The sequence below is a fragment of the Chamaea fasciata genome, unplaced genomic scaffold, assembly GCF_029207755.1.
Source record: "Chamaea fasciata isolate MVZ Bird 193981 ecotype frontalis unplaced genomic scaffold, bChaFas1.0.hap1 SCAF_11, whole genome shotgun sequence".
Classification (NCBI taxonomy): Eukaryota; Metazoa; Chordata; class Aves; order Passeriformes; family Sylviidae; genus Chamaea; species Chamaea fasciata.
This window is the reverse complement of record NW_027094096.1, coordinates 6,554,308-6,626,004: the sequence shown is the minus strand read 5'-3', so window position 1 is coordinate 6,626,004 and position 71,697 is coordinate 6,554,308. Positions and strand designations below refer to the sequence as shown.

The 71,697-nt window shown below is 49.6% G+C and overlaps 1 long non-coding RNA gene across 1 annotated transcript; it reads right to left on the bottom strand.

Moving 5' to 3' along the window:
* Positions 1 to 25,667: 25,667 nt before the first annotated feature.
* On the bottom strand, positions 25,668 to 50,542 carry LOC136295363 (uncharacterized). Its single transcript, XR_010722649.1, has 3 exons — positions 50,352 to 50,542; positions 26,806 to 26,987; positions 25,668 to 26,153 (listed from the first exon to the last, which is right to left on the bottom strand). It is a non-coding gene; the product is annotated as an uncharacterized lncRNA (long non-coding RNA).
* Between the last annotated feature and the right edge of the window lie 21,155 nt (positions 50,543 to 71,697).

Below are 71,697 nucleotides of genomic sequence, written 5' to 3'. Positions count from 1 at the left end.
ACCTTGTCACCAGCCCAGAGCTGTGTGCCATGTCCAGGCATTCCTTGGACACCTCCAGGAATGGGGACTCCAAACCTCCCTGGGCAGCCCCTTGCAATGCCTGGCCACCCTTTCCATGGGGAAATTCCTCCTGATGTCCAACCTGAACCTCCCCTGGCACAGCTTGAGGCTGTTTCCCCTTGTCCTGTCCCTGTTCCTGGGAGCAGAGCCTGACCATCCCCAGCATCCCCCTTCTGTCAGGGAGTTGTGCAGAGCCAGAAGGTTCCCCCTGAGCCTCCTTTTCTCCAGGCTGAGCTCCTTTCCCAGCTCCCTCAGCCACTCCTGGTGCTCCAGCCCCTTCCCCAGCTCTGTTCCCTTCCCTGGATATGCTCCAACTCCTCAATGTCCTTCTTGTCATGAGGGGCCCAGAACTGGACACAGCTCTGCCCACGTGACCCCATCAGCCCATCTGAACTAAATTATCTGTGTAAACACTGGATGCACTGAGCAGTTTCAGGAGATTCCCCGGAGCAGACCCAGCTTGGTCACTCAGCTGTCCCATCTCAAAGACCACCAAAGATACACCAGGTCATTCTGGGCACAGCTGAACTCACAGAGCAGCACCTGGGACCACATCCAGACATTTTGGTGATGCTGCCATGGATCAGCACACAGCACATTTTCATTTCAACTCATTGCTTCTAAGCAGGAAGCATTTTTAATTTCCTCCAGCATTAGGGATAATGTTAGCCACTACAAATGACATGAAAGACACCTCCCAAAATGCATTTTCAAATGCACCCTAAATAGTAGACACTATTTGTGTCAGATGCAGCCAGGATTGTAATTGGAAGCTGCAGAGAGTGCTCTTTCAGGATTCATAATATCTGGCATTTTGCTGAAAAGGTTCCTGTAATAAAAACGTTCACAAGTAAGGGCCAGCTCCTCCAAAACATGCAGCTCATTCAAGCAACACAAAGTACCCCAAAACTCTCCAGGTGAGCTATGTGGATGTGTCCCTGCATGGCTCCAGCAGGGCAAAGCAGGAGGAATACAGCAGGAAAGGTTCCTGGAAGGACAGAAGGAACTTTACAAGGTCTGGAATGGCTTTTCCATGAAGAGCAACCCAATGGGTTGGGATGCTGCAGCCTAGAAAAGAGGCAGGTGAGGGGGATTCAAAAATCTTGAGTCACTGGAGGAGTGGGAGAGGATCACAGAATCCTAGGACCATTGAGGTTGGAAAAGTCCTCCAAGACCAGTGAGGCCAAGCTGTGCCTGATCCGCATGTTGTCACCAGCCCAGAGCGCAGAGTGCCATGTCCAGGCATTCCTTGGACACCTCCAGGGATGGGCACTCCAAACCTGCCTGGGCAGCCCCTTGCAATATTTAACGACCTTTTCCATGAAGAAATCCCTCCTGGTGTCCAACCTGGCACAGCCCAAGGCCATGTCCTCTTTTCCTGTCACTGCCTGGGAGCAGAGCCTGACCTCACCCTGCCACAACCTCCCTTCAGGTACACAATTGCTTCTTGACCACTTTGTCCAGCCCCAGAGCAAGGAGCATTAGAGGGAAGCAATCAAAGAGATCCCCAGCAAATCAGGGAGGATGGTTATGAGAAAAAGGGGGTTGGAAAGTTTGCTTGTGGCTCAAGGCAGGGCTGGGCAAGTACTTGGGAGTGAAATCCAGCAAGGATTATTAGATAGATGAGTCTTCCCTGACACAGAAAATATCCTAAGCTGAAAATAATTAGGGCCCAAGAGAGTATTCAAGGAAAGTATCAGAACTGTTTGCCTCTCCCTCCTGTTCTCCAGGAAAGCAATTATGGTCAGTGGGTCTCTGCAGAGGGTGGGGTTTCATCAGCTGCCTTTCCTCACTGCAGTGACCAAAGGAACCCTCCATGCTGTCCTGGGGCAGGGCAGAGTTGTGCAGAGAGAGAAAAATGCAGGGAAAGCTGAGGTGGGGGGACAATAAATGGGAAAAGGGGGGCAGAGTAGGACAAACACAGATGTACGTGGTTCTGCAGGCAGCCCTGAGGACTAATCCTGGTCTTACTGACATCAAGGGAGAGGGAGGAGAGGCTGAGCTGCTGTAATGTGGCTGTTGCAGCTGTGATGGTTTTAGGAGAAGAGGAAAGGAAAATTTACAGGGAGAAGCAGCATCTCCAAGAAAAGCAGGTGCTCGGATGGGGAGAGCAGTTGGCACTCGGGAAATGCAACCACCAGATCAAACCTGCAGTGGTGCTTCCCAAAACTCATTTCCCTCCCACCCAACTGCAGCACCCTGGAAGCAATGAAAGGTGCTCCTCTCCCTCCCAGGGGTGGCTCCCTGAGCTCACAAAGACAGATGAGCCCCAAATAAGGATCAATAACTGGGCTGTGAATAAGGCAAGATGGACGAGGGAGGGAATGGGCACTGAAAAGGGCAAGTTCCAGGCAGGATTGATGATGGAGAGGGAGTTGCACTGGAGCAGAAGTCACACTGCTCAGCTCCTTGTGCCTTCAGCAGGGAAAGGGTTTGGAAGGAGTGATGTGTCCCAAGGAATCCATATACCAGTGAAAACTCACTGGCACATCCAGAGTGCTTCTGTCTCAGTGTTATGGGGTTTAGATGGCAGCAGGGACAGATCCAGGAGCAAGGGAAGGAGATGGAAAGCCATAGGGAAGTCTCACAAAGGCACAAGCTTGTGCTGGTAAGAGCTCAAGAAGGGATTGGGAAAAAAAAACCAAATCTGCTCATCCAAAGCCCTCCTCCACCTCTCCTACAACATTCCACTCTTACTTCCTTCCGTTCTCATCTTCCAGGCCAGAGCCCTGTGCCCAGCCAGGCTGCTGTCACAATCAAAACCATTCCTTCAATCTTGTGTCTCCATCAGGATGTGGGGGGAGGCAATAAACGCCCCTTCTCCAGCAGCAGCTGCACAGCTTGCTCCAGGCACGGGGTGCTTGGAGGAATGTTACCTCGGAGGAAATCATTAAAGGAATCCGGCTAATTTTGTAATTCACACCTGGACTGCAAATGTTAAAGAGCCTGCAATAATCTCTAATGAAATATCACATTGTTTAAAGAGTTCCCAGTGAAATTCGCCCTTAATTGATTTTTGATCTGTGAAAAAACACCATGGAGAGAGAGAGAAGGTATCAGTCAGACTCCTGTTTTATCCCTCCTGCGAGCGTTTTCCTGCCTTTGTTTCCTTTGTCCCCATGGAATCAACACTACACCGAAGAAAGCAGCCCGGAAGACACTACAAAACTAATAAATAACACTCAAGTGGGAATCCTGAACAGCACATCCTCTTAAATCATCCTGAAAAAGGTGAAGCAGTCTCCTAGGACAGCTCAAAAATCACAGAATGTGGATTCTTAGCAAGAACCATCGCGGACAAACCCCGTGGGCTGGACCTTCTCCAACCCTCAGGAACCTCCCCAAGAGGACCGAGGCTGATCCTTTGTGCAGTGACACATCTCATCTCGCCCTCAGGATATCACAGGGGAGCTTAATCCAGACATGAATGACACAGAGCAATGGCCAAAAATATTGATAGCAAAAAACCTGGCAGAAAATTCCTGACAGCGGCAGCGTCCGGCTCAGGACGTGCCAGGGCAGCTGCTGGAGCCAAGGAAGCAGGTCAGGATTAACTCACAAGATAATGCACTGCAAAGCTCTTCCAAAACCCAGCAGCAAACTGTCATCAAGCAAATGAGCAAACAGTAAAATATAGCTGGGAGAGATGAGAGGAAATGCATCTCTAAACATCACCGGAGACCCAAATAAACTGCTGAACCAGGCAGCTGGAAAACACCGGGCATCAATAAGGCTTTAACTAACATTTACAGCTGCCACAGAGCCTGCTGCAAATAACCAAAGCTAAAAGGAAAAAGGGGGGAAAAAAATGAAGGAAAGAATGGGCAAAGGTTTTCTTAAGAGCTGCTGGAAGGAACCACAACGAAACCAGCAGGAGAACGCTTTCCATGGCAAACAAATTGTGATGGGATTGATGGCAGGGTGAAATCTGGAAGGCTGCCAAGGGAACAGGAAAATCCCCGGACATGCTGAACATCTTCAACAATAAAGCCTTTGATAAAATAAAGAGACTATTAATTAAGGAATTACGGGGAGAAGAATCCTCCCAACTGCCATGTTCAGATCAGGGCTGCTCAGTAACAGGTTCATGTGGCTAAACCTGGGATAAGGATGGATAACCTGGGACAACAGGGGTTGCCTTCCCCTCAGTTACACAGCACCAATATCAGGTTTATAATATGGCCCTGGCACAGGTTGCCCAGAGCAGAAGCTGTGGCTGCCCCATCCCTGGAAGTGTCCAAGGCCAGCTTGGACACGGCTTGGAGCAACCTGGGATAGTGGAAGGTGTCCCTGCCCATGGCAGGGGGTAGAACGGGCTGAGCTTTAAGGTTTTTTCCAACCCAAACCAGTCCATGACTTTATGATTCTACGGTTCTAATGGGAATGATCAGATTAGTTTTGCTTATTGTAAAGCATGTGCTGGTTTACCCCCCAGTAAGGGTGGTGCTTTTCAGCTGCTGCTGGAGAACTTTCCTTATCATCCCATACGTCCATACGTCTCTGTGAGATCCAGTGAAATTTCCACCTCAGCTGAAATGGGGGAATCACCCGCATGGGGTTCCAATGGAATGGTTCCCCTGTGACCATGAGATTTATCCTTGAGCAGGACTCAGCTGGGACCAGCCTCTGCAGGGGTGTCCAGGCAGAAGCACCAAGGGAACCCCTGTGTGGAGTTGTCCCTCCTGAGACCTTTTCTTTCCTGTACCAATCTGAGGAACTTCCTTCAGCACCTCTCCCTCAGCTGCCTTGTCTAGACTATCACGCTGAGCATCTGGGGCATTTCATAATCTTCTTAAGAATTGTGACCTTCAGTTCTGTGTTACAGTGACCTGAAAGTTTGTCCAAGAAAAACATGAACCTCATTTTAAAAATACACAAATTCCCCCAGCCGAGCTGTTCCCAGGCAGGTCCAAACCATTTTCTCACATCTGCAAAGAGCTGCTGTATGAAGGGTATTTCCTTCCACCCCACTTCCTTGGGCATAATCATGCACAGTTAATTTTTAAAAATTCAACAACTCAGTAATTTCTCCCCTTGTATATCCCCTTCACCTTCTGGGAAAAATAAAAAAAAAAAAGAAAAATTAAAAAAAAAATTAAAAAAAAGAGGTAAAGAACCAGCTCCATGCAGTAGATATCAGTGATAGCCCTGGAAGGTGACAGGTGCCAGGACAGGCCATCCAGGAAGACTTCAGCTGCCTCCTCTGGAGCTGGGCACATCTGCAGATCTTCAAAGCATCTTTTATGTCCAGTGCCTGCCTTGCCCCACAGCACAGCAGCTGATGCAAAGAGCACACAGTGACCTGGGCGAGGTCACCATGCCCAGTGGTCAGGACACACCTGGGAGCCACTCCCATATCCCAAGCCACTGTTCCATCCCCTCTCCCTGGAGGCTGAGGCCCTTGGTTTGCTGTTTAAGGCACAATTTAGTGCACTCCTTACCTGCTTCCTTTGAATCTAATGATCCACGCTCTCAATTTGATTTGTCTGCCTTGGAAGTCTGCTCCTCACTAATTCCCATTCATCCATCTAGTTTTCCTTGTTCCCTGCAAACTGTCATTTTTCTGACTGCAACATATTCAACTCCATCATCCCAGGCATTTTATTTGTGTGGTTGTGCTCTAACAGCGAGCATGGCTGTTTCAAATTATGCCTTGCTTTCAGTTTTGCTTGAGTGTAAAAATGTCGTGCAAAAATGAACTACCCTCTGATGAAGGCTTTCAGCCTTCCCATTTGAGGAACAGCAGGCAGCTTTTTGATTCGGGGAGCAATGGGAGAAGGAGCAATCCAGCTTTTGTTTTACAGATTGCTACAATAGATAGCTTCCCTGTAGGAAGTGCAGCACTATATTATGCTTATGTAAAGGGTAATGACTGGGAACTTGGAGAACTCTCCTCTTTGGAAGTGCCTGACGAGCGGGAACAGCAGGTGTGGTGGGAGAAGAAAGCTCCAAAGCCTTTCTGTCCTGACTTTCTCTTCTTTTATGTTTGGAGACTGAACTCGGTGTCAGAAGCAAGTCGGCTCCTGCAGGTACATGAAAGTGGAGAGGTGTGAACGTGGCAAGGAAGAAACCCAAAGAAACGGGGAGGCGGTGGTAGGGCTGAACCCCGAAGCCTGGCCCTGAGCCGCAGCAATGAAAGGGGCTGTGCTCAGCAATAAGAGGCTCTTTAGCTCACTGTGGGGAAACTGGGCAATTACCCGAGGGGCTGGATAAGGGAGAGAACAAAGGAGAGAGTCGGCAAACGCTGCTGGGGAGAGCCTGTGTCGTGTTCCAGGAGCAGCACAGCACAGCACACCAGCAGCAAGCTGAGGAAAACCCACTGACACCCTCCACAAAGACATTTCTGACCCACAGGAACATCAGATACTAAAGGTGCCCCTCTCTGTCCCTGCAGACCTGAGGCGAAATGCTCCTTCCCTCTGCTGAACAGCACAGTGAGACACCACAGGGAGCAAAGCTCCAAAGAGGGACCCTTCGCTTTGCCTGTTCCGGGCACAAAAGACACCAAAGCCCCAGGAAATGCCACCAAGATGCAGGATCTGCTGAAATCTGAGCTGAGCAAAGCTGGCTCAGGCAGCAGCTCAGGGGAAGCACTCAAGGGTCCTCTGTGGGAGCAAAGACATGAGAACCAAAATGCAGGACACTGCTCCAAGCCAAGCCAGGAGCAGCTCTCTGGGATGAATCGGAAAATACACCTTCCCTGCTTTGCCCCTGATGGAGAAAGTCTCCCTCCTCTAGTCCAGAGCCTTCAGTCTGGGTCAGAGTTTTCACTGTGGGGGCTTTTCCAATTTTGGGGGTCACAGCCATTGCCTACCCTGGTGTGTGTCCAGCTCCATGATGTCCAACTCCCTGGGTGGCCTTTGGGAACAACAGAAAAAAACCACAATTAAGTAAAAAAGCAGCAGGAAATTCCCTGAATAGAGACTTGCATGAAAGAACTGAGGAAGGAGAAAACTCCTGTGTATTCCCCTAAACTCTGTAAGAATTGCTAAAAGCAGCCGAACAAAGGGACAAGAAGCTGCTGGGACAACACAGTAATGCGCATTTACTGAGGACATGGATCAGAGCAGCCCAGGGATGTGATTTGCATCCCTTTCCAGGCTGAGTTTTAGGAAACCAGCAGCTCCCAAACAAGCAGACAGAGGCATGGTGACACAGAGCAGATGTGCTCCTGCTGGACATCAAAGACCTCCCCGATTCTCTGAGAGGAGGGAAACAAAGATGCAGCAAAATACAGACAAATTAAAAGGACTCCACCAGTCACAACAGCACGAGGACAATGGGAGTTCTAAGCTGTATGCCAAGGGAAAGCACAGACCGAAATACAAGTGGTACAGTCAGCACAGGAGACGCTACACGAGCCTAAAATACAACTTCATTCATGGAGCCGTGGTGTAAAAGCTGCAGGAGGTGAATATACATCTGATACACACAAGGAATTGAAAGAGGGAGTGACCTGCATGATCCCTACATTATCTCTGCCAGAGAAAACCTCAAATGGTGTTTAAGGAGTGGGATGTCTCTCAAGCACTCTGCAGCCAGCACTGGGTGAGAGGAGAGCAGCACAGCAATATGTGACAGTAGCAATATATACTGGAATGCACTGCAGGAAAAGGAAACCATTCTGAGAGCAGCAGACATCTCTGATCCAGAAATGTGCCCATCACAGGATGAGGGGCAAGGCAGGGGAGTGCAGCAATAAAATCAAACACCTAGTTTTGCCAGCACCGAGGGAATTCACCCCAGTCAGAGAGCGCACATCCAAACACAGGGGACCGAGGAGACTCTAATTCCCTTGGGAAGAGGAAAAGCAAGCAGCAAACTCCAGCTGTGGCAGCAGGACACACACAGAACACGCTCTGGAGGCAGGGAAGCAGCAGCCTTACCGTGATCCCGATGCTGGCAGTCAGCGGTGATGGGATGGGAACGCTCCTTGGGATCCAGGCTGCAGAGCCACCAGCAGTCCCACAAACAACACCCCAGGCAGGGAGGATCCCTTGGAGGCTGTGGTTTAAGGTCTGGTGTACAAGAATGAAGTCCTCTCTGGCTGCTACAAACAGCCAGGAGGGGAGCGGTAACTCCGAGATGAAGCAGATAAAGGATCACAGAGAAGTGATTTCCCATCTTCAGCTTCCAACCCCGTCCCACGGAGAGAGAGCAGCACAGCTGACAGCCACGGATCTGAGAGAGGCTCAGAGATTATTGGGACTTGGGAATGATCTAATAAAACCTCTTCCTAGTCCTGCTGTGCCCCAAGACAAACACACATTACAGCTGCATTAAGACAACACAGCTGCTCTGTAAAACAAGCAGCTCTTTCCAAAATGCCACGGCGTTCAGGAAGGTAAAATCGAGCCACCCAATGGCAGGGAACAGGGGCCTAAATCATCCCACATGGAAAAGAAACAGCTATACCTGTGGTCACAGTAATCCCAGGAACAGGTCTGGCTTGCTGGGAGCCTGCTTACCAAAACAGATGCAATTTATGTTCAAAGTCAGGAAGGCTTCAAGAAGAAAACCTCAAATCACTACTGGGTGGGTTTTTTTTAAAGCCACAGCTCGCAGTCCAAAATATCTCCTGTGCCTCCCACTGAATGGGAAATCTCAGAGCTTTGCCATGTGCTGCTGAAAGGAGGGCTGTCTCCAGGGATGCTTCTCTCCGACAGCGTTCTCCAGAGTGCTGACCTTCCCCCCAAAATAAACACAGCAAACTGCCCGAAGACATGAAAAGCATCAAAACAAGTGAAACACTTGGCCAACTGCAAAGCCAGGCTTGGAGAGCCTCCAGGAGCTCCAGGACCAAGCTCTCCTCTGCAGGAGCTCCCATCCATCATGCTGGTGCCAGGCTGCCCTCCTCACTGCTGGCAAAGGCAGTACCAGCTCAGCACCGGGGTCGTGACACAGAGCAGCTCTCTGGATTAGGTCAGAGCATTCCTGGAGGAGCTGGAAAGCTGTAAATCCATGAGAGATAGTGCAGGAGGGTCTGACCTTCCTCCTGACCATTCCACCTGCCATATTCCCCAGAGCACCTTTCCTGCAGGTTAAGCTGGGAAGGAGTAGGGATGGAGAAGTCTGGCAGGTGTCAAACACCCGGAGAAGTGCTGACCAAGGAGGAAGAAGGAGACATAAATGAAGCACATGCCACCCTTCAGAGACCTTACAGCAAAGTAGGAAGGAGCCTGGCATGGAGAACAATTTCTTGTTAACTTCTCAGGCCCAGCCTCTAGGGGAAGTATCCAGCAGGGCTGTGGGAGGCACTCCAGTAAGCACAGGGAAGCCGGGTGTCAGTGGGTCAATCCCAAAATTCCAGTTGTGTTCACTCTCTGTGCCTTTGTACCTTTTACCTGGGAGGGGGAACAGAGCCAGACAGCCAAGCACCAGCTCCCACGGCAGCAAGGGCAGAACCGGGAATTCAAACAGCTCTGAATTAGCTACAGAAAAGCTGAAGGAGAAGAGCAGGGAAGCGAGGCACTGCTTCTCATCCAGCATCTCCCATTCCCGTGTGACCCCAGAGGGGTGTGCTGGGAACAAGAGGTTAGGGGGTAATGGCCTTAGACTGAAGAGACAATGGATTTAGATTAAATAGTCAGGAGAAATCCTTCCCTGTGAGGGTGGGGAGGGTGCCCAGAGCAGCTGTGGCTGCCCCTGGATCCCTGGAAGTGTCCAAGGCCAGCTTGGACAGGGCTTGGAGCACCCTGGGATAGTGGAAGGTGTCCCTGGAGGTGGAACTGGATGGGCTTTACAGTCCCTCCTAACCCAAACCTTTCTGGGATTCCTTGATGAAGACAACAAACTTAAGGTGAACTGGAAAAAGTAACCTAAGAATCCCAGAATTACGGTCTGCCTGATCCCAGAAAAAACAACCCTTTTTCTTGGGACCAGCCATCCAGGAAGCAAGCTTAGACTGAATACACACATCCCCACTCCTGAAATACCCCCAAACTCTGGTACATTCCCCTCCACAAGCTCAAGAAAGGAGTAGAGGAAGCTGAAACATGGAAGGGCAGAGTTGAGCAGTGGGAAAGAGGAAGAACAGTCTCCCACAGGGGCTGACAGGGATTCTCACCCTCGTCACAGCCAACAGCTCTTGCATGAGGCAATTGTCTGTCACCACACCAAGGATGCTCCCATCCCAAACCCCAGACCTCATGATAAGAAGTTTGAGCCAGCAGTGGGAAGCCCAGCTCCCTCCAGGGAGCAGCAGGAACTGGGGGATGTCTCCACTCGGGGAGCTGTGGGTGCAAGGAGGGTGAAGGAGCCCCATGACTGCTCCCCCAGCCCAGCTCTCTGAATGGAGGTGGCTTCTTTTTTTTCCACATAATCCAACATTTCAAAGCCTGGGTGTCCATTGCTGGGGCTGGGGCAGTGGTGGCGAGGATTGATCCCCTTTGCTGACAGCAGAGACACATGGAGTGAACAGGAGAGGGCTGGAGTGGTTATTGATTTGCTACATGACCTTGGCTAAGTCACTTAACCTCAGTTTCCTCATCTGGATATTGGGAATTATGGGACTTGCAGAGTGCCACAAATTTATCAGAGGGAACTACTTTAGAGCTCTTTATGACTTAATGGGATTTCCCACTTGAAAATTACTCCCATGAGGATTGAAGCAGTGGGACTGGGATATTTATACCCCGACTTCTACTGTAAGTTCAGAACTTGCTTTTTTTTTTTTTTTTTTTTTTCCTAAAACAGTCATGTAAATCTTACAGCTCAGGAACACACATGAGTCCAAACATGTCCAGCCTCAATGCTTTTTACAGACACTTTTTGAACCAATTCTGGCCACGGTAACAAGCCCCTCTCCTTGTCCGATTCAGAGGGATTCAAACATTCGGAGTAGTAGACCCTGAGCTGGTGGGGAAAGATGCTCGGCTGGGTGCTTGTGGTGTGAAGTCTGCTCAAATTCACCTGCAGATTGTCACACAGTGGCTCCCTGGAAGAAGTGAAAATCCAGAGGATTAAAAGCTAAAGGTAGCAACAATACCCCGGTTTCCCCAGGAAGGTCAGCTCCAAGGTTACGTATCTCTTGTGGAATTCCACCACTGAATCATGGAATCATAGGATGACCTGGGTTGGAAGGGACCTGACAGATCATTCAGTTCCATCCACCTACCATGGTCAGGGACGCCTTCCACCATCCCAGGTTGCTCCAAGCCCCATCCAACCTGGCCTTGGACACTCCCAGGGATGGGGCAGCCACAGCTTCTCTGGGCAGCCTGTGCCAGGGCCTCCCTGTCCTCACAGGGAAGAATTTCTTCCTAATATTTAATCTAAACCTACTGTTTGTCAGTTTGAAGTCATTCCCCCTTGTCCTGGCACTCCAGGCCCGAGGAAATTGTCTCCATCTTTCCTGCACCTTCAGTTACTGGAAGGCCACAGTGAGGTCACTCCAGAGCTTCTCTTCCCCAGGCTGAACAATCCCAGCTCTCCCAGCCTTTCCTCCCAGCAGAGCTGCTCCATCCCTCTGATCAGCCTGGTGCCTCCTCTGGACTCTCTCCAGCAGCTCCACGTCCTCCCTGTGCTGGGCCCCAGGGCTGGGGCAGCTCTGCAGGTGGGGTCTCACCTGAGTGGGGCAGAGGGGCAGAATCCCAATCCCTTTCCTGCTGCCCATGCTGCTTTCAATCCATAGGAAGGTTTAAATCCCTTTGTCCCCAAACTCCAAGCCACTGCCCAACACAAACCAGGCACTGATGTTTCCTGAGAACAACCAGTGCTTCCAGTTGCAGAGCAGTTCAAAGCACCTTGAGACAATTCAGGCCAAGGGTTGAGAAGCTGAACACAAAGCTCTTCTCCATGGTGAATGCTTTCCTAGGGAAGGGGAGATAAAAATACCCAGTGTTTGTGCCTCAGTACAAGCAGTGCTTTATAAGCTCTCGCAGACCCATACACAGCCCTGGCACTTGAGGACCACGGGACTAAATTCAAAGATCTTTCCTGTGCTAACTCACTCCTCCACAGGGAATTCAAACACTTACCAGACTGAGGAATATCTACTTCTGCCCTGTCACACTCCCTTGCTCCTTCCTCACCCTTCCCCTCATCACCCACACAGTCACTTGGTATTTATTCTGCTCTATTTTATTTGGATTTCCTCTAAGCAGTCTCATTAATCTTCCCTGCAGATGCACAGCTCTGACAGCCGGGGTCTTGACACCTCCATAGCCAGCGAATGACATTCTCATACTCTTCTCTTCTTTTTTCCCTGCTCCTTTCTCCTTTTAAAGAAACCCTTCATACCTCACCAGGCACAGGGTTTTTGATGAGAAGGTCATGTGAACTAGAGACAAGGGGGCTGTGGGGGAGGAAGGCAGGGGAAGAGGATGCAACTCCCATAAGGAACTCCCAAAGTCCCACTGAAAAGGTCAGGATGCTTTTGAGTCCTCTGCACTGCTCCCCGACACAAAAAAATATACTCAGCCCAGTGCAGAGATACTTGATAAAGAGTCTAATGAAGTGGAAAGAGTGTTGTAGGGGAAGAATAGTCCCCTCTCATCTCGACATCCCATGATGCTCCATCCAGTTGCTATGGAGACTTTAAAAGAGAATGGGTTTTGTTGTCTTGAAGGGCCTTCTCCCTTCCCAGTAACCTTGACCTTTTCCAGGTTTGTGTGTTTGTGTGTGCATGTGTATGTATTTGTAAAAAAGAGATAAGGAATCCCATTTCTTCTTATCTGGTCATGGCTCACTGGCTGGCACTGATGCATGTGGGGGGCCGTCAGCTTGGCTCAGCACGGAGATTTGGAGAGGATAAGAGCAGGGAAATACTGAGGGGAGCAGTTAATTAAGGCTGATATTGCAAAAGGACATTGTTTGCTGGATAATGAATTCCATCCGCTCCAGAAACACAAGTGCAATTAAAGGTGTGAGAGATGAAGGGCGGGAGGGAGCAGTGGGTCACTGTCACTGTACAAAGTGGCCCCAGGGGCCCTCCAAAGCTGGGGTTTCACACAAGAAAACCACCACCAGATATTATTTCTCATAAACAAGGCAGAGGGGCTGCTGCCTTGTTTTCCCCCCAGGTGAGGAAGGGCCCCCTGTGGTGTCAGTCCTTAGAGGGATGTGAGAGTCACTCAGGTTGAAAATGGGTTGATTTAGGAGGTCCTCAAAGCAAGAGGAGTATGGAATTAAGCAGACAGGCCCATGCACAAGTTCATGTTCATTCCCTACCCTTGCCAGGAATTTACTGGTAATTACTTAGCAGGAATTTACTTCCCATTTTTAGCCAGGCCAACAGAGATGCTGAGATGTCACTAGGAGCCCACTGTTCTCATCCTCCACCAGCCACATCTACATCCCCTCTACCTTCCCCATCTCCTTCCAGAAGGAGAGAGGGAACCTTGGTGCTGGAGTTTGTGCTCCAGCTTGGGTCCCCTCCTGCCCCAGAGGCCACCACAGACCCTCTGCTCATTCTCCATATGAGGGCACAAACCTCTGTGTGCCATCTCCTCATGGGACAGACAAACAAGAGAGGAAAGATGATGGAAGACCTTTTTTTTTTTTTTGTGGGATAGGAGCCACAGAGCTTGGCTTGGAGAACATTGCCATCGAGAGGAAGGAAGGCACGGAATGTGCCTGCCCTATCCTCCACAACACCAGAGAAACCCAGGCAGCCCAGTCTAGCCAAGAGCACAGCAACATCCAGGAGTCAGGCCTGGATTTGGATGCCGTGTTGCACAACCCCATTTTTAATTACTGAGGATTATTGGTGTTAGATAAACAACCTGACACCCTTTGGCACCCAGTTTGCTCCCGCCGCAGGTTAATGAGGATCCGATGTCTGGGACGTCTTTGAGCTCCTCTCCATTACCAGCAGCAGAAGCATCCCAGGGTCAGATTCCTAAGCCCTTTAGGGATTTAGCTTCCCTGTCCCTAAAGAGATCACAGATAAGGTTTATGGTGACCACTAACCCTGTGTCTGTGCACTCTCTAAATTAACACAGCACTGACCCAGGCAAGATAAGGAATTAATCAAAATGAACTCCCTGAGCAGTGGCCTTGGCAGTTCTCTGCTCTCCTCCCTCCAAGCCTGGCTAAGCTTCCTCAGATCCTGACTGGCTTAAAGCAACTCTATTCCACTGGCTGGTCCTGACAGCTTTCCGTATCACATTCCAAGTGAGAAGAGAGTACAGAAAGAAAAAAAAAATCACAAAAGTTTTGTTGGAAAATATTACTCTTTTAGCCAAGACTGCTGTTCATACAATCACTTTTCCAATTTCTGCAGGAGTTTGAGTGTGAACCTCTCCCCTAGCCCATCTCTCAAGCTTATGATCTGAATTTGTTTGTCCATTCCCAGCCTGCCAAACTATTTTCAATAATAAGATCCATCTCCTCCTGCTCAAGGCTGCATTGTCTTCATATCCTTGGAGATCAGATGTCTGTTCTCCCTTTTATCACTTGAGCTGCACGTGTTTTGATTGTAAACACCCTGATAACACTCCAGTTAGCCCCTCACATGTGAAATAATAAAGGAGAGATAACATTTCTAGACGTGACACTTAGACTGTCATCCTACCCTGAGATAACAAGGAGCAGACAGCCCGTGAGTCTGTCTTACCCCGATAAAGATCTTGTCACCATAGATACAAAAGAGATAAACTTTCTAAAATAATATCCCTGTTCATGTCACTTTGCTCAAGTTGGAGTAGTGCAATTCTTCTCCCTCCTCCCACCAGGTGTGTTCACAATTCCTGCCATGCCCATCCCCATGGAACGAGCCCTTGGCATGTTACAAGACAGGGATTTGTGTTTCTCGCCCAGGAGGAGCAGCTGACAGGGACCATCTCCCAGGGTCAGGTTTTGGGCACCATCAGCTCAGGCAGAGCACAGAACTCACCAAACACTTCTTGTAGAGGGTGATGCCCACCCACCACAGCCCAACCAAGCCCCAGTTATCCCCACGTGCTGCACCTCCCTGCTCCCAAAAATCCCCTCCGTCCATGACTGTGTGGTCCATGGCAGCAGGATGCTGCTCCCTGCAGCAGGTGCCAGCATTCCGAGCTGCCTTTCTCCATGCTGACTACAAGAGATGCTTGACATTTCCGAGTTGAGGCATTTCAGAAATGACAAACGGGCTTGCAATCAAAATGAAAAACGTGTGCAGAAACGTCTCTGATCAGGCTGGGAGTTGCCAGGCTTAGAAGCTGAAAGCCGAGCTTTACTCCAATAAAGCAAAATAAAATGTAATAAAATTACATCATTTATTCAAGAAATACATCTGGCAATCCAACACTGCTGCGACCCTTGGGAGTTGCTTTTGTTGTTTGGTTGGTTTTGGTTGGTACGAAAGTACCTTTAAATACTTCATAAAGTATTTGAAGGACAAAAACATCTGAAGGGAACGGTTCTAAATTGACATTTCCTCTAAAGAAACAAGGTGAAATGCCTGTTGGAAGTCCACCACATTTAGTTGTCCCACTGAAGAAGCAACTACCAACACCAATGTGTTTTGGTGATACCAGCGTGTGTGGTCTCACCATTGTAGAAAATGCAAGAATTTATTCTCCTCCTGGTGAATATTGACCCTGGCTTTGCTTCACTGCATATTTGCCTCTCGGGTCAATAAATCATCATGTTCATCTCAATAGAAGTCAGTATCTGCTTATTATTACATTAACCTTTCCCGGGCAGGTAACAGTTGGTTTTCTCCTGTAATAAGATATTGCACGAATTGAATAACCAAGAAAGATTCCTTTATGATTGGACTTTTTCACTACCAGCATTCTCGCTCAGTTTGAGGCATGTGAAACAACACCCATTTAATGCACCACATGGAGCTGTCTTTCTCCTTCAAGCAGCTTTCAGAGCACACACACTGAGCTCCAGGAAAAGCCCTGGGATATCTGGGAGATACACATCCATTGAGTCTGTCCTCTGGCCAACAATGTGAAAAAAAAATGCTGCATCATTTGGGTGCAGCAAGAGGTCAGGCTTTCATCCTGGCCAGGTATTAGCACAAGCTTCCACAAAGCACCCAACACAAAGACAGGGAGGCTCAGCCAAAATTTGGGGAGAAAAGATATGTGAATTCGTGAGGAAGGATGGCTAGGCAGAAGGACAGATGGAAAGCATGAGGATGAAGGCAGAAGGAAAGAAGTCTGGCACACAGGAATTAGAAGTGACTCTTCATTATGGGGAGAAAAGGGCACGTGCTGAAGTGGAGCCCAGCCTCAGTTCCCCAGCACGGGGCACAGAGGACAGGAGATACCTGGTGGTGCTGTGCCTGCTGCCCTCCTGTCACCAGCCTTTGGGGATTAAAGACAGCATGGCACTTCTTCAAAAGTGCAGAAGACAGCCTTGACATCCTGGCAAATTCCTGCCTTCAATAAAAAGCAATGACTTGCAAGGCTGTGTGTGAGATATGGCGACACATATGGCTGGCACGGTGTCCTACATACTGCCTGAGCTGCCACCAGCCACCTCGCTGCCTGCAAAGCTCCTCAGCCATTAAAGTCACACGATAAAATGTAATTTGCCTTTATATCTTAAGCTCAAAAGTGCCTTTAAATTTGATATATGCACTGCTTCCCTGAAATCTAGATTTTAACGGTGCTTCTTCCACATGCGAGTGCTGCCCACAGGTGCCAGCCAGACTTTCTGTGTAGGGGAAACAGAATGCTGGTAAAACTTAGGATAAAGCACTTATCGTGTTTCATTAGAATAGACTGGAACAGAATGAAATATGTGTCATTAATTTGTTAGTCTGTGCATATCTGCCCAGTGAGGGGTGGTTTGCCTTGGGTACCTGCTGGGAGTGAGACCAGAGAGAGCTGAAGAGGAGGGGAAAGCTTGAGCTTTGTGGAAAAGGTTGAACGAGAAGGATACTGGGCCAGAGGGCAGGCAAGAAATAGCACAAAGTCATTCCCATAATCTGTGTAAAATACCCCTGGAGTTTGCTGCTGGATCCAAATGTGGTCCCAAACATCCCTCTGTTTATAAACACTCACTTCCAAAAGCTTCTGAGCTGCTGAACAAAAACAAACACCAGCCATGATATGAGATAAAAAGGAAATGAGCCAGAGTAAACCCTGTGGTGGGAACAAAGCCTGGGAGAGCAAATACAGAGCCCCAGGGGACAGAGGCTGTGGAAAGCACAGGGAAAGGATGCGCACAGGTGTGGCAGGAATGCCTATGGCCCCACGAAGGAGGAAGAGCTCCACCAGGTTTTCCAGCAGTGTGGAGAACCAGCAGGAGCTTTACAGCTTGGCAGAACGCCCCCCGAAAGACTCCGCGCTTTTCACTTCCAAAATCCACCACAACTGTAATGGGCTTGGGCTAAATGGCTGCTGCCACCATGAAATCCAGATTAATCCAGACAGATACTGAAGCCCTGGCAGCAAATAGCTGAGCAGTAACTGTTCCTCCTTTCCCATGCTAGAACAAAGCTTGGCTTTGAGACATCCCACTTCACCCCAGGCACCCAACTCCTGCAGCCAGGAAAACCCTTCCAGATCCCAGAGTGCCTGGCTCCCTTCACCAGGGGAAGGATGCGCTACAGGCAGCTCAGATAACCTGGGAACAAGAGAGATTCACCCGCGGGGCGGAGAAGGCAGCATCACACACCACAAGAAACTACAGTGGGGGCAAGGTGCCACCACCTTTGTGCCAGCCCAGGCTTGCTCCTTGGAGAAATGTTGCTAGACATGCCCAGGGACAGGAAGAATTCCCACACAGGAAACAGCATCATTTCACCAGTTTCCAGCCTTTGGAATGCGCCCATCCTGCCTCTCAAATCCAGCCCAGACTGGTCAGAGCATGAAGGACACCTGTGACACAGGGCACATTTCATGATGGCAAGGAGGACCCCAAGCCCCCATCCCATGGACAGGGAGTTTCCCCCTGCAGAGGGGAGGAAATGGCAGCCCGTGCTCTGTGGCACAGACACCCCATGGGATGATGGGCACACACCCAGCCCAAAAACTTCTGGCTTTTTGTGTCTTGTTTTTCATGTGATGGAATTGAAAGGTTTCCTGCTGTGCTATGAAAAGGGCAAAAACAATAACCTTTGCAATTAGCACTTGGCAGAACAGGCTCCTGTCCACAATAAATTAACGGAACCAATTAGGGAGGAGGGAAAATCATCAGATGCCATAAGGTAAACCCTGGCTCTGCCAGAGTACAAGCAGAGACCATTCTGGAGCACAGCCACTCTGGGACATCCTGCTGGCCCTGAGCAGGGACAGACAAAGGCTTCCTCCCTGTGCCCAAGCTTTGTCCCAGCCAAGGGAGGGGTGGAAAGCCAAGCCACACCTCTGAGACCTGGCATATGAAATTTATTGCCACGTTCTCACCTTGCTGGTGACAACCACACCCCAAAGGGCCTCTCAAGGCAAGGGGGGGTCACAGACCAGTCCCTCAGGGGTTGAAGTTCTCAGCTGGGATATGATGGGTGGATGAACTGTGCTAAAACATTTCCTCTTAGCTTTGTTTGTTCCAAGACCTTCAATTCCTCTCTGTTGTAGCTTCTCTCTGTAGGACACAGAGGTTCCCTGTCTGCCACTCCCTGCAAGGGGACACTGAGGAGCATGCCTGGTGTCCCTGTCAAGCCTCACCAGCTGCTGGTGGCCAAGAGCTGCAGCCAGTGCCCCTACTGAGAGCAGAGACCACCAGGATGGGGACACGGGCCAGAGCGGGTTCCCAAAGCTGAGCCATCCTCAACAACAAACGTGGCCTGAAATAATCAGAACACTGATTTTTCAGCCCCTACCTGGTCCAACGTGCTCCATTCTTCCATCCAGCTGAAGCAGAAAACTGTATTTCAGCTTTAGAAACACATTTGAGCCAGCATCCCAGGAAAGATCACTGTGATGCTCTGTTCAAATTGACTTGGACATGAGAAAAGGCGTGTGCTTCAGGAAGGGAGAAGGGAACCATAAACCAGGCAAAGTGACAAACAGCAGCATGTCAGGAAGGGAAGATGGGCCTGGTGGGCTCGGCAGAGATCACTCCCAGCCCTATCTGTTGTCACCTCTTCATTAACGAGCTGGAAAAAGAAGTAAAGAGCAAATAACAGAATTGGCAGACTCTGCTATATTAGGAGGTGATGCCATCCCGCAGTGAAGGACAGGGACATAAAACAAATGAGAAGACAGGTTAGAAATCAGGGTAGGAAATAAAGAACAGTGAGGAAAAATGTCTCTCCACGCAGATTTACAGACGGGATCAAAACCATTCAGGCAACCAGAAATTCCCTTCTGCAAAGGGTTCTGGTATTTCAGATTTGTAGGTGCTGTTAAACAAAAGCCAAAACCATCCCCAGAAGAAAGTGAGTGTCCCTGGTTCCACATATCAGACAATTATTTACTGTTTCCTGGGGATTTTTCTCTCTGAAAGGAAGTTCATGAACATTTCAGACAGCAGGGACATGAAGATCTGCCACCACGGACATCTCCACAGTCACCCCCTGGGAATTCAGTCCCATCACTCACTATCCAAAAAGCCTGGGTTTGGGCACTCAGTCTGATTTCATAACCTCAGAGTAAATCCAACTTCAGCTCCCAGGCTTTTCTTCTTTCTTCCTCCTCAGAATCCCTTTTTTTTTCTTTAATAGGAGTTACATAAACACTCGACTCCCAGAAGCACTGCTGTAGGAAAACAGGAATACTCACATGAGCCTCCAGCATCCCTCTCCAGCCAGCAAAGCTCAAAGGACCCAAGCAATGAATTAATGCATCCAGAAAAACTCAGAAATTCTTAAGGAGACTCCACTGACTGCATGCAAAAGAAAACCCCAATGAGCAGTGATTGGGAGTGTTGTTTTTAAAGCCACATGCAAGATGCAAGAGCAAGAAGTGCCTTGGTGGTTCACTTGGGGATCTCCTGCAATTCACCTGGATGTGGACAAAAGAACAAGATTTAGGCAAGACAGATGCACACACAAATGGCCAAGAGGGGTAGGAGGGCTGAATAAACACACAGCTCTGGCGTTTCGGTGGCTATATACAGATATAAATATTTTTTAAGTATATATACAATATTAGGTGGATGCAGAGATGCTCAGAAATCTTTGAAGATGACCTGATGAGGTCTCAGTGTGAAAAATCATCCTTCCCAGAATTTCTTCCTCTTCTTCCTTGCTTCCTCCTCTTGGATTAGAGAGTCAGCACACTGGACTATAAATGGACACTCAGCAAGACTGGCCTTCTCCCAAGCCTTAAATTGTTTATAGCCCATTCGATCTGCACTTACAGCCTTGGATCTGCTAATCTAATTGCATCTTCTTTCTATGGCTGGGCTTTTTTCCTTTTAAACACCATCTTATCTAATCAACACCATTTGCATTGTGTGAAGTCTATACATGCTCCAGGAACCCAGTCAATCAGATTTAATACATCAAAGAGATTTTTTCCTAAAGCTCAGCATTTTTTTTTTTTTTAAGCATGAATATGTGTGCTCAAAGCAGGGATTTATGAAGATTCTGCAGGGCTGGGTTTTCTTCTCGTTTTTAGGGAAAACTATGGTGCCAAATTGTGGCTGGAGTTTGTGTTCCTATACCAGATCTTCTGCTCCACTTCCCAACGCCCAGAGCGGAGATGCTGCTGTGACCTTTTTCCACCTCATTACCTGGGATAGGCACAGTTTGGGCAAGGAGAGAGACCACAGCTCCGGCAGGACTCTGGAACAGGCAATAGGACACAACAGTGGCATGGTGGGAATCCCAGGAAAGCCCTGCACACGCCCCACATTCCCTGAACAGCTGGTGCAGAGTGATGGGAGTGGATCCAGAGAGTGACATGTGGCCTGATGGACCTCAGAGGATCTCCTCACTTCCCTGCTGCCCTCAGCCACTTGGGTTTCCTGAGAGGCCAAGGGCACATCATTCCATAGGTGACTGGAAGGAGGAAGCCTTCCAGGCTGCTGCAACTTGCTGGTTCCTGATTTATAAACACTCTTCCCCTTCCGGTGCTGATTCATGCAGCAGAGAATGTTCCTCCTCCCCTCTGTGCAATTACTGAGCGCAAACATCGGCTTTTAATTACAAGAATAAAGTTTCCATTCGAAATGAAATTCTTAGAAGCTTAATAACCAACGTTTTTAGGAAGGGACTGTGATCCTACTTGCAAAGACTCACCACTCAGACGCCTTTAACTTGGCATATCAAACTGGGCACACATTTGCTCTCATTCCCCAGAGTCCTTCCTCCATGCCTGCAGTGTCTGCTCAGATTTGATCTCTAGTTTCCCTAGGCTGCAGCCACTGCTGCAGAAATGGAGCTGAGGTCTACAGGTTGTTCTCCAGTCCACTTCTGAAACCTGGTGGGAAAGCAACCGCGTCACCTCGGCTCCTTCTGCCACTTCCTAGCTATGATAGACATCAAAAGAGGGGTTTTGTCCAATACTCACACAGAATCCTTTGAAAAATTCACCCAAATCTGTGTGAAAAAGCAGATTTCTGCTGTTCAGTCATGGCACGACCAGCCCAGGCCCCTCTTTTGTTCTAGATCTCATCCTGAAGGGTTTGATTGAGGAGCAGAGGCACCACAGCTTCTTGGATCTATCCTGAATGGAGAATCCCAACTGCACCCTGCCATGAGTGGGATCAAATTAGAGTCAGGATGAGGCCAGAACACTGATCTGGGTCTGTTCATATTCCTCTATCAACAAAAAAAAAAAAAAAAAAAGGAGAAAACACTCACATCTATGACTTATCCACCAACTCATTCACTCCTCCCCTACCACAGCTAAAATAATGCCATCCCAAAGACATCCCAACCCCACTGCTAAAATAACCACATCCCAAAGACATCCCAACCCCACTGCTAAAATAATGACATCCCAAAGACATCCCAACCCCACTGCTAAAATAATGACATCCCAAAGACTTCACAGCCTTCTCCTGCCAGACCAGCTGAGTCCCACCCTGGTAAGGGACAGGTGTCCTTTTCCTGGGAGAGCTGATCCTGAGCTTCAATTAACATGGATTTCAATAGACTGGAATCCAACAAGCTTCCAAATTATTCCCTTTTTCTTTCTGGGTGTGTTTGGTCATCGAGTCTTGTTTCTCTCCACAGGGAAGTCACTCACTAAACCTGCCTGCTTATTTAAACCTCAGCATCCTCAGTCCACTGCCACTTTGCCACCTGAGACCAAAAACCTGGAGTCATTTGAAAGCAAGATGCAATTAGCACCAATTCTGCCTGGCTCACTCCCTCCTATTCCATGCCCATGTCTGAAGCTCCTTCCTTTGTGAGCTCTAATGCATGTTTAATGTGCAACTTAATTATTTGATTACAACAGTGTAATTGTGTAATTGTAATGTATTGTGCAAGTTGGCTGGAAGGAGATGGGAGACATTTGCTGAGTGACGTGGAATCCACAGAACAACAACAGCATCGAGGAAACGGGAGAAATCCGACGAGACGATAATTTGGAGGAATAGTCAAGAAAATGGGCACTTTGGAAAATGAAAAGTAGTTGGAGATTTCTTTTTAATCTTTATAATTAATTTATTCTTCCCTCTCGCTGTGTTGTGATCAGTGAGAAATTCCCTGCTCGTTGCCAAAGCAAGTGTGGAAGTGTGAGGCCAGACAGCCTGTCCTGTCCCTGCCACATTCCCCCAAGGAAAACTCAAGATGTGGCCAGATTGTTCTGAGCTGGCCCTCGAAAAATGGTAGCAGAGCAAACACACAGAGGTTTTACTGGATCAAAGGAACCCACAGCTCAGCCACGACCACGCACGAGCCGATGGAGGCAAACAACCTCCTGTGGAATAACCCTGCCACGGAAATAGGAAGAGATGCACAGAGGGGCTCATGGCAATTAATCACAGAGTAGTAATTCAAGTACCTGGATGAGCCCTCTGGGCCATCTCCAGATGCTCTCCAACATCTGGACTTTGGATCAGAATGTTCCTGTCCATGGACTGAGCCCAAAAAAATGAGAGGAAAAACCCTGGAAGACTTTGATCAAGGTAAGCAACAGACACAGGAGCTCACTGCAAGGATTGCAAACCACATCTTGGAGATCAATTCTGAGCCCAGTTCCAAGAGCTCTCCAGTTTCTCCTGCTCTCCTTCAAAAGACTTTAATGACTCCCTGTCCTCCAGCAGCAAGGAGAGCCACATTCCCAAAGAGACCCACATGTCCCAAGGACACCACATCAATAAATAAGAGGAGCAGCAGCTGAGACAGCCAGCTCAGCCTCCTCATTCCACATCTGGTGAGGCACGGTCTGCCTGCACCATCCCCAGTTTCTGTGGGAGACGCAAGCCCTCAGGAATTATTTTAGGGAGATCACTGAACCTGTTTCTCATCAGCAATTGATGGATGACTGGTGAGGGCTGGAACCAGCAACACTTTCCACAGCGAGGGTTTCTCCCGACACGAGCCCCCGTAGACAGATCTGTGCCCAAATCCTGGCAGCTGCACACACACTGCCACAGGCTGCTTTGCAGGTGACATTTCCACACAACTGGGGTGACACTCCTGGCTGTTTCAGCCAAGTTTCTCCCTTATGAAACAGCCATCCCAAGCCAAGCTTTGGCAAACAAATTGTGGGATCCCGACCCATTTCAAAGCCTGCTCTGGTCTGAGCACAAACTCCAGAGTAAGGAGCACTGAGATGTCAGCCACACGAAGAGAGGCAGTGACAGCCTGTCCATCTGCCAGCTGCCCAAATAAGATTAAGGAGAAAACTCTGGGATGTGGAAGTGGTCTCTCGGCCAGTAACAGTGAGCTCTTGTAGCAATGCCAGCCAGGGAGGAATAGGGAATGGAACCAAATAATTGCAGTTATGCCCAGACTAAATTTGCCACAGTTTTAATTCATACTCTCAGATGAGACCTAATTTCAGTCCAAAGTGATTGTTTCTCCCCGGGGTCTTTCACTGTGTTCACACCAGGGTTAACAGCACAACACAATTACAATGGAAAGCTTCCCTCCCCAGTTTGCCCATGGAAAGAGCTGCAGGAATTCCAGGAGGCTCCACCCTTTCCCAGAAACAGACATTCTGGGATTTGAATCATACACCACAACCCTCAAAAATTCTGCCATCTCCAAGCTTGCAGTGAGACAAGGAAATATTTTCTACCAAAACAAGAATTCAGCACTCAGAGATGATGCTTCAGGATAAAAGTTTGTTTGGTGGAGTTCACTTTTTAAAGAATGTCATCTGAAGACAAAACATTTCTCGTTTACAATTAGAGAAAATAAAGATTTGTATGCATGCTCAGCTTAAAATAAAAAGAAAAAAAAGAGGATTTAATGGAATCCTAACAGAGCAGATTTGGCATAACCCACACATTCCATTGCTTTAGAATAAAAATTACAAGCAAACTTTCTGTGCTGAAGCTCTCTTGCTGTTTGACTGACTGCAAGGCAAAAAGAGGCTGCAGATTGGCCTGGGCCATCAAGGATTTCCAGAGCATCTCTCTTAGAAGCAATCAGGGCTATCAGCTTTAAAACACACCGCTGATTCCTCTGCCATTCCAGAGGAATTCATTAACATTTTTCCCCCGGACAAAAGAGGAAAAGGCCTTCTCCTGTGGATATGGGCAGCTGCTGGGCCCCCCAGCAGCATCCATCACCCAGCATGTGAGGTCTGGAGTTCCTGCCGGTGCACCGGAGTGTTTGTGTGCATTTCTGAGTGCCTCAGAGTTAGGATGTTGTGCCAAGGCTTGTCTGACTCTTCGGGGAGGTCACTCAGACATGTTGTAATTCAACAGACGCCCAAGAAACACAATTTAGCACCATCTTTCCACCTTCCGACTACTCCCGCTCCAAGGAAAAGGAAAACAAAACAAAATGTTCATAATGGATCAGCAGCAGGTTCCCGATCTCACAGCACAGCTGCCGCCCGTGCTGCCCAACACACAGACACAATCTGGGATGGGAGGAGATTTGGAGTTGCTTTTCCAGAGGAGTGAGCCTCAGGCTTGTCCACTGGTGTGATCCCTCACATCTTCCCTGCAGTGAGGGCTGGAAACCTCTGTCAGGGAAGGAAATCTGGATTAATGCTGCTAATTAAAAGGGACAGAGGACATGGTGGGCAGGACCAACATCTTCTCTCTAGTGGAGGAGATGCAAAGAGGATGTCAGAGTATCATGGAACTGCCTGGATTAGAAGGGACCTTAAAGCTCTTCCAGTCCCACCCCCCCCACCCCCCCCCCCCCCCCGCCATGGGCAGAGACAACTTCCATTATCCCAGCTTGCTCCAAGCCCTGTCCAACCTGGCCTGGGACACTTCCAGGGATCCAGAGCAGCCACAGCTTCTCTGGGCAATCTGTGCCAGGGCCTCACCACCTTCACAGGGAAGAATTCCTTCCCACCATCCAGTCTAAACCTGCTCTCTGGCAGTAGGAAGCCATTCCCCATGTCCTGGTACTCCAGACCTTTGTAAACAGTTTCTTTCCATTTTTCTTGTCAGCTCCTTCAGGTACTAGAATGTCCCAGTAATCTAAGATCAAGCAACTCAGTATCAGCTGCAGCCTAAAATTAGTGTGTGTGGACACTTGGCAATGCTCTGTACCTCCATCACGTCTCTTCACATCATTCATTGTTGCCAAAAAACTGCTAAAATTGGCACAGAGCTGTTCCTAGATTTTGGACCAGGTCTTTTTCACATGAGCACAGGCCACAAGCACTGCCAGAGAAGCCACAAGCCAAAGGGAGCAGGACACAAGGACAAGAGGCAATGAGCACAAACTGATGCCCAGGAAGCTCCAGATGAAGAGGAGGAAGAACTTTTCCTGTGCGATGCCTGAGCACTGAACAGATTGTCCAGAGAGAGTGGGGGGTCTCCCCCACTGAGGATATTCCAGGACCACAGCACCCACTGTGGTCCCTTCCAGCCCCATCCATTCTGGGATTCTCTGACATCCAACACATTCATTTTAGCTGGAGACTTAAGGGACCTCAGGGCTAGGGAAGACCACGGAAATTATGGATTTTGATGCACTGGGAACACAAGATTGATACTCTTTCCCATTGGGTTGGAGCAGATCTTCCAGAAAAATCATCCAGCTTTGCCAAGGCTTCGCTGTCTGTGTTGGGAAATGATCCAAGGTTTTACAGAAAAAGTCCATGAGGGAAGTTCCTCCTGGAGAAGCACATACAAAGGTACCGCCCCTGGCTGAGAAGGCCTCCTCAGTGCCACACCTGGAAGAGAACAACAGGAGAAGAACTTTTACCAAGTTTCCTTTAACTTCTCACCAAGTATCAGAGGGATACTGGAGGGAAGACTCCCTGCTCTCCTATCATCCTCCAGGAGAACCTGGGGTGTTGTTTCTGGATTTTCTGTTGGTTCTTTGAACCTTAGACTCATCAGACCTTTGTTCTCAGAAGAAAACCCACCGTCTCTCCTGCTTATAGACTCCAATCCGTCTTACCCATGCATGGCTCTGAAACATGGAAATTTTCCCATTTCTCTAGCATTGTCCTGACCAGTTGCATCCCATCCTCTTCTCCCTCCTTCCCCACTGTTGATGAGCCCCTCGGCCTCTCCTCGGCCAAACCCACAGGTGCTTAATTGAAAAAAATTACAACCCAACACTGTTCCTTATAGTAAAGCAGCTTTCCATGTAGGCATTAAATATCAATTACACAAGAAGCCATGCAGTGCTTTAATTACACTCATGAAAAATCATCCCATTAATCAAGTTTCTAATCAGCTAATTTCTCATAAAAAGGTAGAAACTGTTATTTTATCGATTAACTCTTAACAGTCACCCAGATGAATCAATTCTATGGGGGTTTTTTGGATATATCCCATATTACAGCAGGAAAAATTCTCCCTTTATCAGGGACTTGCCTGAGTGTGAAATGAGTTCCTTGCTTCTTGTTTCTGGCAGTGCTGTGCTTCCCTCTGGGGCTTATGGTTGGAATGTGGGCTCCCTGCTCCTGCTCCCAGCATCCAACACCTCCATGGAAAGGGCACTGTCATCTTTCAGAGCTCTGATTTGGGAGACTGGGTCCACTCTAGATCAAAAAGACCTGCAAAAATAGAGGGTGATACAAGAAGAAGCTTTGCCTTTTGAGGGGAGAGGAAAAGAGCTTGTCCCACTTAGTCCAGCAAAACAACAGCCAAGAAGGGACATGGCTGGGGTCTGGGAATACATGGAGGGCTGGAGAAGGAAGAAGGGAGGGAGGAAAATATGGGGGAAAGGAGCCATTCCAGTCGACGAACAAAGCAGCTGGGAATTAATATAAGCTGGAGTTTAGAAACACATGCTGAGACTTTCTAACAGGCTTCTCTTGGGAGTTGCTGGGCAAAATCTAAAAAAGGGTTTTTGCATAACTCGGGTTCCTGCAAGGCATTTGCAATGGTTGGGAAGGAGCATCAGGCTCCACGGAGCCTGTCCTGTCTTCACAGAGGGTTTTCTGGGATCCACAGCCAGCCCAGACAAGAAGCCACTTGATTAATTATTGCCTCTGCTGACTTCTCCCACCTACTGCTCCGTTCAACCCCAATTATTCAGGATCAGCTCCTAACAATCTATTGAAGAGGTACAGCTTTTCATTTGCATAAGCAGTTTCAGCCAACACAGTCTGTTGAGACAGAAAATATACACTGAATATTTAGCAAGTCTGATGGCATTTCAAGAGCATGTGACGGCACACAATTGATGACATCATGCATTTCTTCAGTTTCCTGAAGCTGAAGTCTAATGTGGCCCACAACTTCACCCAAAACTGATTGGCTCAGGGTTAAAAAAAAATAATTAAAAGAAGGAAATTTATGCAGAGTGTTTTTACAGAGTGTTTCTAGATTTAGATGCAACTCCCAGAGAACACCATCCAGCAATATCAAATTTTATACAGAACTGCAAAATTAGATGCAAAGCGCTGGAGTAGGAATAGAGATTAGAGACAAGTATTTTTCTCCTTCTCCTGGGTGAGGTGCAATGAGCTGCTCTGTTGAGGTCCCAGGAGGGTCTGAGCCACAAACCCACTGTCAGTCCATATCATCCCCAGCCTGTCATTCCAGCCTGGCAGGTGGCTGGGGCCCAGCTGCAGGAGCATGCCCAGGTTTTGGAGAGACCAGCTCCTTGCTGGGATTGGCTCCTGAGCACTAATGAGCAGAGACGTTCCCAGAGCAAATTTTTTTTTTTTCCTGTTGTGACGTCTCCTCTAATATCTGAATATCCCTCACCTCGGGTGGATCAGTATCAATGCAAAAGTCTCCATGTGCCCTTTCCCCTGTCCCAGGGCTCCTTTCCTGGCTCTGTTCCATACATTCTACAGCACTTGGAGCAATCACCAGTCCATTAAAGGATGCTCCACCGGGGCATGGCTGGTGTCTAGGAAGGGCAGCCAGCACCACACATCTGGCTGAGTGTCACATGGCCTTATACAATCACAATCCCTTTTCAGCTCCCAAATCATGGAATTTGATAATGGCTTAGGTTGGAAGGGACCTTAAGGACCTTCAACTATCCTAGGTTGTTTCACACCACATCCAACCTGGCCTTGGACACTTCCAGGGATCCAGGGGCAGCCACAGCTTCTCTGGGCACCCTGTGCCAGGGCCTCCCCACCCTCACAGGGTTCCTTGTCAATATCCCACCCAAACGTGCCCTATTCCAGCATTAAGCCATCCCTCCTTGATCTGTCACTTCACATCCTTGCAAGAAGTCCCTCTCCAGCTCTCTTGGACAAATCTCCCAATGCTATTCATTTCTCCCATGTATTTGGTACTGCAGTAACACCATGTATGACCCCAGCACTAGCATGAACACCCCAGGAAGTTGCAGACACATAAATTCCCGTTTCCCTCCGTTCCATAGGGAATTCCCTCTCTCCTGCTCTGGCTCCCATCCAACAGCCACGGAAGAAGCATTTAAAGCATGAGCAGCACAGAGCAGTGATAGTTCAGGACAGCCCAGCAGCTGGGTTAGCAGCTGGGATGGAGAACTGCCCGTGGAAAGGGTGCAGGATGCAAACACCCTCTGCTGTGGGAGGGACACAGCCTCACACCCCTCCCAGCTGCTCTGAGATGATGTAAGATGTGTCTGACAAGTCTCGTGCATAAAGTGGCACCTGCAGTGAATGGTCACATCCAGCAGGCCAGTGGAAATCCAGCTGGAAAAGCACTGACACCTGGAGTGGCCTTGCTGGCAGCTTACTCCAGCTATACCTTCTCAGGCACTGTGTGAGGGGTGCTGGGCACTGATGAGCTCTGCTTGGGGTAAAATAGAGATCAACAGCAGGCTGAGAAATACAACAAATCCCTTGAGGGAGCCTCCAGCATCCCAGGCTGTTCCTGATACCCTCAGATCCCCCCTCTTGCCTGTGTAGTTGGGTCAGAAAAAAGTTTTGTTCCTTGTTGTGTGAACGAATGCCACCAGAAGTCTTGTCTGCATTGAAAAAAGCATCTCCACACCTCTACATGCCCAGGATGACAGCCCTGGCCGCTGATTTTAACTGTTATGAGCCAGGAAATCTTTCCAATACCTGTTGGCTCTGGGGGGAAAAGGACCATAAATCTACACCTGATCGCTCCAAAGCCTTGTCATGCATCCCCCACACACACACACACACTCTCCCACCTTGTGCTCCCGACATCTTTCAATACCACAGCACTGGAAAGAAAACCACAAAACCATCCCAGAGAAATCTTCCCCCAAAGAGTGCAGTCGTGAAGGAAATAAGGGTCTGTGAAGGATAATAAATGGCCCCCCTGCGCCGTTCCCACTGCCCGCCCTCCCTCGGGAAACCTTGTCCAGCCTCGGGAAGGCTTTCACTTGTGTGGCCCGGGACAGCATCCCGCAGCAGGGAATTAAAGGAGGGGGCAGGCCCGCCGGCTGGAGCTGGGGCGGACAATAGGCAGCGGGAGGGAAGAGAAGGGAAGGGAAGGGGCAGGAATGCCGCACGCTTTGCCAGGCATCGCTCCGGGCGGGATAAAGGCACGGGAACGAGCCGGCTCAAAGCGTCAGCGCAGCCGGAGCCGCTTGATTTATTCTCCGCCTCTGCAATTATTTATTCAGGAATTAAACAGTAAGAGGAGCGAGGCCGGACGCCCGCTCAGAGGTGGCATTTGTGGGAGGAAGGAAGGGACAACGACCCCACCCAGGGACGGCGGCCTGACACTTCTCCTTCCCCAGCCGCGATCATAACCTCTGATTTAATTATCTTAATGGGAACGGGGCGGGGGGAAGGAGGGAAGGCAGAAGAGAGGAGCAGACACTTCATCTCAGGCAAAGGCTTCTCCTGATACCCAGCAGCGGTCTCAGGCTCACTGTGCGTGCTCCCTGGACATCCCCTTGTCCCACATCCCTTGGGAAAAAGCCACAGACTTACAGTCCCGCTATTCTTCTCCTGTCAGCACAAAGACTGCTCCGTGGAACACTGCCCACAGGGCTGACAGGGGGATGCTCCTCTCCTTATGCCCTTCCCGGGGATGTTCCCCAGCCACATCCAGCCCTGCCAGCCAGGAGACCCCAGCTGGGGATACTCTGACCAGCAAGGACAGGCTTTTGTGCCAGGGAAGGAGTGAAAACTCCCAGGGAAACAAAGAGAGAACAATTAAATGAAACAGCTCGCTACCACGCGATCAATGCCATTGAATAAGAGATTTTCAGGCCAAGCTTTGTGGGTCTCGGAGACAGCCTGAACAAGTGAGGAAGAATTTGGACAAATGATCAGTACCAATGAACCCAAGCACAGCTTCCCAAGTGCCAGGTTTAGCTCTGGGCTCTGAAGACAGCACGCTTTGGGGAGGAGTATTTGCCTGCTGGCTCTTTGCCGCTCAGGAATCTCATTTTCCAGGATGTCAACAAGGCCAGGAGGGCCAGAACTGTACATTTGCCTTTTAGTGACAGCTGAAGTACACGAAATCTGGCTCTGGGGCTCTTGGAAAGCGCAATAAATACCGTTAAGACTTGCAATAAAACTGCTCTGCTTGGCAACAGCAGGCTTTTCTTATCCACCGTTCCTTCCGTGCTCCTTCGTCTTGGCTCACCAGGAGCCAGGGTTTGGAGCCCAGCCTTCCCCACAGCACCTCACAAGTGAGCAAATCAGCTCGCTGCCCTGGGAGAAGGAGAGAACGAGGTTCAACTGAGCCCCGGGCAGCCTGACCGTGGCATTCCCCTGGCATGGAGCAGAGGAGCCCCTCTCTGCAAGGTCTCCCCAACCCTCTGGCACCGCACTGCTGAGAAGGGGCTTCGTCCCAAACTTGTGTGATCCCAAGCCCAGCAGGCACTAGCCTGGCTCTGTGCTGTTGTACAAATGGGCCTGTCAATCATAAGTGGATTTTGTCTTCTCAGAGCGGGGGAATAAAGAGGTGAAAGAGACCTTGTGGGTCAGCAATCCCCGCAAGGGACACCTACTGCAACTCCATAGGGATCCTAAACAAATGCCACCCCAGAACCACCTGGAACAGCTCAGAGGACAGACTCTTGCAATTCCCAGTGGCAGGGAGGAGGCTGACCCATCCCAGCACCAACAGGGCAGTTAAACCACCATGTTCTCCTACTCTTGTCAGTGCTGCCCCAGGCTAAGCAGCTCCCCCAGCTCTGGCCATTCCAGAGCATGGGATTTAAATATTCAACATGTTTAAATATTACATGGGGGAAACTAATAATAAATAGAACAGAAAATAATATTTACTCCTAAGTGGGGACATCACTCACAGAAACAAAAGAGGCAAGAGGAGCCTGCCCCCAGGGCTGCATAATGTCACAGCCTCACCTCCACTTTGTCACCACAGAGTCCTTCACAGAACTTATCAGTGACTGAAACCAAGAAACACGGCAGGTGATGAGAGAAGGGTTCGCTCTCCAAGACCTCAGCAATGTGCAAACCCACACTGGCAAGCCCAAAAACTCCTTCGCCCAAAACTGCACCCCAAACCTGGTCCTTGTGCAAAGAGGAACCAGGCAAGATGGGTTCCCCAAGCTCTCCACCCACACAAAACCAATCCATACCAGCTAGAGGAGCAGGAGATGTCTTTCCATGTCCTTAGGATGGCACGAAATGTCTCTGAATCACCCTGAGTCATTCCTGAAAGTTATTAACATGTCCTCTTCCTGCTCCTCTGGAAGCTGCACTCCCAACATCTGCCATGGTGCCATGGCTGAAGAGGACAAGGAGAACACATCACTCCTGAGGCTCAGACAGTGTCACATACACACAGAGGGAAATGCAGCTTTCAGCCCACCTTTGAAGCCCAGCAGAGGTGGGAGCAGGCAGCCCTGCCTTTCCTAGAAGGATCTCTCTCCAAAGCTCCTGCAAAAGGAGCTCCTGCACACTTCAGTGACAGCATAATTGTACATTATCTCCTACAATTTCACTCAGCCGATTTAGGGGACAATACAAGGAGCAGAGAGACTGTAATATTCATATTGACATTCCCCCAAAAAGCCGCCTTTCCTGGTAAAGCCCTTGTCTTATGAATATGGAAAGCTGCCTGGAGGCTTTGCTTAAACGCAGTGTGTTGGTGTTTAATCAGAGGAGGTGGAGCGGGAGCAGCTCCTGCACAACAACAGCCCAGCACTTTTTAGGATGTGCAAGACATTCTCCATTTTCATGGACAATTCTGTTTACAATCCCTCCTTTAAAACAGCTTATAAAAGATTCACTCTGCCTCAGTGTTTGAAACAAGAGTTAGTCAGAGAACAGGATTCCGTCTGCTATTCCTTCCCCTTGGGAATTTCTAATGAAAACCATTTTTTTGTCTCAACTTTTCCATGAGAAACAAAAAGAAAATTTTTTTTTCTTCCTTGGTAAAAAAGATTTAAACACTTCAGCCATAGCCCAATATTCCATGAATTGGAATGACTGCCAGAGTGTCTATGGAGAAGAGGAAGCAAGGGAAGACTTGCAAGGGAAGAGCTGAAGAAGGGAAGCACGGTGTTTATGGACTGAGTGACCACCAAAAGTGAGCCAAGTTTTTGTTGGAAATACAGTTTCTATGATTTTCAGCAAGGATAAGGATTCCAAAAGCTGTCTGTGTCTTTAGGTGCACATCTCCCAGGAGCAAAGAAACTGGATCTCCTGAGGGCACCTTCCACTAAGTTGACTTGGAGGACAAGTAAAGGCTTGGGCCAAACAGCAAAAAAGAACATTCCTTTTTCCTTTTCCCCTCCTCAAGGGTGAAATCCATGGAATCTTGCTGGATTTTTGTTCAAGATTTCAGCTGAGTCACGACTCCCCCCATGTGGTTTTTCTCCACAGTCCATGGATCTGTCTCCACACCCTTGATGGACACCCAGCCCTTTCGCTGCTGGATCCCATCCTGTCAGCCACAAGGAGGATATTCCTCCTGGCTCCCTCACTTCCCCCTCTGGATGCAGATCCTGGCAATCGATTGTTTCCCTTCAGTGCTGCTGCAGAGAAAGAAGCGTCTGATTCTGACAGATTTATATTTAAACTCACTTTATTTCATTTTTTTTTATTATTTACTTAAGGATTTCTGTTTACCTTCTGGGTAGAACTCTAAGTTCACCTACAGAAGCAACCACTGAACCATGGAAAACAACAAAAAAGCAAAGGATGTACTTTTAAAAAATCCATAGTATCTGTAATATCTCAATTAAGGGAGCATATGTATTGAAGCCTGAAGTATCTTGATAATCTGAACCATCAATTCTGACAGCAGAAGGTGCCACTACCGGAGCTGGGAAAAAAATCTTTGCCTTTCAGCTCACGAGCTGGCAATCTCTCTCACCCTGAGAAGACAAAAATAATAACTACATAAAAATATTATTTTAAGTCCTGTTAAATTCCACATTTTTGGTTTGACATTTTACCTTTCGGTTTCCTACTGGTAAAACTGTTTTTTTCCTGGTCCCATGAGCATTCTGATTTGTCAATACTGCTGGAAGGGTTTAAAAGAAAAGATTTTTCCACTTCCCTGAGCTGGCCAGTTGTCAGGGATTCAAGGATCTGAAGTATAAAAGGGGTAAGCAAACTTCTGGCCATGGGCCAAATCTCAGAGCATAGGGCAAGAAAATCTGTTCACAGATGACACCAGTGAACTAGAAAACATCTTCAAAGATGGTCAAACACTTCCTCAAAGAGGCTGGGAATGGGAATTCTGGGAAATAGTCGTGGTTCAGGGAGCATTTTGCTGTCAGGTGCTCTTTCACTCCAGTTCCTCCCTCTGAGGAGCCGCAGAACAGACAGCATTGGTATTTGGAAAGCTTTTTTGGTTCTGCACCCATGAGTCCCTTGGACAATCCCTCCAGAAGCTAAATCCTTCCATTTGATATCCTTCCAGGTCAGCGGCCAATCTGTCACATCCCTGGTGTGACCTGGCTTTTTTGGGAGCCAGGAAGCCACAGGGAAGTGCTGCTCTAATCCCAGCAAAGGGCAGAGTACCAAAGCCCGACCCTCGAGGCAGTGGCTGAAGGGCACAACTCCTTCCTCAGCCACCTCAAGTTTTGTCCCAGTGATTCCAGGCAGGAGAAGGGGTTTTCTTCCTGGGCATGAGAAGAGGTTCAGCAGGATGCAGTGGGCATCTTGCTCATGGCTCCAAAACCAGGACAAAGACAGATCCTCCTGGGAAAGGGCCATGAGTGTCACCAAGAGCATGGAAACACTTCCAGCCTCCTGGCTCCAAAGCTTGGCGAGGCTGCCCAAACCTCCTGGGCCCTGCCAGGTTCCTCACAGCTCTCATCGCCTGCTCCAGCCCCTGACTTCATCCCAGGCAACCACCATTGTCCTATGACTGGGCTGGACCTACAGGGGCCTTTCCCCAGGTCACGCTGGACTACTGCTCTTCCCGAGGAAAAATGAGGGATTTTGCCTCTTTCCATGCTGAGCTGGATATTGGGAGCACCCACTCAAGCGCAAAGCACAAGCTGGGCCTACCCAAGGGCCATATGTCAGGAATGGGAAGGACATTCCAACCCACTCACCATGGAAATTGTCCCTCTCTGCCTCCTGGGCACCAATCACATTCATCCAGCACAGGCCCCAGGCTCCCTGGGACATCAGCTGCCAGCCAAGGACACAGGCTCCACTCATCCTTTGCTCTCCCTGGAGGCGAGCCCAAAGGTTGGAATCAAACAACCACCAGGAATTCACAGCAGATGTTTCTGCCTCTCTGCAGCCTTAATGCAGTGATGGGAAATGTGGACTCTTCCATAGGGAGCAGTAACAGCAGGTGACCCTTGGCATTCCCTATGGGATTCCACTGGGGCCACCAGCACTGCTGGGTGCGCAGCACAGGAGGAGAAGTCCCTCATTCTGTTGGCGTCCAAGGGTGTGAGCGCTTCCAGAGCGGTGCTGAGACCTCTCAGCCCCAGGCAGCTGCCCACCCCTCCACCCCAGTCGCAGGTTTTTCCCAGAGCTGCTCCCAGCAGCTGAGCCTGTCAGAAGCACCTGGCCTCGAGCCACCTGGGTTAGTGCTGCATGCTGGAGGATGAACTCGGGAGCCCCAAGCACAGCTTCATTTTATTGCAATAAAGAGGAATCATGTAATGACAAGGCGAGGGGTGAGCGATGGGGTAATGGGAGAGCTGCCACAGAGCAGAGCCAAAGGACACCAGCTCCTCCTGCTCTTTGCCTTCACCTACTGCCTGGAATTGCCTGTGGAAGGGGCAGACTCGGAGGAGAAAGCTGTCACTGAAGGACTAAATCATGGACAATTTATGCTCGGCCTTTGAGCCCAGCAGCTTCCCCCATCTATGGAATTAATGAGAGCTCCCCTGGCCCTGCCTGCTCCCCACCTGCCCAGCCAGGCTGCACCCCTGCTTTGAAGTCCCCCCACAATCAATACTGCAGTACCAGTGCTTGCTGGAATTGCCACCGAGGAACATTGCCAAGTGCAGGGCATTTGATTTTATTGCAAGGAAAAGTGGTCCTGCCCACACAGACACAGCCCTGCTCCAAGGAGAGGCTTGCAGAGGAATGGGTGAAGCCCTGAGGTTTGCTGGCAGGATGGAGGGGTCCCCCAAGGCAGGTTTGGTTTTACAAGTCCTTGGCCAAGCAGATTTTCATGGTACCACACTCTTGGCCCTATTAAGATCCCAGGCAAGCTCGGCTGACCACTTACCCTAAATTAGGGCCATCTCCTGGCCCTCTCAACAGCAGGGCCCTTTAGCAGAGCTGGCAGTATCCCAGGATGGCACGAAGTACACGCAGAAACACAAGAGTGCTGCCAGACTCCAGCTCCACTCCCTCCAAGATTGTTTTAGCTGGGATGCTCCTTGAACTGGAACCACAGAAATAATTTGCCAGTGAGAAACCCAGACCTTCGGGTGCAATCCAGGTATCCATCCTAATTCAATTTTCCCGAAGAAGCAGAGTGTACCAGGACAATCAGAAAAGCAATCTGTAGTTCTCCTCAGATGCCTCACAGCAGCCCTTACGGAAGAACCAGAAATGAGATGTCCTCCCCCACATCAAAATGAGATTTTAGCAAAGCCCACCTCCACAACAGATTAATAAATATGGAGACAGTTTGTGCCAAAAAAATTCAGATCCAAATTCCCTTAGAAATGGAGGAGAAGGGGATGAGAACCCACTTGGTAACCTCTGTGACTGATACCAGTCCCTACAAACAGCCAAGGGCATCAAACTTCAAAGGGGTTGAGAAAGGATTTGACCTTCTTGTTGCTGTCATTTTTGTGCACTTTGGATTTCAGTCCCAGTGAGGCGCCCACGGTGCCCAGCTGGCTGAACAGGAAGCTGATAAGCTCAGGGTATCACTAGTTTAGTGTGATAATCACAGTAGGCCTAGCCTAGCGAGGAGAAGGACCAGAGGGAAACCAGCATCATCCCCCACGGACCCCATGATGGAGCCCCCTCCTCTTGCCTGTAGTGCTCCCTTCTAAATGGGATAACGGCACTGCCTGGTTCCGTGGACCCTGGGAGCAAGGGGAAACACACTCAGCTGCTCAGGCGCTGTGCTCACAGGAGCCAGGCAGGCCTTTCACCCAAGCAGCACATTAAATATAAAAGAGAAGTCGCCATGGATGTTAATGTATGGCATCAGGATTTATTCCCCCCTCCTGTTCTCAACACCACGTGACAACATTAATTAAATGTGTTTCTGACCCTGCTGCGCTTCTTTAAATATTTGCCATTCTCCACAAGCAGTGTTTGGTTAATGAAATGAAATTAATGAGCTCATTAGATTGTGCAGTAATCTTTCAGAAGCAAGCCCAGCGCTCGGAATTGCTGCTCCCTTTCTCCGCTCTCGCGCTTTAACTTGGCGCATTCAGCTCCACAAGCAACGGCTGAACGGGGCAGTAATCAATTAACAGGGCAGCAGCCACAGGAAGGGGAAGGAGGGGACACCAAGGCCAACGAGAGGCAGCTGGGTGACTTTCCCACGGGAGCTGATCCCGCGGTTCCGGGCGGTCCCTGGCACACATAGCTCCGTTTGGCGGGTGCTTCTCCAAGGTGAGGATCAGCTACAGGAGCCTGATGTGGCAGCAGCCGAATCCATGGCTACAACCACTCCGATTTGTATGGCAAAGCCAACAAGCCTTGGGAAAGAAGAGATGGGCTTAAAGACTCCCAGACACGCCTCTAACAGCAGCCCTGGCTCTGGCCGAGACACAACAAGGGCCGCACTGCAAACTGGCCAAGGCCACAGGGTTGTCCCTAAACCTCTCCCTGGAGCAAGGAAAGCCCATGGGGTCCATGCCCCTCCACCAGGCGACTCCCCACACTCTCTTTGAGGATTACTCACCCTGATTCCCCCCATGCTGATCCAAACAACCCTCTGGCACCCAACCTTTCCCACATTTCCCCCCAGTTCAGAGCAGAATCCGCATCCTGGTGTCCACCACTGCAGTACAGCCCCAGAAGCAGCAAGGGAGGCTCTTTGCCTTTGGGCTGCACCAACTCACCAAGCCAGCATGATTCCCACCTTTTTCTTTTTGAGCAGGGAGGATTCTCCCCAGAGCAGTGCTCTGTTTTCCTATTGTCTTGTGAAGCTTCGTCAAAGAATTAACTCAGATCAAAGAGTCTCCAGAGCAGCACGAAATCCCCCAATGGGCAGGGAAAGGAGGAGGGCGGTGGACAATAAGACAAAAAACGCTCCAGTAAATCTCTTTCCAAGAAATGGGGGTAGTTTCTGCATGCACATAAACCCCACAGCTCAGAGCCTGTGTTAGCTATGGTGACTCCCATGAGCTCCAGAGGAATTCCGGGTAGGAAATGTATGCAAATCGAATTCTCACCATGGCTGTACTTGCCAACAAACTGGATCACAAAGCTGTATCAGGCTCCCATCCCTGGGCTTTTGTCATTTATTGTTCAGCCCAGAAGTCATGATGGTGAGCCAGGCCCGCCAGGATGAAGCAAGAAGGTGATGAGCACAGCCAGGACAGAGCAGGAGAAAAATTTAAACACTGGAAAATCTCCAGATTAAAAAAGGAAATGATACCCCAAGTCCCCACAAAAGCCTTGAGGAAAGCAATGCCCCAACCACTATTGCAGAGCATTAGAAAAGGAAAACATCTTTGTGCTCACAGGCGGCGGGACCAAAGATGGAAAACCCAAACTAACAGTATTCCCATTGCACCAACCTCCTGCACCCAAAAGATGATCTCAGAGGACTCTTGAACTGTCCCTCCTCTGCATCTCACCGGATTATCCCATTTTAGCTTGAGCAATCCAGAATTGTCTCTATCTGCTTGTCCAGGTGGACATCACAAGCCCCAAAATGCCAGACTGAGTTCAAACATCTCAAGGTTAGCCAGGCCTTTCACAACCCTTCACATCCTACCAGCCCATCCAGCAAGGTTTGACTTTCCTCTGCTTTAAGGGATCTGAACACCCCTGCCTTTGGTGACTGATGATTAAACAGGGAGAAAAGCACAGCTATCATTTATCCATGACCTTGGAAGGGCTGCAAATAACACTGGCTGGCTGATGGCAGGTCCCCTGGCCACAGAGTGGAGGAGTGGCTCTCAAGGGCAGCAGGGAGAATAAATCCAGAGGCCAAACTGACAGCTCCCCTGCACTCTGCTGCAGAGAGGAGCTGCACACACCTGGCAGGTGGGAGAGATCACCTGAGGCAGTGGGTGCCACACAAGAGATGATGCACAGAGGATGAGCAGGGGTGGAGAGTTACCACGACTCCTGGACAGCTCTGAAAACAGCAGTGCTGGATCTCCGAGGGGCTTTCCACCAGCAAACTCAGCAGCCAAGATGTGGGGGACTCGAGGAGGGCACACAGGCAGCCATTCATTTCACTGAGGATGGCCTCTGAGATGGTGTTTGCTGGCAACGTGTTACTTCAAAAGGGAAGGTAAGTGAGTCTTTCCACCCCAGGGCAGCACAAACAGCATTTGTCACCACATTCATATCATATCCCTGAGTTTACAGCTGGATGCTGCCTTCCATCTTCCTCCAGAGGCAGCCACAGCACAAAAATCAGGTCCCCATCTGCTAACAGAGCTGATTTTGCTCTTTGCGGGCTGTACAGAATCCATTGACAGGAAGAGCATGGCCATGCACCAGCAGGCTGGTTTGTGCGCCTGGGAGGGTTCAGTGCCAGGAACCCATTTTCCAGAAGCTAACATCACCCCACCGTAGGTTTGGGGTCCCAGCCCATGTTCACAGAGCAGCCTCTTGTCTTCATCCTGGTTTAGCTGTGTAAGCAACACTGCTTCCACAGCCTTGCTTTGTTTCGAGTCGGTGAACAAATCTTCAATCTTGTTTAAAATCAAATCAAAATTCAAATTTTGGCTCCAGTACTGCAGTCTGCTTATGCTTCAGCCTGGCCCCTACAGCCAGAGTGAATTAATGCCCACACCCCTGTGAGTATCTCCTGGCAGGTGACTTTGCCCTTGCCCCTTGACCTTTGTCTTTCCCGCGTGGATGGGGACCTGCAGGGATGCACAGCAGCCCGAGCAGGAGATGCCTTTGTGGCAGCTGGAAACAGAGCCGCAATCCGGGGCGGGTTTGGTACAGATCCTTACAAATGCAACTGCTCCTCCGAAGTGTATTTATATCTTATCTGTGCTGTTTACCCATATGTTCAATAAATCATTATTCATTATCTGATAAGGTGCTTGCAGGAAATTTCTAAGCCAGGCTTACAGTTAGCACCGGGACAGGCTGGGAATACAAATGGAAAAATAAACAGAGCATCTGTCTCCAGCGAGGCTGCAGTGCTGCCAGGGGACTGTGGTGACATTGCCAGCCAGGGGACCAAAGGCTGGGTCACCCGGCCTGCTGGGCTGGGGACAACAGGCCTGTGTTATGTAGAACAGCCTCCTTTTCAGCTAATTACACATCCCAGATCCCTCCCGGTGATAGAATTGACACTACAAAGTGAGCCATGTTTCCTCTCTTCTGCTCCTCATTCATCTCTGCCCTGCCAGGCCCTCACCACAGACAGGCAGAGACAGGAACCCTGCAAAAGCTTCAGCCGAGGAGCAACGAGGGAAAAACTGGGAGTGTAGGTCTGAGACAGCTTGAACAGACAGGAAAACTCCCCTTAGTGCTGTCTGTGGCCCAGGCATAAAAACAGAGGGAAAGTGTTAAAGCAAATCCAGAGCCATCTTTGACCCTGTCCACTCCCTTTGCCTGTTCCAGTAGGAAAAGGAGGCATGGGAAACACCTGGAGATGTTGCTCCATGGCACATCCCAACTCCTGCTCTGTCCCCTCTGATGCTCCAACACCAGGAACCCAAACCTGCTCCATTTAGGCCCAGCAAAGTCTTACCATGGCCTTCAGCACACCCATGGCCTCTCACATGTCACCTAATCCAAGGTTTTGCTGCACGGGGTGGACATTTCCATGTGGAATAGGGGGAGGAAAGTGGAAGGAGAGGGTAGGGAGTCAGGTTCAAGTCATGTGAACACCAGCCCCAGCATGTCTTCAAAACAGGCTACAAGGAAGTGTGACATCCAATTTCTTGGGAAGGGGAGGCAGAACGGTAATTAAATTTCTGATCTTGTTAGCCAATTTCTCCAATCACTGCCCCTGAACTGGAGAAGGGGAAGGGAGAGGGGAGACGTTTGCGTCAGCGACGCTTGTGAGGGAAATTAGGTTTTCACGGATTATTGGGTTAGTTCCACTTCTCCCACTTTTTAATTTATTTGTCTGTATGTGCTGCAGAGCTGAAAGGCCGAGAATTTTTCCCCCCTTTATTTTTAATTAAAATCTGTAGTTTTCAAAGATGAAAACTTTAGAAGGGGGGGAAGACTGCAACAATATAACCATGTCAGCCAAAATCTGCTTCCCTCCCAAATTTTTCTTAAATCCCGCTTCAAAACAAGAGCCTAATAAGATCTCTCACTAGAACTCAAAATAGCCCCTGGATACTTGTATAAAAGAAAAAAAAAACTTGTTAATGAATTTTTTCTATCTGAAAAAAGGACAGAATTCACTTGCTTACCGCTACTTGCAGGTTGAAGTTTGGCCTGTTCTTTTTCTTCTTCTTTTTTTTAATTTTCCCTTAATGCTACAAAAGAAATTCCAGAATTGCTGCCTGTGCAACCCTGGGCCTCTATTATTTCTCAAAAGACAGTAACACTGCCCCTCTTTCCAATTTCTTTAGAAATAGAGGAGAGGACTAAAATGTGCCTATGGGCAGTGTTCAAGTAAATTATCTGTATGATTATTTCCAACTGCCTGCTGAGTGGTTTCCTAGGAACAATGCCAAGGGGCTATTTTGTTTAAGGTTTCTGAATTTGGGATGAAAGAGAAACAGTGCAGTTCACACAGAGCCCAGACTTCCACTTTGATGAAAGGTTTGGAAAGTAGGAATGGCTGCGTGGCTCAGCCTTAGCTGGAGGAGGCTTGCAAAGGTATCTGGGAAGCCAACAAAGGCTGGAAAGAACAATTTCTGGAAAACAAAGTCACACAGCTGCAGCGTGAAAGAGCTGGGAAAAGCTCTGGCCAGCGAATCATTGGATCATTAAGGTTGGAAAAACCTTCAAGATCATCGAATCCAACCTTCAGCCAAATCCCACCATGGCCAAATTTCCAAGTGCCACATCTACTTCATTTCTGAACATCTCCAGGCAGCCTGTTCCAGTGCCTGACCACCCTGTCAGTGAAGAAATTTCCCCCAATATCCAACCTGAACCTCCCATGGTGCAACTTGAGGCCCCTTCCCTTTTTTCCAGTGCTTGCAACCAAGGACCTTGTGTCAATGCCTGGGTGGGATCAGGAACCTGTGGGATTATTTCACACCGCGAGGCAGTGCTGGCCAAGGTCTCTGAGCTGACCCATCCACAGATATTTGGAAAGCAGAATTGGGGTGGTTCTTTCCTCTTTGCCCACTCAGTGTTGTGGATCACATCCACCCACCAGGCTGCCCGTGAGGGAAATCCACACCCTGAAATCTTTACAGACAGAATCACATTCTTTCCTGGGACCTTTTATAGGGAGAGACCCGTGGGTGAGACCCCTCAGGTGGGACAGGAAAGAGCCCAAGCCAAGATCACACAAACCTTCTAGGCAGCTAAGTACGAAAGCCCAGACTAATCCCACCCAGATTCAGCTACACCAAGTCTGGTCCATTTTCCATGGAGAGTGGAGGTGACACCTCCAGGCAGTGGGAGAGCTGGCCAAAGGTAGCTTCTAGAAAGGCTTTAAACAAAGCCAAACACACACAGAAGCAGCACCCTGTCCTTCCTTCCCAATCAGGGTGAAAACTGTGGCTGAAGCCCTGATTGAGATCCTCATCATGGCCAAGCTCCGGGCCATGACCCGCCCTCATCAGGCTTTGCGCTTTGGAAAAAGCTAATTCCGATGGCAGCGAAGAGGAAGGGAATTTACGCTGCTCTGCCGTGACCCAGACTTCACAGCCATTCAAAGTGAGCAGCCACAGCCATTAAAAACTTCACTTCATGCACTGAAGAGGCTCATAAAGAGAGTGTGAATTCACAGAGCACTGGCTCAGAAAGCCCATTCCCTGCCTGTCCCACAGCCTGCCTTTGTCTGAAATACGGAATAAAAGGGAGCTTCATATTTTACTTCAGACTTCTTTCGCTCTCCCCTTGTTTCCTCTGCAGGCTTACTAAAGAGGAAGTGATTTATAAGGGGAGACCAAGGGGAAGTGGTTCTAATTAATTGGCCATAACCATTACAGCTGTACTGGCATCCAGCAAACAGAGGGCAACAGTGCCGAGACAGAGATGCAATACCCTGAAAGATTCCACAATAATCCTGCTCCAAGCCAGAATAGAATTAATTTTTCCCTCATAGTTCTGGTACAGACCCCTTGTCCAAGGCTCCTGGCACCTGAGCTGTCATTTTCCACACAGAGTCAGCAGGAGAGGGGAACTGAAAGGGATCTCCAGCTTGAACCTCTCCATGCAGGCCCTCCTTTCCCTTTCCAGAGAGGGCTCAGAGTTCATTTTCAAGTCAGCTCAAGTTCGGCGTGTAAGGAGAGAGTCTAGCTAAAGAAATCTCAACTCCAAGCCTTGGATGGGAAGCTTTACCAAAAGGCCCCATCAGCCCCTTCCATGTCCCAGGTGGGAGGAGAACAGGGGGCTCCTGGGGCACTGCAGAGCCAGGGGAAACAGAAAGGCTATTTTGTGTCCTGAAAGAAATGTGTTTGTTCTGCTTTCAGCAGCGTTATGGCCAGGAGTACTGGCCCTGGGGGAGCTATACATCACACATTGCAGGTGCCTGGCTTCAGGAGGGGGAAACTCTCCAGCTTTCCTAACTGCGAGTGCCAGAAGTTCTGTATCCAAAGTTCATCCTGACCTCAGAGGGCTGGCCCGCTCCGTGGGAGGAAACAAAGCCTGGGCATAATCGGAACAAGCTCATAATTAAAAGTGCTCTCGCCTTTACGAGCCCCCAGGTCACTGTTTCCATTTTCCCTCATTGCACGGGGAGCAGCACAATGGGAAGGAACAGCCTGGCAGGTGCCAGAGCCTGGTGTTTGCAGGGGGCAGCCCTGCTGTAACCCCGCCAGGTTACCCCTGGGAGTCTGCACAGGCATTTTTATGGGTGGAAGGTGTGGGGAGCAGTTAACCAGGACAGCTTTTAATAGGGAAATCCAGTAATAGCAGGGAAAAGAGTGCAAAATTCAAATAGCACTGGGCATTCCCATTTACCAGAGGCATTGTGTCCTCAGGAAGAAAGCCAGGATCCTCCCAGCTGTCCCACAGGGGCAGTCGCTGTAGCTCAGAGAGTGTGATAAGCCCCAGCTTCTGTAACTAGTTAAAAAAAAAAAAGACACCGATGTTTGCCCAGCACTTTGCTGGGGCTGAGCTCGATTATGCTGTGCCGTGAGAGATTAACACAACCAGATTGCTTTGTGGACTCACTGCTTCCCCATGGCCCCAGGCAGATTTTCCTCTTCATGCTTTGGAAAAGGTCTCAGGACTTGAACTCGCACTCAGCAGGGAGCCTGAGCAGCTCCAGGGGGCTGCTATTTCCTCTCCACCTGGGATCCAGGCAAGCCAGCACCTTTCCCAGGGAGTCTGGCTGATCATCTGCTCCATTCGGGACAAGGACAGCCACAGGCAGGGCTCTGTGTCCCCAGCTCCCAGCGCAGCCTGATGTCTTTGGGAGGTGCTGGGCCATTTTTCCAGGCAAGAGACTTCAGCAAAGCTGGAGCTCCCAAGAAGAACCGCAGATCCCAGCAGCTATAGGGAAGAGAAAGCAATTTCTGAGCCTTCTTGGCAGTTTCTGCTATGCCAGCTGGAAAAAGCAAAAGCCACCCAAAAGAAAAGGCCACCATACCTGGCTGGTGTGGCAGGATGCTTCTGCAGGGAGGCAGGTGCAGCAGGATCTGTGGGGAAGAGGGGAAATGGCTCCAAGTGGAAGAACCCCAGGGAAGTACTGAGGACACTGGCACAACCACCAAAGCCTATGCTGTGCCACCACGAGATTCTAAAACAGCTGAAGGGGGGGGGGGGGGGGGGGAAAACAAAACACCACTAATCACTGCAATTCTTCAGGGCCAGCCCATGTGCCCTTTTGCAGGCAGCTCAGCAAGAACAGTTCCTGGGACACCAGAGTAGCACACAGGGACAGGGGACAAAGAGATGCTCAGGGAAGGGGCAGGATGGAGTTATCCTGGTGTTAAGAAAACAATGTTTTTATTCCAGAACTCAAATTAGACCAAGAACAGTACAAAACAAACTGAAGGACAAGCACTCCTCTAGGGGTGAAACAGCTCCGTATTATCAGCTCAGGATAAGGGACAGAGCCCTTCTCTAGGCAAGAGCAGTGGAATGTGACATTCAGCAGAAGTCAGACAAAACCTGCTGCTTTTGGCTGTAGCAAACAGCCCACACTGCTGGCAGGTGCAGAGGGGAAAGTACTTCACCCCATTTTCCGCAGAAAACTCAAATCCAGCACCTCGGCTGACCCCTCTGGAGAAGTGGGGCTGGCCTGTTACCAAGCTCCAAGTATCCAAGTCATACATCAAGGACCCAGAGGGACGAGGGCTGAGCAGAAATCACAGACACCGTGGCTGGCTGCCCCCTGCCCCTACAGCAGGATGGGCAGTGGCAGCCTCTGGCAGGGACAGTCCCCCCAGCTGGACACCCCTGGCCAGAGGCAAAGGCTGTTTGGCCCTGAGGTCAAAGCTGGCACCACTTTAGAGGCTCAGAGATGTCCAGGGATGGAGGGGACATTCCAGGGAGGAGAAGGGCCAAGGAACGTGTGAGCAGCTGCTCCTGTGTTTGCTCAGCTGCTCCCACGATGCTGCTAAACCACTGATTTAGAAGAGGAGAGGGGAAGACGAGAGGTTTTAGGCTGGGATAGCTATTCCTCGTGTGTCAGACTCCAAGCAGAGGTTTGGAACACTCAGTTCCAAACCTGAGTGCTCCAAACCTTAAGACAGCACCTGGGGAGGATTCATCCCATGCAAGACAAGCTTTGCCAAGATCTTGTTCCTGCTCCTCTAGCAATGCAGTTTACTCACACTGTGAATGTTAGTAAGGAAGGGTGAGTAATCCATGACCAGCAGCAGAGCCAAGGGCATGAAAAATATTCTCTCCTGGGCTGTGAGCAGGTTTTGAACCCACAGCCTTGACCAGAAAATGGTGGCCTTCACTGTTAGTTCCCACCAGTTAGCCCTGCCCTTTGCCAGACTGGAATTTCAAACAAGCAAATCCCAACTCCAGCACACAGGTCTCTCACACAGAGGGCAGGTGGAAACACAGAGCAGTTTCATGCACCCCACCCCTCACTGCAGCTCAGCATACAGGCTCCAGGACACACAACCCTTCCACACAAGGGTCCTCTGGCACAGGGAAACCCCCAGCTGTTCCCAAAGAAAGCAGCTTTGGAAAAGATGGGAAGATTACTGTCCTGCTGGAAAACAGCCTCGAGCTGTGAGGTGGTGGGGTGAGGATGTGTGAAGGCTCCTGTTCCCAGGGCAGTGGGCAAGGTTGGACTATGGACATTCATCCAGCTCTCTCTGCTCACACCAGGCTGCTCTGGAGCATCTACGCAGCACAGTAGGGTCAGCCACAGGTACACACTCTCCTGAGGTGCAACTGCAAGTTATGCAAGGCTCTGCCAGGCCAAAACCGAACCACTGGGGCTCAGACTTCCACCAAAAAAGGGTTCAAGCATGAGACAGCCCTGGGTAACAAAGTCCTTGACCTGCGCATCCCTCACTGCAGCAGAGCCTCTGCTGAACAGCACCACGACTGCTGTCATGGCTTGCATGGCACAAGTACCCTTGAGAAGCCACCCTCGTGGGGAGCAAGGGGCTGGCTTGCATGATAGAAGCAAGAAAAGGGTGTTCACAAGCTCAAGAACAGGCAGCAAATCAGTGACGGACCTCCAGGACCTTGTCCCGAAAGGAATCATCCTCTGCTCCTCTCCATCAGCTCCTGCTGAGTGCTCCCACTGATTGTGCTCCTCAGAGGACCTGGAAGAGTGGCTCAATCAAATCTCACCCAACATCACTTATTTTTCAAAAGATTTTGGATGTATAATCAGATTTTTGCCACACACCCCTCCACACACACTTTTCAAGCATTTTCCCAGATTCCTGGAAGCTTTCACTTTACTACCCCAGCAGAAAGGGGCATTTCCACCTGCCACAAGCCAAGCACAGCCCTGTGCAACCCTCTGTACAGGATTTTGTTGATAGCAAGCAGGGATGGGCAGGATCACCCACTCTGATGCCCATTTATGACTTTCTAAAACATCTTTTCAAGCCCTGCTTGTATCAACCCAACTGTGGTAAAATACACAAGGCACCAGGCAAAATCAAGGGGAAATACATTTGACAGGAATTATCTGGGAAGCCAATGAGTGCACACAGCAGAGGCAGTTTGTCTGAGGAATCTCACACTCCACAGAGACTGGATACTCCAAACATGAATCCCAGAAACAGCTTGTTCCCATCTATAATGAGGAAACGGGATCCACCCTGTTCTCAGATTTCTGTTCCTTGCACTACCACCAGTGCCAGCAGAATTATCCTCCAGCAAAAGCCCATCCTTACCAGACTCTTCTTTCTGCAGCCACTGAGGTGGAGCTAAGAACAGCTCAGCTGGAAGGAACCTACAACCACCACCTCATCCAAGAGGCACCTCAGGGCTGGCCAAAACCTAAAATGTGTTATTAAGGGCATTGCCCCAACGTCCCTGAACCACCGACAGGCTTGGAGCAGTAGGCACCTCTCCAGGAGGCTTCTTCCAAACACAGAAAGGTTGTTCCAGTGCTTGACCACCCATATTCATGTCCCTGAACATCCTTTTCCAACGGTGGGGTCCAGAACTGGGCACAGCACCATAAACACAGAGGGATACTCACCTTTTCTGACCATCTGTGTTTTCCCTGTCCAGGATGTGGTTTGCCCTCATGGCTCCACTGGCTCCTGTGGAGCTGCTGCCACACAGCACCCCCAAACCTTTCCTGCAGGGCTGCTCCCCAGCCATTCCCATCCCAGTTTATTATTAGAACTCTGCCAGTTCTCGTCCCTCACAACAGTCAGCAGCACCTACCAGTTCATTATCATCAGCAAATTCACTCATAGTGCATTCAGCTCCTGTATCCAGATCACTGATAAAAATATTGAACAGAACTGGGCAGGAATGTGAATCCATGCTGTGTGCACCTAATGATTTCATTGTTTTTTAAGTGCCTTTAATAGTGCCCAGTGTGATCCTCTCCATTTTATTTTTCCCAGGCACTGAGCTTAGACTAACAGGGCTGTAGGCTCCTGGATCTTCCCTCATGCCCTCCTTGTAAACTGGAATAATTCTGGCTGGCTTCCAGTCAGCTGGGACCTCCCCAGACTCCCAAGGCCTTTCTGGAGGACATGCTGCAGCTCCTTGAGCACTCTGGGATGAATCCCATCCAGCCAGGTCAATTTATGGATGTACAACTGATCATAACTTGCTGCTGTTCCTCGTTAATCTTCGTGCAGCTCTTGATGGGAGGGGTTGGTTGCTCTGACCTTGCTGAGGGTACTTGCACAGATTCCTCCTCTTCTACCACATCAGGCCCCTGCCCACCTGCTCCAGGAAGAGGATCCCATCTCCCTGTGCACACAGGGGAAGAGGAATTCCCAGCACATGGAATTCCTGTGGTTTGTGTGCTCACAGCTCGGCCCCACTGGCAGGACACCCCTCCCCACCCCACCACGTGCACCACAAACACTGATCCACGCTGCACGTTTTCCTTCCAGTAGAATCTGGAAACTTTCCTAAGCTGACATCAAATAGGCAGCAGAACAGTGTCCCTAAAAAGGTGGGTTAGAGCACTCTTGGCAGACCTGTTTGAAAATAAACCCATGAAATACAGTATGGAACTCGTCCCTGAGGAATCTCCACGGACTACAGCAGTCCCAGCAGGATACAGCCAGAATCGGTGGACACTGAGTGCTGTGAAGAGCAAAGCCCTGATTCTGCAAGGTGTCCTTGGAGCCCCATTATTTGTGATTAATAAGGCATGATGCAAACACTTAGTTAAATCAGATTAGATCAATAGTACACTATGAATCACTTCTATAGGTTTCCTATAATATTTATATAGACTGCAGTTATCAGCAAGAGTCTCCTGTAAAATTGTCTGTGCTGAAATTTATTTGAAAAAGTACCTTTTATACTCTATTAAAACAAAAGCAAACTGACTTTTTTATTCTCTCATAGAGCCGAACTTCCCAGGCAAAAGCTCGGGGAACAGCATGTGGCTTTGCAAAACAAATATTTTGAGACTGCTGCCTGTTTTCTCACCTCCTGGAATGGGAATTCCACCTCCATCCCTGTCCCTCCTCAGCCTCTTACACACATACAGTGAAAAAAAAAAAAAAAGTTTTAGCTATCTCTGCTCACTGTTGGGATTGCACAGGCAGGAGTGTGACAGAGCCAGCAAGGGGTGGGAAAGCCAGCACACTTCCACACTGGTCCAGTGAGGACAAAAAAACACCATGGCAAAGATTTTCATGGGGTTTCAGAAACTCCTTGTGCACTAAATCAAGGCAGCGAATTTACAGCAAATTAATGAAACTAATTTTCTGACTGGAATCATCATCTGTGAATTATTGTGTCTTTACTCATTAAATAAATTATCTGTGTCTTCCAAGACATTAAGAATGCATCATAAATTACAGCCCTTCATAAATAATTTGCTTTTTGCCTGGGTTTAAATATAGAGGGAGAATAAAGCACGGGGAAGGGAGGAATACAAGAGATAAAAAAAGCAAAGAGGCAAAAAAGAAAGCACAAAGAGAAGGGAAGAGAGTGAAACTGAGAACAAAATTAGTGAAGAGAGGAAAAAAAACAGGTGAAAATGGAGACACATGTCCAGCTCAGAAGGGAAGGAAATGAGGAAGGAAAAAAGGAAGTGAGGGATGAAAGAGGACAGACAGGACAAATAGCCCTGCGCAATATTTCAGGTCGGTGTTAATTGCGGCTCGGTGAACGTGGCAGGAAATGAAGCGCCAGTATCCAAAGGCTCTGGTGACTTTTATAAATGATTTCATTCCTGTTGAGCTTGTTCCATGTCAATGAGTACAAACACTCTGTCTGAGAGATCTCTGCAAAGGGACGCCAGCAAGGGAAACACACTTTGTCATGGAGCAGTGACAGCAGTTACTGAGAGGACCCCAGATTTGTAAGTGACAACAAAAGCCATGGCTGACTTGTCAAAGAGGGGCAAAGCAACAGCCCCTGGATTTGTGCTGTGGGATCCTGCTCCAGGCTGGGCCAGAGCTGGATCCCATCCCTGCCCTGCCTCCAGCCTGGCTCAGCTCTAGGAGATGGTGCTGGCAAACACAGCACCTGCACGCAGGTGAAACCTCCTTGGGACACCAAGGTGATTCAGGTGCAGACCTGTGCCATGATCCAGCAGGATTTCTGTCCCGGTATCATCCAGGACACAGGTACCCATCCCTTAATGCCAAAGCCTCGCCAAGGATCACAGAAGAATCTGAGTTGGAATGGACCCACAAGGAGCAGAGTCCAACCCCTTGCCCTGCCCAGGACACTCCAAGAACATTTACAGCTTTTAAGACTCACCAGAAGCTGCCAAAGTACCAGCCAAACCAGTGTCCACAGAGTGGCCAGAACAGGCTCTTTCTCAGTCAGGCCCTTGGCTGCTTCCAGGTTCCCCCTCGGTTCCAGGGCCACCAGGCCAGAGCTGGGCAGCAGCAGTGGCATCCCCTTCCTGCCACATTGCAAGAAATGAACCCAGGCCAGTGAGGAACAGGTTTGGTGTCTGTCTGCTGCACTCGGTGAGAGCCTCTCTGCCTGGAGAGCGATCCCACTGAGTAAGACCCTTGTCCTAAAAAATCAAGAGCTGCAGTTTAGGGAGGTTTCTGATGAGAAGTGGAACGAAGTTAATATTCACTATGCTGGTGAAGAGGCCCATGGGACACAGCACAGCCATGTGACTTCTCACCAGCAGATCTGAGCTCATTTGAGATGACCAGGAGTCATGCAGGAAAACTAGAGGAGCTCCAAGCCAAGTATTTTGCTCCTTGGTGGAACTCCTTAGCTCAGCACCAGAGAACTGCAGCCACAATGACCTTTTTGTGGCCAGCTCAGAGCACAGGCAGACATCTGCCTCCAAAACCTGACGTGGCCATTCCCTTGCTGAGCTGCCCAAGCCAGCTGTGGTTGTCACCCTGGCCTGGTGACACTGAGTCTCCTGTCCTGCATCCTGGGGTTTGGCTGTGTCAGCACCACGGCCAGGCTGGGGACAGGGCAGGGTCACAGCAGCTGGCTCACCCCTGGCTCCCTGCAAGCAGAAGGGTGTTTCTGCAGGAAGCTGGAGGGTGGCCAGTCCTGGGAGCTCTTGGAGAATGAGCACAATGGCAGCTGTTTCCTATTTGGAAGTGGAAGAGCTCCGATCTCATGATGTCATGTCACCAGTCAGGACAAAAGGAATGTTTTCCTTCTTCTTCCAAGTGCAAACCCAACCCAGGGTACGTGGAGCCTCAGAATGTCTGCTCTGCAAGCATCAGATCTGTTGGTTAACAACAGCAACAGCAACACCAAGGCCACAATGAAAATGAAGCCACAGCAGGGAAAGTCCCAGAAGACAACAATGATCAAAAAAAACGTCTCTGGGAAACCCCTGACCAGGTGACAGCACACACAGCCTTACCACAGAGTCACACAATGGGTTAGAAGAGACCTTAAAAACCATCTCATTCCAACCCCCTGCCCTGGGCAGGGACACCTCTCACCAGAGCAGGTTGCTCAGACCCCCATCCAAGTCATGGCTTGGGTTTAAAGAGTGTATCTGAAGGATTTGGGTTTGGGAGTCCACCAGCTGTGTTTAAAGCAACTCCATTAAGATGGAGAAATGTGGCTTTTAGTACAAAAGGGCCTCCTTGCTGCCACCATCAGAGCAAAATACATTTCTGTACAACTTTCACAGCGCTAGAAACCTGCCCGCTGACCCAGGTATCTTCTGCCCTAAACTCCAAGGTGCTGAAGTCCCTGAGCCATGCACAGAACATCCCCAAGCTTGAACCACTTTCCACTGTTTGGACTTACCCAGTCTGAGGCTGGAAATGGTTTCCCCAGCTCCTCTGACCATTAGCACAGCAGCCAGGTTCACCACCTAGAGCCACCACCTTGGGATCCTGGATGCTAAATCAAACTTTTTGGGTGCTCAAGAGATCCTGAGCAATCTATCCAGGAGGCAGGAGAGAAGGGAAAGAAGACGAGCACAAACAGGTAGCAGGAAAAAGGAAAGAATTCAGTTTCATGTCTTTTTTGGAGGGAGTTTAGCTGGGTAAGTGACCTCCACACATGTTCCCCAGCTCCCCACCATGCCTGCTCACAGGGCGAGCAGAGGGGCAGCCACAGCATGACACTCACCTGGAGCACCCATCTCTTCCCTGGCCTCCAGCCAGCCTCTCCCAGCAGTACCATGGTCACACAGCACCATAAAAGCTCTTCTTGGAAAAAAAAACCCTTTCCTTTCTCGGCCCACAACATCCACAGGGTCACATCACACAGACTTTTCACACCTCTAAAACTGCACAATTCCCTCCTGTTTCCGACTTGGCTGCTTCTCAAAGAAATGACCCCAAGTCCCGTGCAAGCTGCAATATAACCTGAGCCTGCCCTCTCCATCCTTTCCATTCCTGATGCCAGCAGAACACCTCCACTCCAGCTGCTCTTCCCACACAAGCCCAGCTCAAACTCCCACATCCTCCTTCCCCACGCTGCTCTGATGTTCCTGCAGTCAGCCAGCCCTCAAGGGAAGTAACATTTCACCAACTCCAATAACTCAGGATGGAGATCAGCTGGTAATGGAAAAGCCATTCCCAGAACAGTCTCCAGCTGATTTTGGAAAGGGTCAGAGCAGCCAGGCTAGATCCCACCACCTCCATGCAGTCAGCATCATCCCTGGAAATTTTTACCTCCCTTTTCCTTGGGTAAAGGCCTCTGTTCTGCTCTCTGTACCCAAGGGCTCTGCAAAGGACCTTTTCCACTGCCAGCTCGGATTGTTTTGAAACCCCGCTCAAAAAAGGGGATTTTCCATCAGTCCCTGGAGCAACAAGAGAGTCCAGCCAAGTGTGAAGCAGGTCACTCTCCTCCTTCCCAGCTTTTCACACCATGTGTTTCGTGTCAGGACCGTGACAAGGGCTGGCCCTGGGGACGAGTAGGAGGTGGCTGCTACAGCCTTTGTGTGCCTGCAGCTCCCTTCCCTTGCTCCCAAGCCAGCACACATCTGCCCCACAGCAGGAGCACCATTCCTTCCTCCCGATCCAGCAGAATGGAGAGCCAGAGATTTATGTACTCTGCGATTTTTATGTGCTCTCAAGAAGGGCTGCGGAGGGAAAACTCCACCACTCACAAAAGCCTCCATCTGTGAGTTTATTTATCCGTGCTGGGAAGGCTGTTTATTCTGTTTCAGGGTGGAAACTACACTGGGATCGCAGCTTAATTGTACTGTTTGTTGAATTAATTGCTCTGTTTGATCGGCCTTTCTCTCATCATGCTTGGGAATGGAATGGCTTTGCTGCAATGTGGGAATGGAGAGGGTTAGAGCTGTTTCTCCTGGCAGCCAGCGTGCAGCAAGCAAGAGAGGCTGTTCTGGGGACAGCACGAGGTGCCTGATGCAAGTCTCACTGCAGAGGGTGTCCAGGGAGGTCAAGCATCCTGGGAATAGGGTATAGGCCAAAGGCAGAGAAGCATGTGGATGGATAGGATGCTTGGTTGGCCTTTTGCTTCTTTTTCCAGCTGCTCCCTGCCCAGCCAACCACCCAGGATCCGTGCGTCCAAGGAGGGAGCTACTCTCCAGGCTGGCCTTTGCATGACTGCAGCCTCTAACCACCTCTCCTGCAATGAGAGTGAACCCTGTGAATTTTCCAGGTCACCTGATGAATCATGGGATGCAGAGCAAACCTCAGCATTATTTTCATATTGGAACATTTTTTTCCCCTCACTTTCATTCACAGTTTTTTTTCTTTTCCCTTTCAGGTTTTGCCAGCAAACATCCAGCTCGAGTAAAATCCAACTTGTTTCACATTCCTTTTTTCCACTTTCATAATCACAGTCCTCAACTTTTTAGGTTTCGTTCCTGCCTCTCCCACTTCCCACACACGCTTCCCTCTGCCCTGAGGCTGAAGCACAATGACCAGTGGCATTTCCCACACACATATTTTCAGTTCCCCTCTCTCTCCCCAAAGCGGAACAGCGTCAGGATTCCATGGGGATGTCATTGCTCCTCTGCCAGCACGGATGGGACATCTCTCCCTGAGCCCCACCTGTCTGGGAGCCTTCCCAACACAGGACCAAGGCACTAAAGGGAATCAACCCTATGGCCACCCTCTGGCCAAGTTGGCAACATCCCAACACCGACAGCAGACTGAATTCTTCCACGAATTGGACATCCCAGTAGAGTTCAGGGAGTATTTCAAGCCAGGAAGGCACAATCCCCGGAACACTGACCCTCCCCACCTAATCCTGCCCCTTTCACTGGAATCTGCAGGCTCTGGGAATCTGCCTTCCACTACACAGAGTGAGCTGCTGGAGACAGCAAGATGTTTCAATCAGCAGATCTCTGGTGTCTGAGGCAAACCCATTCCTTGCTGATAAGGAATGAATACTGTCTGTGTCTGTCCGGGTACGTGTTTCTCTCTCTCTCTATTTCTCTTTTCTCCTTCATAAAGCTGTCAGACCAAAAATAACATATTAGTGGAAGGAAGGAATGTCAGCTGTAATACAATAACGTAGTTGGGAGGCTGGGGGATGTGCGTGCCTGGCTGCTGTGCCAGAGTCTCTCTGTACTGAGCTATGGCTCAGGAGTGCCTTTCCCTCCTCCTCACCTTGTTCTCCCACCAGACATGGAAAATGGGATGATAAATGGGAGGGAGTGCTTATTCAGCACCGTTCCACTGCCAAAAGCCACCTGTGTTTGACTCTGCAGGAAGATCACACATCCCCAGGACAGAGAGTGAGGAACATCAGTCCACTGATAATTCAGCCCCGGGAGCATTCAGGGCCTGGATGGATGGGGCCCTGAGCAACCTGCTCCAGTGGGGGGTGTCCCTGTCCACGGCAAGGGGTGGGACTGGATGATCTTACAGTTCCATTCCAACCCAAACCACTGGAATTCTGCAAACATGGCAGGATGGCCAGACCACTCCAGGCTCAGGCTGGGCCACAGCTTGAAAATCCAATCCCCCGTGTTGACTGGAACAGGGTCTGGGACAAAACACGTGGTAAGGAGCCCACTGCTGAGGTCACCTCTTGGTTTTAAGGCCAGGAGAGGAGAGCCTGATGCTTCTCTCTGGCCTATCCAACCCGTTCCTGGCAAAATGCCCTCCATGGAAAACCAATGACATCTGAGGGACCATATCTTGTCTGTAGGTAGCCAGCACCTCAGGAATGGCTTCCAGCTGGACAAAACTGATTGCTGCTTATCTGTTCCAGCATCCAGAGACTCCTGCAAAGGCAAAGAAAAAGAGGAAGCACGTAAAGAAGGAAAAGCCTCCTGCCCCACACAGGTCTCTTATCTTCACCATGAATAGTGGGTCCCATTCTGACACCACCAGGCAGGAGCCTTCAGGTGCCAGGCTCTTCTCTCACCTTCAACACCTCAGGGAGCAGCACTGCCTATTCCAGCCCTTCCCACGGACCCACCCTGGGGCGCAGCACTGTCAGGTTTCACAGTGGTGCAGCTTTCCCAGCCCCAAGCTCTGCCTTGAGCAGTGTCATGAAGTGAAATGGCTGCAGGAGTGCCAGGGCTGGGATCCAGCCCTGTGACCTGCTCCGAGTGAGGCTCCCACGTGGCTGGAGCAGCCCTGCTGGCTCCCAGCCCGCTGCAGAGATGTTCCTCCTTCCCACTAAATGTTCTCCCGTTCCTCCCCATTTCCTCCGCCCTGCCACCACAAATGCAGGACCACGGGAGCTGACAGGCAGGAGCAGGCACATGGACATCTTGTCCAGTGTCCAATTTGGGGATGTGCCAGGCTGAAGGATAAGATTCCTACCGACAGCACATATGCAAATCAGGGCTCCTTCTGCAGTTTTTAATAGCCCAAAACTGATTTAACTCTGCAAACACAAAGACCAAAATCCCTTTCAAAATGTGTGTTACTGTTCCAAAAATTCTGGCTACTTTTGATATGCAAATATCAACCCAGCCTCCTTATAAAACTTGCCAAGTTCTTGATTTCATTTTCTTAATTCCATCCAGTAGCACTGAAGTTGCACAGAAAGATGCAAAGTGTCTCTTTTAGCAGTCCCTAATTAATTCAATGCCTGGTCCTTTCTGTGGGTTGTTTTCCAGCCCCCTCCTTTTCAACCTGGCCAGTTGTTGGAGGCATCTGAGGTATCCATGCAAACTAATGGGGCAGGAAAGTCACTGTGATGACTCTTCAATTAGCTGGACAAGGATGTGCAGCGTCACGGAAAAATGTTTCTTCTGCTAATGAGAACTAACGATCCCTTACCTGGGGGATTCTGTGCTCTGATCAAAGGAGCCCAATCAAAACCTCTGCAAATTTCTGATTAAACCAGACAAAAGAGGGGAGAAAGGCACCCAGTCAGATGTTGAATAGATAATAAAATCCACTTCCCTTTTTCCTTCCCAGAAAATGGTAAGTCTAATGGGCATGACTAAGCAGCTGTGAGGGAAGACGTGAACAAATTTGTAAAGCAAAGGGGAGTTTAAAGTTCATCTCATTTTCCCCTTCTGCAACATTGTCTGCAATCATATTATGATTTAAAGGCCACCTTTCCCCCAGTGGGAAGCGGGTGAGAAGGGTATGATTCAATTTTGCATGCCAAATGTGATGGGAGAAGAAAGGCCAGGAGGCACAGGCAGAACAGCCACATCCCCTTGGCACTGTTAAATGTGTGTTGCTTTTTCCAGTTCCTCAAGGTACGGGGGGGGGAATAGAATAATGGCACAGTGGCATTTTCTATCTCAGTTTGTACATGGAAGAACTGCACCTTTCACTACTGGGAATGAAGCCAGAACAAATCCTGATTCAACCAACACCAACCTTGGTAGACCCTGGTCCACCTTGAGAAACCCCCTGGAAGCCAAATTAAAACCCCGCCCTTTTCCAGGAGCTGTCACTGTTCCCTGCTGCATTTCCAGCTCACCAGAAAATGCTCCTGCTGCTGTGGGCTTACACCTTTCTCACTTGCCAGCAGGATTAATCTCAGCTCCGTGTCACTGCATTCCAGGGTGGCAGCTGGGCTGTTCTGGTTTGAGGGAATAGGAAAGGATTATCCCAGAGGCTGGAGAGGAAGGAAGCAAAGCAGCATGTGCCCCTGCCCAGGAGAGCTCTGCCTGCCACTCCTGGCCCCTAATTTCTTGGCAGGTAACATTTTTCTGCAGATTATGTCCAATTCCAAAGGCTTCATGTCAGTAAATGGCCATGGTGATATTGAACCACAGGAAGAGAGGCATAAATGGAGGGAAGGAGCTGTTGGCAGGAAGGGGAAGTGGCAGTGAAAGAGATTTAAGACAGAGATGACCTTTCAGGAACAGAGCAGATCTGGATGCCAGAAGGTCTCCACAAGTCCCTGAGAGGAGGGGGCAGCCAGGGCAGGGTCAGGCTCTGTTCCCAGGTATCAGGGACAGGGTAAGAGGGAACGGCCTCAGGCTGCACCAGGGAAGGCTCAGGTTGGACATCTGGAGGAATTTCTTCCTGGAAGGGGTGGTCAAGTCTTGGAAGGGGCTGCCCAGGGAGGTTTGCAGTGCCCATCCCTGGAGGTGTCCAAGGAATGCCTGGACATGGCGCTCAGAGCTCTGGGCTAGCAACAAGGTGGAGATCAAAGGTTGAACTCAATGATCCTGGAGGTTTTTTCCGACCTCAATGATTCTGTGGTTCTGTCTGGACATCTTTTGTCACTGCCCTTCTGCAAGTCCACAGGCAGGTACCTTTGCTTGGCTTCAGTTGTCCCTTCCCTCCCATGGTGGATTCACCTTATTAAGAGCACGGCCCTGCACAGGGATCCTCCTCATGCCAAGCACAGTCCAGGGTGTGCAGGTGTGCAATGGTCAGAATTCCCAGTGCCCACCATCCTGAGGGGCTTTCCCCTAAGGAATGCTCTGAGAAGCCACCACTCCCCACTCAGAGAGCAACCCCACCATAGGAAGGAGCAGCTCACACTCCCTGGCTGCACACACCTGCATCCCCCAGCTCAATAAAACATCATAAAAGCAGAGAAGTTCCACGATAAGCACAAATAGATCAATAGCATTAGAGCTGCTCTTAATGGCTGCCTCAGGTTTTTCATGCGACGCCTTCGAAAATGTCCAGTAGTGAGTAATTAATGACCAAACCAAGTAATTGCTTTCTTGATTTTTCTCAAAACTAGAATTCACTGAAAGAACTTAAAGCTTTACTGGTGCTACACAGTAAATTAATTCAGTAAGTGCTGATATTACAAGTCTGGGCTGCCTGTTAAAAAAACACGGCAGTGCTGTAGAGTCTGGCTTTTCTTGCTGCCTGAGGTAACCCTTTACAGGCTGCTCCAGCTGCCTGCCAGAAAGCAGCTCAGCTCTTCCATCAGCCTGCACAGATTTTGCTCCTGGGGGAGTAGCTTGTCTTAGAGGAGATGCCAGGACCTCACAAACAGGGATTAAGGCAAATTCTCCCCTTGCACTTTCCCAGTCACAATTGGGAGTGCAATGAGGAGCATGGGGGCTCCTCGGAAGGCACACCAAGGCTGGAAGTGGGACCACAATGACTGCCAGACACCTTTGAACTGTTTTCATCATGTCCATCGAGCAGGATACCTCCCATGGTACTGACAACTCCAGCTTAATCCAGGGACTTCTACTGCTTGAGGAGAGGTAAGAGAGAAACCAAAAGGAGTGACAAAATAGCAGTGGATGAGGAGCATGAAGGGAGCAAAGAGAAAAAGGCAGATATCAGAGAGCCTGCCTGTCTCTCCATCACTCCTGGGGCAAGAGGATGGATGTGGCTCCAGTTTCTTGCCACATCTTCCATATGCTCAGTTTCTGCTGAATGACATCTCTGGAAACAGCCTGAGGTGTCACCTCAAAGGTGATCCATCACTTGTCAGCTGTACCTGCTGATCCACTGCAGAAACCCAGGACACAGACTCTTGGCAGCCCTGGCACACCCTGCACACAGCTGAAAGCAAACTGTGAAAGAGACTTCCAACACATCCATTTTCACTCTTTCATGGATTTACATGACTTCAGCCACCATCACCCCCACACCACAGGGAGAATTGCACGTAGAGCTCGTCACAGGCAGTGAACAGAAGCACAGACTCTAACCTGCACTCACACTGCCTGCTTGGGATGCTCACACAACCTGAGGCACCCAAAGAGGAAGAGAATGATGAGCAATTCAAGACACCCATCACACAGAGAGAAACCCACATAAAAGTACAGCTCCTAAGAGGGGAGTGGGGATGAATTCCAGACCTTGCAACACCTCTGGCCTTCCTCACTTGGCCTGTCCTTCCCACCACAAGGCATCTCAGGCAGGGAAAGTCACCCCAATGACCCTAAATTCCCATCATCTGCAGCATGAGACACTCCTGAAGTGAGTGTTGTGAATACATATGTGAGTGTGTGCCCACTTGAGAGGGCACAAGACAGTGAGAAAATTACTGAAGTAATCCTTCCATCCCCACAGTCATGAATGATTTTTTTTCCCCCAGCTCCCAGGAGCATGGTTGTAGCCTGGGAGCTTAACATTCAGTCTGACATGGACCTGCAGCACACACTGTTAATCCCTCTAAGCACAGTGACAGCTCCCAACAACCCCCTCAAGCAGAGGAAGCACCACGTTTCTTCCCCATCTTTCCATTACCATATTTTTAATTGGCTGTGAATATTCTTTTGCTTTTGTCAAAACAAGTTCTGCTAAACCACGGCTTCGGATACGAACTGGAGAGCCAGGAATGGTGAGAGAGAAGCCAAGAAAATCCCTCTGTAAATGAAGATTTGTGCCGAGGGAGGCACGGCCAGAGGGAGCAGGAGCAGGATTGGCTCATCCCTGTCGGTCCTGGGACTGCAAGAGTCCACACAGCAGTTCAGAGATCTTCAGCTGAGTGAGACAGAGCTTGGAGTACAATGAGCCAACAGGCAGTGCTACAGAGAAATCAATATTAAGAGCATTTGAAGCAGAAGGCCCTGGAAGAGATGTTCTGTCAGAGGGAAGGTGGCGAGAGAAGGAGGAAGCAAAAGGAAAGGGCACACAAATCATGCTCGTGCACACAGGTACCTGACATGAGTTAGAGGCTTCTCCCTTGTTTGCTCTCTTCACTCCTCAGAGGAAAATGAGGTCTTGACAAAAGCTAAACTTTATGAAAAATCTTCCAATTTTCTGTTTCTTGCTTTTGGTTTTAAAGGAAATTCTTTCCCTTTTGAAAAAAGGGGGAAAAGACAACCTCTTTCTTCTAAAGAAAAACACTTTTCAGAAGGATGTAATGGAAAACAACCCAAGCTGAAGCTGCTGGCCAGGTAGGGAGGCAGGTTTCTACCCAGCACTGTGTTCCCTATGTCCTGGATCTCCCAGGCTGATCTCCTAGCATGTCCAGCAGGCAGTGTGAATACAGCCCTGAGCAATCTCATCACATCCACCCTTCACAGCCAAGCTCAGTGAGGGAAAATCCCCTCAGTCTTGGTGGCTGGGAAAGAGGGAGAAGTTGTTTAAATACTCTCTCACCCAGCAAATCCCACTGCAGTCCATGACAAGTGGCATATGGAAACCTCTCCCATCCCTAAGTGTCCTGCTGAGCCCTTGCTCTTGGGATGGGGCAAGGAGGAGATGCAGTCAGGCTGAACAGGCTCAGGGCACTTTGGGAAGAGCCAAGATGGGGAGGTCAGAGCTCCCCGTGTTCATTCCAGGACAGACAGCTTTGGGTCACCTTCTTGGTCTGGTTTCCGTCCTTAACACATCAACCAAAAATCGTCCTTACCCCACAAAAGGCCCAGCACAGGCCCCAGGGACACGGGGGAAGTGACAGTCCTCATTTGTTTCCTGCTCTTCTGGAGACTCTGTGGGGCAGCAGGGGCTCTTAGATCATGTCCCAGCCACTGCTGAGAGTGGCAACTGCAGGAAAATCAACCCTGACTTTGTTCACACTGTGAAATGGGGAGAAAACACTTGTGGAAAGAACCTGGCAGTACAAGGGGAAGGATTCAAGGCCAGGAAGGATGGGACTTTGAGCAGCCTTGTCTAATGAAAGTTGTCCCTGCCCATCCCCATCCAACCCTATCCCTGCAGGGGAGTTGAAACCAGATGATCTTTAAGGTCCCTTCCAACCCCAGCTATCCTTTGATTACCATCAAACACACGTTTCCAGAAGCTTCCGTGTGTCACTTGCAAGTCCAGGGAGGGTTGGCTTCACTGTGTTTGCGTGGCTCTTTTTTTGTTCTTGACCTTTTTAACACAAAATGTGTTCTAAATAAATCAGCAATGTACAGTATGTGTACAGATGGAGCAGCAGGGCCACTCCACTGAATGGCTCCGCGTGCTCAGGGATGTGGGGAACAAGCTGCTTCACCAGCCTGCTCCTGCAAGGCAATTTCCCTGCCCTTTTATTCCAACAAGCAGCCCCCGCACAACAAGGGCTGTGCACACCAATCTGGGCCTGGCGGGCACTCAGTACCCCTGCCCTGGCACTAGGCAGGAATCTGGGGCAGAGCTGAGGATGTGACCCAGGGAGTTCCCAGCTCCCTGAGTCATTCCCACAGCCCAGCAGCTGCCGTGCACCAGCACCCTCACAGGAGAGCTGTAAAATATGGAGATAATTCTCCTAATGTCCCCAGCATTTAAAGGCTGATTAGTGCTGCTTCTGAGAGAGCTGGGCCAGGGACTAAAGTGGTGTGGGACAGCTGGCCCAGGATTTCAGAGCAGGTGTCAAAGGAGATGCTGCCAGCACAGAGATCAGGCTCCATCCTCCTCCCTCAGCTTCAACCCCAATCCATCGGGAACCCGAGGGGAATTCACACACTAGAGATGTGGATCATGCCCCCACAGATCTGCTCCTGACCTCCTCCGGTGCTCAACAGAGTCCTGCTAAGCCTATTTTGCACAAGAGCAAGTTAAATACCAAAAACTGGAGCAGCTCCCATGCGGCCATGCAGGTGAGACCCTCTGTCACCCCTGTATGGGGAGGGCGGCCCTGTCACATAGGGGAAGTGACAGCTTAGGGTTAGTCTCACCTTGCACCTGCCTGGGGACCAGGGGGTCTTTCCAGCACCAGATCTGGGCCTCCAGGTGCAGAGTCAGACATGTTGGGGAGTTTTCCCTTCAGATAAGCCTGGGAAGGGAGCAAAACACACAGGGCAAGGAGGACAACCAGACCTTCTCAGAGACTGCTGTAGAGCACACCTCCACCAACAGTGACAGAGAGAAACTGAATATAGGAACGGAGAATGGAAATTGGAGATGCGAAACTTCCGGCGCAGAGGATACTTGTCATCAGCTGACATGTCACCCAGACAAAGCTCCTAATGCAGGCTGCCAGCCCCAGAATGAAAACAGGTAAACCAGTATGTTACTGGAGGGAAAGAGGCCAGATCTGCCTTTTTCCAGAGTTCCCTGGGATAAGGACATGATTTCATCAGCAGCTGCATTACAAAGCGGACAGCGTTTGCCCTGCAGCATAAACCCAATATCCCCTCATCGGAACTGCAGACTTATCTTTGGAGGGTCTCTCCATCCTGGGAACACGTGCAGCCGGGGCTGGCAGCCTTCCCACCCCACACCTGCCCAAACACACATCTGCTCTGCATCACTGCAGCACACAGCCCCAACAGGTGGGCTTGGCTTGGATCTCTGTGCCTGCCCGGGGAGGATTTCCCCTCTGGGAGTCCCTCCTGCCCCCTATGGAAAGCCAAGGGGGCAGAGCTGGGGTGCTCCTCATGCAATAAAAATTGAACTTGGGGAACAAGAAATTCATGCTGGAGCTTTCTGGTCCAGATTTTTTTAACCAAATCCAAGGCCCAGCTTCTCATTCTGAGAGTTCTGTTCCTCGGAAATTAATCCCTCCGCTGAAGCTGAACACAGAGAGAAGGCAGCCAAGCACACTAACCTGAATTTTCAGAGTGAGGGAAGCAAATACTTCCTACTGTCCTAAGAGAGCCAAATCCTGATCCCACAGAACTTCTGAGCACAGCCCAGGTGGGCCCTGGCTTTGGGTGTGACTGAGCAGGAGCCTGTGTGCCCATCCCCACACAAAGCCATTCCCAAACTTCCCCACCACCGCCACAATGCTCTGCCATGGCCAAGCTCAAGCAGCCAGGAGGTCGAGTCCTGTAGTACAGCACTTCCCACTCCGATAGGGTCCTTCTGGGAATCCCACCACCAGATGCTAAAGGAAACCAGCCCCTGGCACAACCCCCCACCCTGGGACTTCAAAAAGATGTGGTTTTCTGGAGATGCCAATGACATTGCTCTGCCCCTCAGGAAGACAGGATCAAACTAAATGCAGGCATCATTCACAAAACAAAGCAATTACTCCCTCAGGCTTTTCTCCCTGCTATCCAGCAGTGGGGTGAGTGGGAATGGTTCAAAGCTGCACCAGGGAAGGTTTAGACTGGACATCAGGAAGCATTTCTTTACCAAAAATGTGTTCAAACCCTGAAACAGGATAGTTAATCTCTCAAGCCTGTCAGTGTCTAAGAGACATTTGGCCAACGCCCTCAACAGAACCCCAGGATGGTTTGGGTTGAAAGGGACCTTAAAAGTCATCTTGTTCCACTCCCTGCCATGGGCAGGGACACCATCCACTAGACCAGGTTGCTCCAGCCTGGCTGTAACTTTTGGTCAGCCCTGAAGTGGGCAGGAGGTTGGACTGGATGAACATCGTAGGTCCCTTCCAGCTGGAATATTCTGTCCCTTGCAGCCACCACTGCTCCAGGGCAGCGAGCATTGCCAGGGATTTTAGCACAAACCCAGAAGAGGAACAGTGAGTGGGGTCAGCCAGGCACCATCCAGGACATTCCAGCTCAGGTTTAGTCTGAGGAAGTATCCCAGGGGAGCGTGCAGAGATGAGCTGGCCCTCAGCACTCCACATAGACCAGGAGCTAGGAGTTTGGGACAGCACCTGGATTGGCCTTGGGAAAGCTGCATGCAATGAGTCTGAAAACCAAGCTAAAATAGTTGGGGCACAGATCAAGCCCAGCACACAGGCCATGGAGAGAAACACCCAGAGATGACACCCTGTGGTATCCCATGGGAGTCCATCCCATGGTGCTCACTGCCCTCTAAGGTGAACAAACCCCGGTTCATCCAGTTAAATCCAGGTGAAAGCCAAATACCAAGAGACTCAAGGAACAAAAAAGAGAGGGAAGACCTGCACATTTAACCCACAGTTTGCACTTTGGATTTTCTCCAGATATTTCCATGCCAGGCTTATTTCCACTGTAAAAGCCTGAGAGGCTTCAAAAGCATGAATGTTTCCAGGCCTGGAAGACACTTGGTTGACAACCCCAGAGAGAAATTTTGTGTGCCCAGGAAGAACAAAGAAAACCCACATTATTTTAGCCCCACTGTAGAGATACAGGTCTCAGAGAATAAAGATTACCCAAGCAGGCTTTGGGAGCCCAGCTGAGACCCCTCCAAAGGGGACAAATCTCTTGCCCCACCTGCTGTGCTGCCTCCCCTGCAGTTGAGCTCCTTCCTCTCTCACTGCCATGTGTTCTTCCATTACTTCTACACCTTTCTTCAAGCCTAAAATACAGCTCCATATTTCTGCAGCTCAGAGATTTGGCTCCTGACCTTACATCTTGCATCTCCAAACTACAGTCACCTCCTGTCTTGATCTCAGCTTCCCAAGCCATTTGGGAACTAGTCTGGGCTCTGAGAACAGCAGCTTTGCACCATTTGCTTTCCTGAATTTATCTTTGAGTTACTTCCCTGAATTTGCTCTCCTGGAAATCAAATTCCTTCTTCTTTTCCTTCTTCCTTCCCTCAACAACTACTCCAGACTGCTGCAGGAATTGTGTCCACCCCTTGTGCTCTGCTCACATCCTCAGATCCCAGCAGTTAACCCTGAGGAGCCCCTTCCTGCTCTCTGAGCTCAGCATTCCTAAGAGCCAGGGCAGCTATAAAATTGATTTCTACAGTCCTTGCCTGCAAAATAAAGTGAGCCACATCTCCCCATCCTGCTTTAAGCACCTGGCCAAGGGTTTGCCATATATAACTGATGGAGATGGGCAGCACCTGCCCAGAACCCATTTCCCCCTCAGCAATAAATCACCAGGGTTGGGAGCAATTGCCTCCTCATTTCAGATGCTGGGAGGAAGCCAGGAGATGGAGTTTGTACCAGCTACTGGTACCACGCATTTCCCAGTCTGTGCTCACATCCCAGAAGTCCTGACCTGCCTTCCAAGCTGCTGTTCTGTGGCTGAGGGTAGCACCAGCTGAAGGTTCAATCTGTACTGTGATGATCACAGCAGCAGCTCCCACCACCATGCTGCTGCTGGGTAAAACAAAACAAACCCAGTGAGTGCCTGAGATGGGTGTAGGCAGAGAATTCAGCTCGCTGGGCACAGAGATGGACTTGTTTCCTTCCCCAGAGGGCTGGATGCTAAATCTTCCCCTATCTGCCACGTCCATCATGCAGGCTCTGGGCTTCAGCAGCTTGAGATCTGTTTCCTATAAATTTTCTGCACAATGCCTACAACAGTTGTAGTCTCTCTAAAATAATGATTGGAGGGTGGATAGAGGAGAACAAACAGTTCAGCTGAACAGTTTATCTGATGAATTTAGCCTCTTCTCCTGTTCCTGCAATATCAGGTGGACAAATCCAATTTCCTCAAATGCATTTGTTGTTGGAGTTTATTTGACAAATACTTCCCCAAACAATTGCCTCTACATTCACTTAGCAAATATTTAAAATATGAACTGTGCTGTTTAGTGAATCCCCTGGCACTGCACTGGTCCCCAGTGGAGCAGAAAAGTTAGGTTTCCCCCAATATTGGTTATTTCTGCATTTCAAATTAATTTTTTTGCCAGCTCTCATTCTATTGCTGATAACACCAGATGACTTGGTGGTGCTTATTAGGAAAAGAGCTGGTCAGTTGTCTCCCAATGAAATTGAGTTTTCCTGGGAAGTAATAACCCATTGAAGCAGACACATTTCATCAGAAACACCCCACAATCAAATGACTTGCAGCAGCTGAGGAAAGGTTGCCTGGCAAATCCAGCTCTCAGAAATCCCTGTGGGTTGCTCTCCCAGGCTCTGGCCCTGCACTGGTGTCAGTCACCTGTCAACTCCACGTCTCCAGCTGAAAACTGGGAAATTGTGGCTTGGTTGACCTTCTTTGAGCTGGGAGAGTTTTGCGACAAGCATGGCAATGAAAAGGATCCAGAGAAAAGGGTGTCCCAGGCATTTTTTTGCCCCAAAAGTAGGTCAAGGGAGCTGGGCTTAGGGACACTTCACAGTCTAACTCCTACCTGGAGTTAGCAAGAAGCTGGAGCCAGGGGTTTTCCAGGAAGAAGGAGATGGGAGACAACAGGCCTAAACTGGAACAAGCAGATAAAAACCCTGGAGATAACAGCAGATGAGCAAATGTGGTACAGGTTGCCCAGAGAGCCTGTGCAGTCTCCATCCTTGGAGGCTTTCAAACCCTGGTCTGATCTCAAAACTAACCCTGGTGCAAGATGTTGGACAAAAGACTTCCCCGAGTCCCTTCCCACTCAAATTATTCCAGTCTGTGATCCTGGGAAACCCTGTACAATTACGGATCAAGTTAACAAAAACGAAGGTTACACAGAGTTGGAGGGATGTAACATCATACCTTGGCTAAGGTTTAGTTCTAGGATTGCCTGTTTATAGTGAGATTTGGGGGGGAAATAATAATAGCATCCAGTTTTGGTCCAAACTGGACCAGAACCAACACTTGAAGAAATGCTGAGGAACAAACATCTGCATTTCAGCAAACTCAGCTACAAAGGCTCATCATTTCAGACCTAGGGAAAATCAGTTTCCAGGTCTCATGATTACAAAGAATAACTCGAGAGCTTGAAGAGTTCAACCAGAACCAGAAGGCAAATAAAAAGAAATCACAACTCATTATTCATCAAAATCTTCACCGATCTGTTACAAGACCACGTCAGGATATTTTAGCACTGCAGGTATCAATAGTGCTAAAAAAACCTGCAAATGTGACTTTGAAATTTGCTTTTTTTTTCTTATGTTTTGTTTTCTGCCAGTGAAAATCTCGTTGCTTGAATGTTCTTGGAAAGTCACCAGGGAAAGGTTGGGAATATCGCCCAAGCAAATTCACTTAAGAATTCAAACAAACACATCAGGACACAATTTTGCTTTTGTCACCCAGCTCCGAGGGAAAGCTTTAAAAACCCAATTAAGGAGAGGGCAGTAAAAGAACAAATGCTTCATTAAACTTGGTTTTGGGCAAAGGAACAACAGACAACCCATTAATGGAACAGCCTCTCCTGCTCCCCAGTCAACCAAGAGCCTTTGAACATGACACTGAGTTGGACAGCAGCTCTTCATATCCCAATTATTTATTCTGCCACTTGGAGGGATGCAGCCAGGACAACCCATCCTTCTGAGCTGTGTACCACTGTGGAAGAGGGAGGAATTTCATATTCTCATTCCACAAACTCCCACTCACTGCCAAGAGCAGCAAATGACACATGAGTACACCAGGCAGTCAGACAAAGAGAATCGAACAGGCTTTCAGAGACACCAGGAATTCCTTCCCTTACCACCGGGACACTTTTTGCATCCAGAAAAACCAAAAAATGGGCACCACCTGGTGCCTCTGGAAGGGCAATTTTGGGGGCTTTGCTAGTTTTTTTAACCTTCAGATCAGCCATGTCAAATGTTCACAGCAGTGGGTAAGGGGAAAGATGAGAAGGTGCGTTGGGGTTTTCATTCAGAGCTCCATGAACTTGCTTTTGGATGCAAATCCATGTTCCTTTCTTGCCTCGAGGGGAGACAAAGCACCAGCAACCTTGCTTCAAGAACCACAGAGTTTCTCTAGGATGGGCTGCCCAGAAGCTTGCTTACAAAAATCTGGGTTGTCATTCAGGCATGGAACAGAACCATTCCTCCAGCAAGCACCCAGACCTTTGGCTGAGGGCTCCTCACCTCCCAGGAGAGGTGAAAATGCCTTCCACCAGCCCATCTCTGGCCTCACAAAGCTAAAATGATTGGGATCTACAGTCTGAAATGAGATTTTTCCAGTCCTCCATCCCTGGGAAGTTAGTTTCTGTTAGGTGTCTTGAAGAAGTCACACTTAGTTCAAAGGGGCTGCAATTGCTCCTGGCTGTCCTCTAATCCCTGTCTCCATCTCTGCCTCAGCCTCTCCAGAACACTCTGTAATGGACTGGCTCACCCTGGCTACATCCTTTACATCTCTTTAGCTCCGTGAGCAGATGGAGCGGAGGGACAGCAGAATTTATGCTTCTTGCTTGAGTTGCAGCTTGGCTGTGTGGAAATAAAAAACGGGAAAGGACGGGAAATGGCACTGTAACAGCATTTACCTCCTGGGCTTTGGAGCCTCTGTCTTCACCTAGGTAGTGCTTGTATTGTCAGCATTAATCCTGTGCCTTCCTCCCCTGCTGAGGAGGAGCAGGCCCAAAGGATGGTTGGATCTCCTCCCTAGCCCGTGTGATGGATGGAAAGAGCTTCCAGAAGCATGGAATACTCTGCTGACAGAGCCTGTGCATCACTGCTGGTTTACACCAGCAGATAATCCAGCCCAGACCGTTTCTTTCAGGGCACGCAAAAGAAAACCAGGAAATGTTTCTGACCTCTGAGGGCTTTAAAGGGAGAGAAAAGGAGGCAGAGGTATGAAAGCAAGTGAGGAGATTGACAGGGGCTGGGGAAGGAGCAGCATAATAGGCCCCTAAACTCTTTACCTTTCTCCACACTTCGTACAATCGAAGGGGAGAAACAAAACAAGGAGAGGGAGGGAATTGTAATGAACGTGAAAGCTTCCAGATTAATTAATTACCCCTTTTAGTTTGTGAAAAAGGAGGCTAGAAATATCCACGTCTGCTCCTCTTGGAAGGCAACCTGGCACTTGCTCCCAACATCCCCCCAGCCCGCCTGCGCGGGGAATAATTAATCCATTACGGGACGGATCCTGCCATGCTGCCGTAAAAAAGAGATCTATTTCTCCTCCGCTCTCCCCTCCTCCCCAAAGAGACATCTGAAACGGATCATGTAATAAATGTTTCTTGGATGGAAGGAGAGGTATTGTTCTCTAGCCGTGGAAACAATCACGGCGGCGGGGCCAGCCAGGAGGGAGCGGGGCCGGATCCTTCACTGGGCAGCTCCCGTGACATCCCGTACGGCAGGGCAGCCTCGGGGGGACACGCTTTGTGGTGTCCCCTCTGCAAAGGAGGGCAGGGAGAGTTGGTTCCAACAAAGCGGGACAAGCTGGAGGTGATTTCCCTCTGTGGAGACATCCAGGCGCTGCCTGGTGGGAAACGGGACACTCTGGAGACAGGCCCAAAGCCCACCACAACACACCCAAAAGAGCAGCTCTGACCACACCCATCCAACCCTGCATCCATCCCTCTCCATCGTGCCCCGCTGGAATGCAGCCCAGGTCGGGAGCAGCTGCCTTGCACAGCTCCAGGCAGAGGTCAGCCTTTCCACAGGCAGCTCTCCTTCAGTTTCCCTCTTGTCCAAGGGGCCTGGAAACAAGCTGCACTGGACTCACGGTGTCCAGCTTGAATAGAGTAGATCCTCCTCCACCAAGTATTTTTTATTCCTGGCCAGGCATGCTCGCTATCCAAGGTGAGATGTTTCAGTCACCTCTGTCACCCCCTGCCAGAAGGGCGGGAGCTCTCCTTTGCTGCACACACAGCACAAGGGCTGCTGCAGCAGGATATGGATTTCCCCACCCTCTCTAATTAACAAAACCCATATGCCGTGCTCTCCATTCCCTTGGCCGGTGTTTTTGTGGACCAAAACAAGTGATTCCCTGAAGGATTTCCCAAGGAGGATGTGTGGGCTGCCCATTACCTGCCCAAGACCCTTTGCTCTGTGGGGGTTGGGTACCCTCAAAGCATGGAAATTGCATGAGACCAGACCTCCCCAGCGCTGATCCCAGCCCTGATCCCAGCATCTCATTTGCATCAGTTTATCAGAAACATTGCCTCTTGCTGCTGACATCCAAATATTCCTTGCATGGAGGAGCTGCTGACATTTATTCCTGAATTGCCACATTGCAGGAGCTTTGGCTAAGACTCACGTTACATGGGAAGAGAGAAGGGACCTTGTTACTTGGTGAAGATAAGTCTTCTACAGCCTATCAGTCTAGATTAGATTTGGGTCACTTCCTTTATTCATTTCCCTGGATATTTTTTTTAAGGCTCTTTCAAAGAAACACTCGAGCTCAGTACAATGTTCTTGATTGCAACCAGAACTGGCTGAAAAATGCTGAACTAATTGAAAGAAATTTTCTTTTTCATTTCTTCCTCAAAACATTTCCAGGGTTTCTGGTCAGTACTTGGAACTGTGAAAAATCCCCCTGGGCTCCGCTGTACAACAGCAAAAGCTTTTTCCACTGCATCAGCAGCATTTCAAAATCCTGTGAGCTGATCTTAGGGCAGCAGAGTGACTTCTCTGTCTATCAAAGACACAGGGATGTCACGACACCTGTGTGTTTTCATCACAACACCCCTCAGACAGACATCCAGGTCATGGAGAAGAGTTCCCCCCACCAGTTCTCCATCACTGCATGCTCTGAGCATGTCCTGAAGTCTTCTAAGAGCAGTTGCCATCATTAATCCTCTCTGTTTCATGGGGAAACTGAGGCATGGGGTGGCAGCAGCTCCCACAGCATGGAATCATTGAGTCATTCAGGTTGGAAAAGACTTACAAGACCATCAAGCCCAACCTTTGACTGAATTCCACTTTGCCCACTAAGCCACATCACAAAGGGCTACATCTCCTCAGTTTTCAAATTCTACCAGGAATGGTGGTTCCACCATTCCTGACCCTGGGGACCTTGTTCCAGTGCCTGACTGCTCTTTTTCCTAATGCCCAGCCTGAATCTTTCCTGGAAGCAGAAATCTGCCACCTCCCAAGCCCCCGGGGGATCTCCACGTACTAAACCGTGGCAGGGGGGTCCTACCACACACAAACCTCCCCATCCCCCCCAAAGCCACAACAACACAGAGCTGGAGAGACCATCCAGGCCTCCACCCCATGGCTTCCTCCTGGAGCCCTCACTGGCCCATTTCTCCTTCTCTGTGGTTCCCAGGAAGATGGCAAATTCCACCTCAAACAAGAAGCAAACCAAACAACCCCCACCCACAACGCCTGGGCTCTCTGGCAGAGGGGAGAGGTTTCTGCATCGCTCATTTTCTGTCAAGTTAACACCAGCTGAACAATCTCCTTTCTTCCCCGTGCATTTCTACCCCTGGTAGTTCCCCCTCCCCTTCCTTTCTTTTTCCATTTCAACCACCTCAAGCAGAAGGCCCTCCGAGGCACTGGTGACTTCAAAGACACCAGGTCCAATGTGCAGCAAGTGATAAAAACCTACACAGCATGTGTTGGGCAAATTAATATCCCCTCCAGAGCCACCAGCTCCCCAGTCCCAGCAGCCCCATAATGAGATGTTGTACCGAAGGGGAGGGGGAGCTCAGTGCAGGGGGAGATGTATTTAATGTATGCAAATTGACTCACATGCAAATTGCTGCTAAGTTAAAAATAACGCGAGGAGTCGTCTTTTAAAATATTTGTTTATTCATTAGGGTAATCTCTGTTATCAGTCACCTCTTTCCTTGCGCATTAAATGCTCAGTTTGAGGGAAGTTTGTGTGTTGCGGGTCTGGGGGACGGCTGTGACTTCCTGCTGACCTCAACCACCATACAACAACTCCAGTTTTCCTCCCCTTCCTTCTCCTCCCTTCTACTCATGGACTACAGGGATTAAAATCACCTTTCCTCAGAGAGGAGAC